The following is a 72,089-nucleotide window of genomic DNA, read 5'->3' on the forward strand; positions in this document are numbered from 1 at the left end:
GCCGGTGAAAAAGGAAAAAAGCATCACCGGAAAGTAATACAAACACGTAGTACTGAAGAAAATGAAAAAGTATTATCAGAAACGACGCCCTGCCACTGGTTTTAAACATGTCCGTCTTCTGCATGACAATGCCCCCGCTCATACCTCCGCAATAGTTACGGCGTTTTTGAAGAAAGAAAAAGTAACTGTTTTGCCTCACCCCCCGTATTCCCCAGACCTTGCCCCATGTGAATTCTTTTTGTTTCCGAAATTGAAATCATTCCTTGCTGGGCGGAAATACCAGTCCCGACAGGCACTTGGATCTGCCATTCATCAGTACCTTATTACTGTGCCCAAATCAGCGTACCGTGACGCCTTCAAGAAGTGGATACATCGGCTGAAACTTTGCATTTCTAGCCACGGGGAGTACTTCGAGGGCATGAAATAAGCAATTCATTTCGAACATCCCTCGTAGTACCTAAAACGAGCACCAGCACAAGTTACACGCGATACTTATTCATTCACAGTTATTTACAATAACTGAACAGACGCTTTGTAAAAGGAGTAAACTCTAAGAGAAGATAATGCGTACATTGTTGGGGGCAGTACGTTATGGGTTGGAAACTGATACAGCTAAACATACTATGGATTACATTGTATCTATAATGCTACAAGAAGAGGTTATTATGGAAGAAACAAGACGCAGATGCCAAATATCAGTCTGCGCAGAAATACATACATACGGCCCTGGCAAAGCATTTCAAAAATAAAAATCATGTATTGACAGCAAGTGAATTGCCTTGTTTGCACACGATTTTTCTCCCGTTTTTACATGGGCGGATCCAGTAAATAAAGTAGTTTTTATGCAAGAATATCTATTAATGGTGCACGCTGGCTCAAAAAGAGATATTTCGGGAATGATCGTAGGTATGTTACGGGAAAGTAATAATACTGGTATCACAAACAAGTGTTTGTGAGACAGACTATATTTCCCATACATTATCACACAGGTTCGGTGCTGAGTAATGAACAGGTGCACATAAATATATCTATCTTTATATTTTATAGTTTCTTGTATGTCCATCACAACCACTTAAAAATGTAATATTTATAAGTCGTGGATATAATAATTTCGGAAACATGGTTTACAAATTGTGATTTAAACTTTTCCTTTGCTGCATGCTAACTTAGTCAAAAGTTCTTTTATCTTTTCACACACAAGTTCATTTTCATGGCTTTTTGTGCCAGTATCTTCAGCATTAAAGTTTAAGTCCATATAAATTCTGGGAAACAAAGAGATATGTTTGTGAACGACAACATCTTGATTTGCCGTTAAAATCACTATATGTCCGTATCCCCTCTCAAATATTATCTCTTGCATCATTTCAAAGTAATGCAACACCCGTTTTTCTAAAGGTTCATCATCACAAATAAGCAGAACATGCTTTGAACGTCTCATTATATGACATATTCCAGACAGTTTCAGCTCTCCGGGCATAACGTGAAGAAAGTTAAGTGTAACTCTGAGAGTAAATTCAGTTATTGCTTTCATTAGGTTTGTAATTCGGTCCTCAGTATTTGTATTGCAAAGAATAAAAATATCGAAACTATTTTCTTCCTTATCTTGGTCGCTTTCATTTTCGTCATCTTCGATTTCATTAACAACGTTTTTACATCTGTGAAAATCTAATGCGTTTCTCAACCTCAGACGGGCCATTTCAGAGTCTCCATTCTTCAATGCATCAATTCCACCATCTATGTGTACCCGCAGGTAAAGGTTTTCATCTATGAGCGTATAACCATCCGGGAGACACATAATCATATCTAAGGCCAATACAGCATCGTCATATTTCCTATCACACAGGTAGTGTTGAACAAGTTCCAAATCTATCTTAGCTTTCTCGATTTCGTCTTCAGACAGCTTCTTCAATTCGTTCAGAACAGTAATAGCTTCACCGTAGTTTTCGAATTTCTTAAACAAAAATGACAAGTCTTTTAACGTTTCTTTGGTTTTTGCTTTTCCTGATAAAAATGCATGTAAAGTAGGCGCAGAAACCCAGCAATCTTTCAGGAATGGAATTTTGGAAACAAGCATGCATGATATTTCTATAGATTTCTTAAAATACATCCTCATATCGTACTCGAGACTTTCATTCTCCTCACCAGATTCGCACAGAATGTCGTATAGACATAACCCTGCTTGTTCAAATGCATTTGATAACTGTATATGTGAACAATACCCGCCTTCGTTTCTAATAAGAGTCTTAAATGTCGCCAGAGCTTCCCTGTGCTGTTCTGTTTGTCTGTATAAAATACCCTTGTCATAAATGGCTCCGCAGTTATTTGACTTTTCAACAGATTTATCCAAATGATATATTATTTTTTCAATGGTTTCTCCCTTTTCGACTTTGTCAATATATTTTGGTTTTTGAGGACTCTTTAACATGTTTATGACAGCCGTTCTATCACTGGATGCATGATGGCCTTCCAAAGATCGTCCTTTCCTAAACGCTGATCTATAATCCATTCTTCCCGGTCTCCCCTTTGACAAATAGTCTGTATTTCCACGATAATGGTAAGCAGCTGGCTGCTCGGAGATACTGCGTTCAAATTTCTTACCGCTAGAATAACTTCTTAATTTGTTTCTTGTACGTCCAATACTATGTTGGTTCTGACTGTTGTTATTCCATCCCTGTGTATAGTCTTCTTTTCTGAGCAACCTTTCTTTACTGTTATATGAAGAAATGTCCTTGCGATTTGATCTTGTTGATTGGCGCAGTTGCCCGGATGTTTCCAATGTGTCGTCATAATGTTCGTTTTGTGGCAAATTCGAATCAAATAGCATTGATTCATAAGCTGAATCTAAAGATGTATGTTTTAGCATGTCACTTATATGTTCAGTACTCGGATCATGTAATAAATTCGTTGGACATGTGGCAGCCGCATGTGATGTTGGGGATTTCGGATCTGTTTCTAAATCTTGACGTTTCAGGCCAAGTTGTTCGGAAAGTCCTGCTGCATGAGGTGTCTGAACATCTGTTTTGTCTGCTTCAGTGTACCATGCTTGTTGCCTTTGTTCTGCAGTCATTCTTGCAGATGATGCAGCTGATTTCGAAGCCTTCGAACTGTAACTTTTGGTCAATGTTTTTCTGTGTCTTGGTTTTTGAGACTGATTACTGCCTTCTGCTTTTTCGAATTTACTTAAGAGATTTCTGGATACGTTCAGTCTTTCCTCTGATGCAATGTCAGTAGCTCCGTCAATGCTGCGGTCGGTATTCTGCGATTCACGCTCTATCTGCCGCTTTAAAGACAGTGCCAGATGGTGATGCGAGAAAGCAGTGTCTCTAATCGCAATTGCTTTTTTCAGAAGTTCAATAGACTTTTCTATCTTATTAATATACCGAAAATATTTTCCGCTCCGTTCTAACACAAAAATGTCATCCGGACAAAGTTCTACAGCAGTCGTATAATATGTTTCTGTTTGCTTCCAAAGGTGTCTATGTTCAGGTAAAATATCTTTTACACCGTTTGGAAATCTGCCCTTGTTTTTTCTAGCATTGTAAACTAGTGACCCAATTTCAACATACGACCTTGCTTTATATCGATCCAGACATCTATTTCGGCCTTTCATATCAATGATGCGACTGTAAAGGACACATAATGTGACATGCGTTTGTTTTGATAAGTCTAGAGAAGACGCGTCATGGATATTATTAAAATTCAGCATTCTTTTGAAAGTAAGCGCGTATCCAAAAGTCCAGATACAAATACTATTTGTCGAAATAGAAGTGTGTTCAGAATATTCTGTTTCGTTTGATGTACATCTGACATATTCACCTAAGGCGTTCATTTTTGCGCACTCATCGAGTACTTCTTTGAATAACAGACGCGACTTTTCATACCGCTTTACGCCAAATCTAGAGTAGCAAAATGCTATTTCTGCCTTTGCAGTTAGAAAAACGGCTCTGCTTGCAATATGTTCCTTAAGTTGCTTACATATGTCTCTGATACTGCAATACTGTTCCTGTTTCTTTAACAAAAACCATGCTTTATTACATAAGCCAACAATATTATCTTTGCTAAGTTCTAAAACCTTTGAATTATATGTAAATGCTTCAGCCTCATTTCCAAGTACAAAACTAAGAAACGATATCAAATTCCAAGCCCTGAGGGTTTCCATGTTAGTGTCGTATGGCGTTGATTCATGCTCCTGCAATAACTTTTCCTTCACTTTCTTCGCATATTCTTTAGACATCTGCTCTACTTCTTCAAGTAGGTCAAAGTTGGATGGAAACTGCTTTAATTTAGCTTCCAATTCTTTTTCGTCTTCCATTTTCTTATATCTAGTTGTTTCGATGCAGATCTTAATCTTAATCCACTTCACCGTGCATAATAAAGGTAATCGTCAAATTTGCAAGAACCTGAAATGTAAACAAAAACATGTATTAGAAAAGTAGAACCCAGTGTGATATCGACTTACTATATATCTGTATTATATGAAGTGTTAACGGCAAATAGAATACACCAGGTATTGCCTTGGACAGTGAATCACAGTAAGTGATAGCTTACAATTACTGATCAATGCCACAATGCATTGAAGTGTTTTTAATTTACAATGGTCAGTAGTTAGCCCATGCCAAATACTTTGCCTTTGCCGTTAGCAAGTTGGCGTACCCAGCTCCCCCTCTCACACAGCACACACAAGCACACACCTAAAAACAAGTGAACATGCATTCTTATGAAATTGAGACATTTCTGATAATCAAAAATAAGAAATAAGGAAACCAAAGACCATGTGGACGGTAACTCGCCCACCTGACCTTGACTGTTCGGGCTTGAATATATGTATGTCTCTCTGAATCATTATTGGTAACAACTGTGTTAAAACAGGTCAAAGTATTGGAGGAAAATGAGAAAGGATTTAAGAAGGATGCTACAGTCAAGTTTAATGAATATCAATGGAGCATTCAACAGAAAATGTCGTTTAAAAGATATATCTGTTTTGAGCTCTAATGTCCGCTTTGAGGAGCACTCATTGGAAGAAACTTAACATAGGACTTTATAATATAAGAAAGTACAGACCAAGTTTGATGATGTTCCATCAAGTGCCTCACGACAAGAAGTCTTTTAAGGTATTTCTATTTTTAGAGCTAGTCGCGCAAAAAAGAGTGCCCCCATTTGAACACAATTAAGAGGGGACTTTATAATGATGCTCCAGACTAAACTTGATGAAAATCTCTCATGAGGTTCATGGGAGGTCATTTAAAAATACAGTGGAATACCGTTACCTCGATATTCAAGGGACTGTAAAAATTGCATCGACGTATCCGAAGTTCGACGTAACGATATCAACTATCTGGGACTTCTTTGTACTTGGGGAATAATATAAAACGTAAATACGATTTTAATTTTATTTACAAATAAAATATCTTTATTAGCATTAGCATTAGCATTTTCATTCCTTCCCTAAACAAGTCTGAATGCAGCAGTAACGTTCCTTGTTGAGTAGTCATTTTGACTGTGCTTCAATAACGAAAATTTGCCAGTTAAATACGCGTATTGTTACTCAATCCTAAATGGCAGATTTTTACTCCGTCAAACAGCAAATATTTCATCCAAATTATTTGTTATATTTGAAAACAGCTTTCATGCTTGCATGGTGTTTTATGACACTAATTATTGGGAATTAAATGCAAACTTCCTGACATTTAAATTGGATTACAGATAATATAACAAACAAAACAAAGACACAACTAACTTGAATATGATTAATACATCGCCGGACAATAATAGGTTGATTTTCACAACTTACAAATAACATGGATATTTTTTGACAAGCTGTACGTGATATCGGCAAAACCAGGTGTAAAAGCAGTACAGGTAAGTTGACGGGACTGAAAAATCTCATCGAGCTAAACAAAATATCGAGCTAATAATATCGATAAATAGGGAAAAATCGGGACCGACTCAAACACATCGTGGTAAGCGGAGTATCGAGCTAACCGATATCGAGGTAACGATATTCAACTGTATTTCTTTTTTTAGCGCTGGGGCCCCAAGAGTGACCAAGTGTCTCTCTTTGAACATATTTGGGAGGGGAGCTTAAATGATACTACAGACCAAGTGTGATGAAGATCCACAAAGCGGTTCCTGAGAATTAGTTTTTGTTTCTATTTTCGCTCTAGCTTGCCCCTATTTAAACAAATCTTGGAGAGGACATCATAATAATGCTCCAAATCAAGTGTGGTTAAGATTCATCAAGTTGTTTATGAGAAGAAGTCGTTTAATGGTATTTCTGTTTTTAGCTCTGGTGACCTCTAAGACCGGCAAACTGCCACATGTTGAATAAATTTTGAAGGGGACCTTACACTGATGCTACAGACCAAATTTGATGAAGATCCATCAATTAGCTCATGAGAGAAAGTCGTTTAAAGTTTTCTCTTTTTTTAGCTTTAGCGACCTTAAAAGGCTCAAAGTACCTCAACTTGGACAAACTTGAGAGAGAACCTTATAACGACGCGAGGGACCAAGATTGATGAAGAACCGTCCAGTGGTTCTTGACAAGAAGATGTATGAACGTGTTTTTTTTTAGCTCTAGCAGCCCCTAAAAGGATCCAAATGCTCTAATTTGAACAAATTGGGAGAGGACCTTATACGATGATGATACAGATCAAGTTTTATGAAGATCCATCAACTGGTTCATGAAAAGAAGTCATTTAAATGTATGTCTAGGTTTGGCTCACATGGTCCATAAAAAGGAGTCAGGTGTCCCCATTTGAACAAAACCGGGGGAGGACTTTATATGACGACGATACAGATCGCCTTTGATGGAGATCCATGCTAGTAACTCACCAGATGAAAGTGCCAATAAAAATTCGTTCGATAAAGACATACAGAACTATGCTAAAAGACTAGTTTATTATTATTTATAATGGTCGAAGTGGAAGGAACTAACGACTTAGAAAATTAAAAGATATAATTTCTTGTTTGAAAATTTGAAAATGTTAAAGTTGCTAAGAGTAAGAGTTGAGAAGAAGTCATTTAAATTTAAAGGGGGAACTGGAGTATAAAAGATACAAAATGGAGTTGGGGCAAGTTTTTCTATAAATTCATGCATGCTTCACATCAGGAAACATTTTTTGAAATCACCTTAAATCAGTAGAAAGATTTTTTTCCAAAAACTGGTACATTTGTACACTGTGACTTTTTACATTTTATCCAAAAATCTGATCCTGTTTTATTTTGCAAAGGTGCCTTTAAGCCTGTCAGGAGAAAATTTGAATTGAATTTCACTGGGAAGTGTGGCCGACGGCCGATACACGCACAGTTTGTAAACAAAATCCTGTGGATGTGATTATAAATGTGCTTCCAGTGTATAGCAGTTGACTCACTTACCTTACTGAGTGGCAGCGTGTAAAATATGGAGTGGAGTGGTGGAGTGGAGTGGTCCACCACTGGTGGAGTGGAGTCTGGAGTCAATTTTGGAGTGGAGTCACTGGAGTGGAGTCAATTTTAGATATGAGTTAATTTTGGAGTCAGTTTTGGAGTGGAGTCAATTTTGGAATCAACTTTGGAGTGGAGTCACTGGAGTGGAATCTCTGTAACGGAGTCAATTTTGGAGCGGAGTCTCTGGAGTGGAGTCAATTTTGAAGTGGAGTCAGTTTTGGAGTGGAGTCAATTTTGGAGTGGAATCTCTCTAATGGAGTCAATTTTGGAGCAGAGTCACTGGAGTGGAGTCACTAAAAAGTGGTCTTTTAATGAAACGGTCTCTTTAATACTTTCATTGATAAAATGGGTCTTAGGACAAACTGTATTAACCATTTCAATACAAATTGTCTGGTTTTGTATGTATCACAGTCAATTTAGATTGGCAAGAAAATTTAGGAAAAGATAACTGCACAGTTTCTTTTGCGTTTGAGAATAGGACAGTGGTCGCTACAATTCAGGTTGAGGAGTTGAAATTTCTAATTAGTTTATTGGTAGGTGATTATATAGTTATCAAGATGATATTTCCACTAAGTCTCACACATACTTCTGGTCTGAAGTCACTCATTTCTAAATATTCCAGAAAAGATTGTTAAATTATAGTGGATAAACCAAAGCAAATGGTCCTTTTTTCCAAACTATGAGCAAAAAAAGTACATTTGCTTCTTTTGTTATACAATAAGGTGTTATCCCTACATAATTGGAGTGTACCATATCAATGACAAAGATGACCACTTTATTCATGAGGACAACCAATGAATGATGTTACCGTTACCCTCCATTTCCCAACAAACCAGTCATATTTGTAATGGTACACGATGACAACTTACCCTGATAAACACAAATACACACTCTAGTCTCTCCTAATATATGAGGGTAACAGATGACTGACAAATCTACGGTCCACTGATCAATCTTGATCTATCAGGGTCACAGGTGGTCACAGGTCGCTGTAACCCATCAATAAAGTTAGCAATATTGGTACTATAAAATTACAACCTAAAGGCAGTTAATAACATGTATAAGTGAGAAAGGTAAAGATAAAACCATTACAGGTCCAGTAACAGTTTTTATTTACTTACAGAACATTAATGTTGTTGATAGTTTAGTGATATAACTGTGTTTTATTTTACTCTTAAACAACGTTACCATATACCATTCTATGGCATTTAAGTCATTTCTTCACGAAAAACAATAAAATTGAAACATTTCTTTTTTTTTTGCAATACTGTTGAAAAACACTGTGCTGTAATTCTGTTGTATAATTAAACTTAAAAAGCTATGCTAGGATTATATTTTTCAGCAGAAAGGGCCGCAATCTTTCTTGATAAAATAAATGCTACTTGAAATTATAACATCCAAAGTGTTCCTGGGACTTTAATAACCTTGGTAAACCAAGGAAAACCATGATGAACACAGTTATAACCAGTGTTGTTGTTTTTTTCTTCGTCCATAAAATCAAGGAAATATTGCATTCCTCAATTCAACACAAAAATGATTAAAATTAATTGATTTAAACCAAAGACTTCAATCAAAAATAATTTCCAACATTAAACACCAGACTCCACTCATAAAATTCCTCAAGATACAGAGTAAATCTTGTTCGAGAGGCCATTTGTATTTAGAGACCATTTGTCTTAAGACCCAATTTATCAAAGTATTAAGAAAGAGATCTTTTCATTAAGAGACCACTGTTTAGTGACTCCAGTCCCAAGACTCCACTCCAGTGACTCAACTCCAAAATTAACTCCATTCCAGTGACTCCACTCCAAAACTCCAAAATACATGAAACAGACTCCACTCCAGAGACTCCACTCCAGTGATTCCAGACTCCACTCAACTACTCCACTCCATATTTTACACGGTGCCTTACTGAGTTTTTTGTAAAACATAGTATTACATTCTTATTCAATTAAAATGTAATATGCAGGTTTAACTCATAGAAATCTAATACTAATAAACTTTGATAATGTGGCTGTTGAGTCCAATAAGTCCAGGGGTGTTCAAAGATAATCTGTCATAGATCAATTGTAAAGCAAATATTGGATTTACCTGTATTGGAAAATAAATAGTGTAGTTTGTATTGAGGTCAACTGCCACATTATCAAAGTTTATTAATAGTTATATTTAAGTAACAATAACATTTAAGAAACTTATCAAAAATAAAGCAAGACATAGTAATAACTACTGTCGTCTGCTTTTACTCAACATGCATACATATAATCTATGAACTGCTACAAACACACTCTAGTTTATTTTTAAACCAGTAGAGCTAATTTTTATAGACAACCTCCCATAAACTCTCGCTGGTATACCAGCAAATATTTGCAAATTACGCCATCTTATACCCACCCCTAACACAGTAGTAGAAATGTATTAATCTTAGCAAATGTACGTTTAATCCCTCGATATCTCAGTACTTCTAGTCATCAAAGTCAGTACTAAGCATTACAATTGATAAGACAAAATGTACAAATTATAAGTATAAAAGACTTACATGCATATGAGACCGATTTCATACTGAAATGGAGATGTTACTACAACAATCGCTTCACTGCGCATGTCTGTGTGTATACATGTGTATTTTTCCATTTTCCGAAAACGGAATGCGTCATTTTGATAAGAACGACATAAACTTAACTGCAACATAATCAATAAAATATGTGCACTACTTTGTATAAGAGATAGCCAGGGAGCCAAAAGTGCGAAAAGTGCCTAGAAACAGGATTTACCTGTCCGGTCATGCTATAGTCAGTTTCTATATATATTATGAAAGTGCAAAGTCTCGCGGATCAGAAAAATCGGGCCTGCAAAACAAAAGCTCTTGCGAAATTTGAGAATATTAAGGGGAGATAACTCTGCATATTTGCAGTTTTTTAAGATTCAAAACGCTTTTCTGCTAACAAAACATGGCCTCATGTTTCTAAAATCAGTTCAGATATATATCTTTTAACATTGCTTTTACGCATAAGGCTTATGCTTGAAAAATACGCAAAATGTACTCATTTTATATACATTTTATTATAAGATTTGGCACCTAAAATACCAAAGAATAAAATAAAAATATCTAACCTAAATTTACAGTATGAAGAAGTAACCTTTAAAATGGTCTTATTTCTCAAAGTCATTTATTAATACCGCTGCGAAATAGTCTGTTAGAATAGAAAATCATCTAGATACTCTAGTTTAGGTTTGGCTAAGAAATACCCAAATCCGGGGTATTTTATGTACCCCACCCACTTTATATAATGCAAAAATGTATAATAAAAATATTCGACCAACAACCAAGAAGATATATTCTTTTTATCACGTATATAATAATATCTATATTTTTGACCATATAAAGCTGGATGAGGGGTATTTAAAAGATTTTAAACAGAAAAAGGGGGTAGGAAAACCTATGTATTTTACAACCGATAATTAGAATAAACAACCCGTTATTAAATAAGAGCAACACTAATGGAAGTCGAAAAAACCTTTACTTGCAAACTATTCATTTAGAAAGTAATTTATTTAGATACACTATAATGCAATCTAGTTCAGGTTTGGCTAAAAAATACGCAAATCCTGGGTATTTTATGTACCCCACCCACTATATATAATGCAAAAAAAATATAATAGAAATATTTGACAAAAAATCAATGAAATATATTCTTTTTATCACGTATTCAATATAATCTATGTTTTTGACCATATAAAGCTGGATGATGGGTATTTAAAAGATTTTAAGTAGAAGAAGCGGGTACCCCATCCACTTTATATAAGTGTATAATGCAAAAAAGTCATAATAAAATAATCGACCAAAATAAAGGAGATAGATACTTTTTATTACGCATACAATGAAATGCATATTCTTGACAATTTAAAGATGGACGAGGGGTATTTAAATGATTTTAACAGAAAATAGGGATATGAAAATGATGTCTTTTACAACCGATAATTAGTTAACAACCTGTTATTTACCATTTGATAAATACGAGCAAGACTAATGAAAGGGGTGAAACCTTTACCTGCAAACTATTCATCTGAAAAGAAATTCATTTTAATACTCTTTCATGCAATCTAGTTTAGGGTTGGTGACAAAAAGCGCAAATCCGTGGTATTTTATGTACCCCATCCACTTTATATAATGCAAAAAAAATGTATAATAAAAATATTCATGAGGAAGAATTGACCTCATGACCGATATTGCAGAAAATCGATATCAGGGGAGACAACAGCTATTTGGTATTGGTAACAGGTGACCGGTATTGCGATGTCGATATCTACTGCCTCCGGGTATTGTCACCTGGATGTTTATTTCAATATCAAGTGTAATAAAAGAGAAGGTTTTTCATAAGATAATTAAACAAGCTTAATTGAAATGTCACTGGAGTTACAAACTATGGAAAAGGGATTTTCATTAGAAATAAACAAGTCATTTTTATCAAAAGAATGTTAATATGTATTTTCTGAACCATAGCATTTTTAACAAGCTATTTTATAATAATTTAAATTAATTTTTATATCAATATAACATATTTATCAGCAATAAAAAACCATATTTTTCATATAAAATTATTTTCATACATATTCTTATATAAGAAGAATGTATATTTTAACATGTTTTCGAAAAACAATGTAACAAATCGGGTGACCATTGCTATCTGTAAACCATTTAGATTCAAGTTAAAGGCAAATATCGATGAAGTCTTTTATTTATCTTTTTTTTTTTTTCATTTTCAACCAAATCTGAAATGTAAATGACCCTTAATCTCTAGAAAAAGGAGGTTCGTTACCCATAGACACGTTCTCTTTTATATTTATATAGCACTAGCATGATATTTTTACGGCGTATTATATTTAAGAAAATGATCTGATTTTACATGTTTTAAATAACGCTGTATAATATGTGTAAAAGTACCTAGGTACCACCGCCCCCTTCCCCACCGCCCCCCCCCCCCCCCCCCCAAAAAAAAAAGAAGATCGAACCATGTTTTATACGATTTTATTTTTTACGGCCATAACACATTCTTGTAAAAAAAAAAAAGAAAAAAAAAAAAAAAAAAACAAAGACTAATATCAAACAGGGATATGTAAAATTATCTTGAATTGAACATATACAATAAATTATGAAAGTAAGTTAATCACGACGACATTTATGATAACTGAAAAGATCATGAAACCAGGTAAAATTTTCACGAAAACAAAAATATATCATTAAGTTACTGAAGTAAAATTCAATTCTGTTTTAAATGCAGATATTATTTACATTGCAGAAAACATTCTTGTACACAAAAATGCTCCGGACATAATTAAATATTCCAGCTTTAATTTGATTAAGGCGGACCTTGAATTTATTTACTAAAAATTATTAAGTAAAATATATACAAAAAATTCTGTATTTTACCTTTTTACGACAGTTTGCATTTGTGATCCAAGGGTCGTTAGGAAAGCTATCTCTTTTAATGTTTAATTGACATAATTGGGCATAATTTACACTGATATTTAAATGTTATTGGAATAAGGTGAGAACACAACATAAGAAGAAATGCGCGTCTCTTTCTTTTTAGAACCGAAATATTAATTGCAATATTTAATTGCAGTTTCTTATATTGTTAATTTGTGATATTAACACAAAATGAATTACTCGCGAAGTAAAATTACATTAAATGATTAAATCATTACTTTTAACGTTTTGATCACAATACCGCATGTTCCGCGCATACTATAATATCGTCTGTTATGACGCTACAACAACAACTTCGCGCTGAAGTTAATTTTTCTTCGAAATTAGTGAAAATAAACCGTCTGAGAACGAATCAAATTTTTATTTCACAAAAATGAAATAAATATCATTCAAAGATAAATTCAATGGAGTAGGGAAAGTTCTTGCACCTAAGCTTTCATATCAATGGTTTATACAAAAAATGCTTTGAAGAAACGCATGTATGAGATTTTTGCACATTTAATATGGAAAAAAAGAAGGGGAAAAATGACGAAATGATGGTATCAAACTTCATGCGAAGAACGAATCAAAAATTAAGATAAAATTTAATTTAAAAAAACCTTGTGATGAATCAAATGTTGAACTTTGGTAATATTTTTGCACCTAAGGTTTCTTATTTTTAGTAATTTTGTTATTAAGTAAAATGTGTACATGCCCTTCTTATTTCTATATAGAAAATCTGACCGCTATCGATTAGTGGCCGGAGGAATATTCTTCGGTATGCGACCATCAATCAAGGAGAGATATTCTTTTTGTCACGTATACAATATAATCTATATTTTGACAACTTAAAGGTAGATTTGGAGTATTTAAGAGATTTTAGATTCAAAACAGTAGTCAATAATTAGAATTAACAACCTGTTCATTGTGATGTGATAAAATGCAAGCAACACTACCGAAAAGTACTGAAACCTTTACATTCAAACTTTATTTTTTTACTATCTCATTTGAATTATTAGTAACTTTCATTTGCAAGTTTGTCAAATCCAAAAAAACAAACAAACCCAGAAGTAATTGATTTACCAACCGACCTTGAATAAGGCAAATGATTATACCATAATAATAGCGAAAATGCACGGAAAACGATATTGCTAGTCCGTTGTTCTCTTCAAATGATTATAGTTAAATGCTGATTTATTTGGAGAGTTCGTGACTGCAAAACATATCCAACTGATAAATGAAAAGTCAAGGGCAGTTACTCTTCACTTATTTTAAAACATATCTCAGAATTATTATTAAGGTGATTTGCACTAAATATAAGCCACGCCATGAGAAAACCAAAATAGTGCATTTGCGACCAGCATCGATCCAGACCAGACTGCGCATCCGCACAGTCTGGTCAGGACCCGTGCTATTCACTAACGGGTTCTCTAATTGCAGTAGGCTTTGAAAGCGAACAGCATGGGTCCTGACCAGACTGCGCGGATGCGCAGGCATGTCTGGATCGATGTTGGTCGCAAATGCACTATGTTTGTTTTCTGGATCTATACTGGTCACAAATACACTACGTTTGTTTTCTCATGGTGCGGCTCATATAACTTATCCGAAGTTATATAAAATATGATATAAAGAAGGGGTGTTTGTAAAAAACATATGCCCCCATGATGGTTTGTTGCAGGCAAATGGGAATGTAAGTTCTAATTTTATAACATTGACCTTATTAACATCAGGTGTCTTCTACAGACTACAAACATTACATTTTAAGGGGATCGACAGACAAAACATTCCTTATTTACTGAGTGGTAATCATATTAGACTTGAACTAGGTAATTGTGACCTTTTTCCTTGATCAGTTATCGCAAAACAATATTGCTCATTTACTGACCGCAGAAAATAATTCTTTTAAATTCAATGATAGCTGATTTTTAACGTCATTGAGCGGAAACCAGACTTTATTCTGTAAAGGCACGAATGGAAAATGCTTACGATATTGTATCTGCGCCAAATCTAATATAAAATACACTGTATCCTGCTGGTGTAATGCAATGCCTCAAAAGTGTCGCAGAATAAAACACAGTCTGTTTGACACAGAATTAGATGAATTTGATTAATACTAGTGTATAAATTGCGAAAAAGACATACTGAACTGTTGCAGTCTAGAATCACATATTTAAAGTTAAAACAATATAACGTATTACCATTTACACTGCCTGTACAAGTTATAGTACGAGATAAAATCATTTTTGTGATGTAGCCGTAAAGTTTGAATTGATACAAGTATTTCTATATACAGATCGGAAAAAATAGTGACGCATGATATTATGAAGTATTGTGTTAATGTCTACTTAAATTGCACGTACAAATGTAACTATTTTGTCGTTAGTACTGCAGGAATATGTAACTAAAATTGTGCTCCAGATGGACAGCATATAAATATAATTCTAATTACTATTATAGCCTTTAGTGCCAAACCAGTAAATGTTATCTAAAATGATATGACTCTGTATAAATACTTGGTTCATGGCACTTTGTTGTTAAATTCGTGAAAAAATACAACAAATATTTAATTCTAACGTCATGTATAAAAACACTAATTGAAGGGCTTGCCTGTCAATAGTCAAAACTATTTGTTGTTTGTCATCCAGACATAGAGCAATATACTAGGTAATTTATAAGTAATGACAAACAAGCCATTCAATAAGTTTATAATTTAGATTATCTAAGATTTATACTAGCATTTTCTGAGAAAAAAGGGTCACGTATATCGTTCACCTGTTACATTTGGCCTAGGGATCATCAAGATAAATACTTTGACCAAGTTTTATGAAGATAGGGTAATTAATACGACCTCAATTATGTTAACAGACTTTTCGTTTGATTTTAGCGGATGACCTAGTTGTTAATCACATATGACCCAGTTTCTAACTTGGCATAGGAATCATCAAGACAAACATTCTGACCAAATTTCATGAAGATAGCATCATTAATGTGGCCTCTACGGTGCTATCAAGCTTTTCCTTTTATTTGACCTGGTAACCTAGTTTTTGACCCCACATAATCCAGTTTCAAACTTGGTCTAAATATTATCAAGTTTGCAAGTTTGTGTCAGCTCAAAGTATAAATGAAACCTCTTTATGTCTAAAAGGTCAATCAAATCAGTTTTCGAACTGAACCGAGATCGTATCGTGACTTAAGTCGTAAGTGTGCTTAAAGTCAAACGTAAAATGTCATTTCTAGCATGTTCAATTAACAAATTTTGGGACTTTCGGGGTTCAGATAGGGGTCGTTATTCTGGAACCTATCATTTGATCTGATAAAGTCATCATGGAATGCAAGATTTATTGCTGTTAAAGATATTTCGCAAGTTTGTTTCAAATCAAACTATTAGTGAAGTGCCTGTGTGGCTACAAAAGCCAACATGGCAAATTTTGGCCCTTTAAGGGACCACCACTCTAGAACACATTATGGGATCTCGCCAGTTTTTGACAGGAACCGAGATATTATGCAAATAGAATATATGTGCAAGTTTGATTAAAATCAATTGCAAAATGTGGTCTCTACCCTGATCACAAGCCAAAACAGAAACTTTTTGCTCTTTAAGGGGCCCTAACTCTGGAACCCTTTATGGGATTTGGCCAGTTTTTAAAGCGAGATTTTATACCAGTACAAGTTGCTATGTTGTTTCTCATCAGTGTTAGGATTTCTCCCTTGCTCCTACCCAACCTGTCACAACGGAAGCACTGGTAGCCTCTTAACATTGAAGGATTCATCCTCGCTAAGGTGAATCTCTTCGATGCAGTAGACCTGAATGTCCTTATCAAACAATATGTTCTCTAATTCATTTTCTTACTGAGGAGTCCTTCTGCATTCCAATGCATAACCTTGAAAGGTTGCATTGACTTCTTTTTCTTGTTTTGTTCTTGGTGGCCAGTAGATTTCCTCCCTTGTCTCCTAGCTCTTATACAAGTTGCGCGCAAGTTTGATTAAAATCAATAGAAAATGAGGTTTCTATCGTGTTCACAAACGTATGGACGGACGAAGGCGATCACAAAAGCTTCCCTTGTGTCACTACGTGACAGATGAGCTAAAACTCTGACAGAATCTATTTGAAATATATTTGTTTGGGGGATATAATTACAACTTTTTTGTACGATTTGTAAAATTTCTTGAATAGTGATATAAGGAATTAGCATTGCAATAATTTGTTTTAAAATCTTCAGAATTATAAAGATTATTCAAAATGTCTCATTTTATAAACATTAAAGTTACACATTATGTCAAATTTCTACATTATATTCAACACATCAGAACTACATTCCATCAATCTGTTTATCATGAGAAAGGTAAAAACAGATGTGTACAACCCCGAAGCAAGCATTTATACTTTGTTAATTTGTAAAATCTGTATTGATCGATCAATCACATTTTATACATAGTCTTAGATGGGTGGGGTAATGTTCATACCCCTACAATTTCACAATTTTGACAAAAATGCACAAAAGAGTATTCAAATTATTTACTTTCAAATGAACAGTTAGCAAGTAAAGATTTTGTCGCCTTTTATTATTGATGTTTGTATTTATTAAATGGTAAATAACGTGTTGTTTGTTCTAATTATCGGTTGTAAAATAAATAGGTTTTCCTACCCCCCTTTTCTGTTCAAAATCTTTTAAATACCCCTCATCTATCTTTAAATTGTCATAAATATAAATTATATTGTATATGTGATAACTGTAAACTGTATACTGATTTTTCGTCGAATATTTTTATTATGCATTTTTTTTTGCATTATATAAAGTGGGTGGGGTACATAAAATACCCCGGTTTTGCGTATTTCTTAGCCACGTCTGGAGTAGATTGCACGAAAGACTATTTAATTAAATTACTTTCCAACTGAACAGTTTGCAAGTAAAGGTTTCATCGCCTTTAATTAGTATTGCTCTTATTTAATAACGGGTTGTTAATTCTAATTACTGGTTTTCCTACCCCCTTTTTCTATTTAAAATCTTTTAAATACCCCTCATCCAGCTTAAGATAGTCAAAAATATAGATTATATTGTATACGTGATAAAAAGAATATATCTTCTTAGTTGTTGGTCGAATATTTTTTATTATACATTTTTTGCATTATATAAAGTGGGTGGGGTACATAAAATACCCCGTATTAGCGTATTTCTTAGCCAAAACCAAACTAGATTGCACGAAAGAGTATTTGAATAAATTACTTTCTAAATGAATAGTTTACAAGTAAAGGTTTCATCGCCTTTCATTAGTGTTGCACTTATTTAATAACGGGTTGTTTATTCTAATTATCGGTTGTAAAATACATAGGTTTTCCTACCCCTTTTTCTGTTTAAAATCTTTTAAATACCCCTCATCCAGCTTTATATGGTCAAAAATATAGATGATATTGTATACATGATAAAAAGAATATATCTTCTTGGTTGTTGGTCGTATATTTTATTTTACATTTTTGCATTATATAAAGTGGGTGGGGTACATAAAATACCCCGGATTTGGGTATTTCTTAGCCAAACCTGAACTAGAGTATCTAGATGATTTTCTGTTCTAACAGACTATTTCGCAGCGGTATTAATAAATGACTTTGAGAAATAAGACCATTTTAAAGGTTACTTCTTCTTACTGTAAATTTTAGGTTAAATATTTTTATTTTATTCTCTTGTATTTTAGGTGCCACATCTTATAATAAAATGTACATAAAATGAGTACATTTTGCGTATTTTTCAAGCTTAAGCCTTATGCGTAAAAGCAATGTTAAAAGATATATATTTGAACTGATTTTAGAAACATGGTGCCATGTTTTGTTAGTAAAACACGATTTGAATCTTAAAAAACTGCAAATATGCAGAGTTATCTCCCCTTGATATTCTCAAATTTTGCAAGAGCTTTTGTTTTGCAGGCCCGATTTTTCTGATCCGCGAGACTTTGTACTTTCATAATATGTATAGAAACTGACTATAGCATGACCGGACAGGTAAATCCATTTTTTCATGCCTTGGCTCCCCGGCTAAGACTCAAAGTAATTCGTAACGCGAGTCATTTAAAAACATATTACCAGGGCAAATACCTTTGAGGCGTAAAAAAATGTTTGTTTCCTGTATCCCGACCTACCCTAATTTTTTGGCCTGAACCTATATGTTTTTATGGCCCTGGAGATTTTTTTTTCAACATTTTAACAAAAAATTTGCAAAACTTCACTTTTTATGCTTTAAACTTGGTCGGTGGTGTTAGAAATCAACTTACTGATGCTCTAAAGGCATAGCCCCATTATTTGTATTCATTTTTTGACATAAAAATAATTTCCGAAAAGTCTCACTTATCAAAAAAAAAAAATCAAAAAAAAAAAAAGAAAATTTCCGACCTACCTACCCTAATTTTTGGAGCATGTTACCGGAAACAAAGACTTTTTTAGGCCTGATACAAAAATGGAAACAAGGATGATATCATCGATCCAGATACAATATTACGGTAATCACAAGTCTTTAATTACGTGTATTGAGCCGTAATATAAATCGTTATTCGTGTAACCTCATGTACTCGATATTCAAATACATTTTCTATATCGATCTAAATTAATCATTGCCGATGTCTGAGCTCCGGTTACATATTGACTGCATACTAGCTGTACCTGATTAATATCATTATGGAACTGCACGTTAATTAAAAGCACGAAAAATAATTTCTCTCAAAAACCTATTAAAAGTGAGTACTCTGAAAGTGACTAGTGGTACAAACTTATTGACACAAGATTTTTGCAAGATATTCAGATAAATAACCAAAAATATTGTGCATAATGTAATAAACCGTTGCAACGCTTTTAAAATAATGCAGAAAATTTACATTCTTCTTGCATTTTTACCAATATCTAACTCTTATTTTCACCCATTTTATCATTCACCCAAACTGTGGGCGAGTTGCTTTAAGCAAATCGGTCAAAATTTGTAAAAGTATGGTATGCCATAACCAAAGGCGAATCCGACGTCAACATTCTTCGTTAAAGGTTCTGTTTTAGATATAATTAATTAAGTCACATTATTAAACGTACTAATATACACTAATGATAACCTGGTACACTTCCTGTCTAGCAGGTTATTTCATTTTCTGTCTATATCAGAAGAACTACCAGCATACAATTATATAATTACACTTGGTGTACATTGTTGCCTATATAAAGCTATGGTGCAAGCTATTTAATTGCAATATAAACATCCAGTCAGTAGCGCAATGTCTAGACTATAGAAAAGTTAGACGAGCTCCTAGATTAGCTATGGCTGACCATTTTGTAAAATATAGCCAATCTATATTCTCTGTCCAGTATCACAATATGGCAATAGGTTCTGTGAAAATATTCCTAATTCAGACTGGCATTTTTCACTGTTACCAAAAAAAAAAAAAAGAGAAAAAAAAACTGAAATTTTGTGACAAATTCTTTATTATCAGTCTGGGAGAGTGTAAGACCGGTAAAGCTTGGTGTTTTTAAAACATTGATCAACGTGGGAACGGCAGTTTCGGTGTTTCTGTCGTCATAAACACACAGCTGAATTCATTTAGCAAATACTTTGAACAGATAAATTAGTATACTAGTTGTTTATTAAGTTTTAGAAGTAAAAACAGAGAAATTAATTTTCATACAACTGTATGAATTTTCGTGTAAACAATATGGCTTCTATCTTATCTATAAGACCTAACAGACAGAACGAACAGTAAACTTACGTTCCTTTTCTTTTATGGTACTTAATTCGTCCGATAATCTTATTCGTCCCATGATCCGATTGACGGACCTTCACCAAACGTGTACTATAACAGCTTTAATTTGATCTGTCTTGCTTTCCTTCAAACTGTTGCGCTTCATTGTATACATGAGCAACCAGAGCTAAACAATTTCCTTTAAAAAGTCTTCTTAAATACTTAATACATTTTACCGAACATCCTTAATATGTTCAAATGGTTCCAATCCACTGCACAGTCGCACGGATTATCTGCGCTAAGAAGACAACGTCGTTATATGATTTCTTCTTGTACTAAATTTGATTATAAAAAAGAAAGTAGAAGGATCATTGATATAACCTGAAAGAAAATCTCTTAGCTTTCTGTGCTGCTGATTGAGTAAAATTATGGTTCCAGAATATTGTCTAGTTTTGGCCATTGTACAGCAGAACGGTATTGTTATACCGCAGTACATAAGTGTTGTTTTCCTGGTATAAAGCTACTTTCCAGAGATGAGTGACTAGTGTGAAAGTCTTCATGTTGATATAAAAGTATATCTCGCGACGAAGATCTCAGAAGAAGTTAACTCCTGTTTTAAATATTTTGTAAAGCGAAAAATAGAATCTACATTTTGTAGATCGATTCAGGAGCGTCTTAGACGCTCTACTACTTCACAACTATTCTAGAAATACCATATTTTAGGAAACTTTATGTACAGCGGTTTTTTTTTTTGGTACGAAAAATATGAACGAGTGGCTTTTAAAACTGACAAGATAAAATCTGTATAAGGAAGGATAAATAACAACCAAGCAAATAAGTAGCATTGAAATATGAAACACATCTCATAGCCCCTGCAATAGGCTAGAACAGAGCTTTAATTGGGGGAACAAAGGATAAGAAATAAAAACAATGCTGAGTAAAAATACGGACCGACTCTTTACATCCATTGTGCAACAAGCTAATGTAAAAGAAGATTCTTTGGAAGCATGGCATGCAACCAAGCAAACTAACAGCAAACTCGGTTCGGTTCTAGGCTGAGCCTGTTAATGGAATGTGCAATATTTCTCACGCCAATATCTATGTTCCTGACACCAACAACTACGTAAATGTCAACGTCTTTGACGCCACCAAAGACAATTCAGTTCAATATTTATTTATTGTCGATAATCAAATTGCATTAAAATTTTGGCTATACTAGCTTATACACATACGAACTAACCAACACATCGATATCACTTTAGAGAGCTAAAACATGTTAAAAGAAATGTTATTACACTGCGAAAAACAAATGGTAACTTTTGGCCTTTAGGTTATGAAAATTGAAGATACTGGTAAGTTAAATTATAAATGAATAAAAGCAAGTACATGCACAAATAAAATACTGTAGTCAATGCCAGGAGTATAAAAAGGGCTTGAAATTAAAGTTCAATTTGCAATCTAAGAAAATAAATGAAGTAATCACAAAACGGAAAGCAATACAGCGAAGCTTTTCATATGAAAATCCATAAAACTATAACTTAACTTATACCCAGCTGGCTTCACTTGCAGTATAAACAAAAACATCTCTTTCCGTTCCAAGCACCAGTTATATCTACACTCTATATACATTCTATAGAATACTCTGCACAATCAATACTAATAACTATATGGCAGAGGCGATTGTTGAAAGTCAGATAGTTTCTCACGAGCGCAAGGTTAAAAGAATAAGGATATTATCGTGTTATGGTAAAAAAAAGAAGAAAAAAATCTTAAATAAGGGAAACAGCAGTCAGTCGGTCGGCAAATATGCATAGGCTGGGGCTGGACTGTAGATTGCAAAGTAACGTATTCCACGGAGGATTTGTTCTTGGAAAGAAAGAATTTGAGCAGTATTGTGTGTGTGTGTGTGTGTGTGTGTGTGTGTGTGTGTGTGTGTGTAGAATTAGGTAGTTTAGGTTCCTGGTAGGTGATGGTGATCTATATGGACAAAGTTATATTTAATTTTGTAAAATTAAGCGACAGAGATTTGGTGTTGACGTTATTCTAAGGTTTGTCAGTTTAGGGTAATTATCACGTCGGAAGCACTGCTTGTGTAGACATAGCGTGCTGCTGCCCTATTAATCAGTTAGGGATTTTTGCCACGTGTGCCGAACAGCTGAACAATATTCTAATTTGGAGCGGGCGTGTGTGTTATAAAAAGTAAAAGGCACGGGTAGATTTCCCGGAAGCACAGAGTACCTCAAAGACAGCCACAGAGACATACCTCGCAAATTAGGCCCGCTACAAAGAGAAATTGTAACAGAAAAATAAAGCAGATTGGTTGCTTCCAAAATCCAGCAACAGGTACATTTAATTTATATGCAAAGTACAAAAATGGATGAGGGGTAGAAAAAGGGTTCGGGGTGTTGGGGAAAGTGGTAAAGGGGAAGCCTCTGTTTTAATTGCCTTATCATTTTCTTGACATTTCTCCTGTTGAAACGGAGAGAGTTATTTGTTTGGATGTAATATTCTTGATATGGGCTGACCAAATCAATCAGGTCTTTACAGATTGCCATCCCAAGGCGTTTAGCGGCATCGGTGCATTCTTATTCATAGTCATAGGATGTAGGGGAAATATATCGGTTCCTTTTCCTAGTTATCGCAACACCTCACACTTATCAAAGTTGAATTCCATGCAGATCAATTTGTAAAGTTGGGGTCTGATGAAGGTTTAAATGTCTGAAATACGACAGTATGCATAACGTCTGGCTTTGCTATTGTTGGGGTCATTTATGTAGGAAAGACAGACAATGGTCGAAAATGGAGACTTGTTTACTGAAACTCTGGTTATTTACGTCATCTCTAAGGTGGCAATGCATGAGTTCCAAAATGTTGGTACTTGTAAAAAGAATGAGTTATTGCCATAAATGTTTGGTCCTTTGTATCTGAATACTGTTAACTATTTAAAATGTAATGGATGTGTTTATATAGCTATATATTACTAAACTGTGGTGGAAATATATGGGTCATGTTTACGAACAATTTTATGATCTTCTAGTTTTTATAATTGGCTAACAGTGTCTCGTGAGTTGATTTTAATCGTAACAAACAAAACGCATGTCTCTTTCCCGGATATTTACTAAATTTTGGTGTAGAGCCTAATATGTCTAGCAAGCTTCACTGTCAGTCTAAATACTTCCATGCACTAATCCATCATGTCGTTTTTATTTTTAACATTGTATGTAGCAGTCTGACATTTTATGATTTCATCATGTAACATAGGTTATTTTAACGGATTGTCCCCGACCTCCCAGTAAATGATTGTTGGGAGTAACCCCGTAGAAGTAGATGTAGAAGATGTCAGTTTCACCATAAAAATGTCAAGTGAGAAGGCAGAACTTTTCATACTATTGTATAATAGTGATAATATTTCTGATAACTGAAAGACATCGAGTTTGAAAATGTCATCGTTTAAAAAGAGTGAAGGCTGATCGTTCCTAAGTAATACAGGACAGTCTAGTACGTTCTTTACGGGATTTATTCAAAGACAGTTAACAGGGTTAGTTCCCTTAGCGAAAAGTCGCCATTTGCAAATCAGTTGGCGAGACGGGGATTTGTGTAGAATTTTCGGTAGGTTTATCTGTCTGAGATTGTATATATTCCTAAGCGGCCGTGGAAAATTTTCAAGCGGAAAAAAACGAGAAATATATAAATCGTTGCGGGCAGATTTTAAAGTCGAACAGGGGCATGACTAGATACCGGAAAGGGCCCTTCATCTACATCTACATCTTTCACCCAACCGTCGATTTCCGACTATCACTGGGCGGCGCTGTCAGAGAAACAGTTGTTAAAGAACTGATATGTTACAATGTTAAAAGAATAAAAGCTAAAAAAGACAGTATGCTACAGTTAAAATGGGACAGAGGCAACAGAATTACATACTGACCACCGCCAGCCTCTCTCTAAAGATACTGAGACTGGGGCTAGATTTAACATGAGTTGGTAGGGAGTTCCAGAGTCGGATGGTCCTAGGGAAGTAGGAGTTAGAAAAGTACTGAGTGTGAGACATGGGGATTAAGTACTTTTTGTGGTAGCAAGACGTTTTGACCCCTTGACATTTTGACCCCTAATAAAATAAGATGACACCTTGACCCCTTGACACTTTGTCCCCTATTTTCAATATTTTCATAGTGACACTTTGACCCCTATTTCTTTTTTTTTTCCTTTTTTGATTTGCTTGGTTTAAGTGAAAAATTTACATGTTATATGTCAATGTGCAGTATTTATAGATAGCTTTTACAGTTTTTGTTGAATATTGACAGATATTCTGGCTCAAATATTTAACATTATTTTAGTGTTTTAAAAGGAACAGACATCAGAAAATAATACAATTTTAATCACATTATTTGAAGATTTTGACATCACAAGACACATCAAAGAATATGTAAAAAGGCGATAATGATATAATGGTAAGTATAAATGCTGTATTAAAATATAGAATGACTTTGAATCAAAGAAATCATTGATTTCAATTTTATGTAAGTGGGCTAATTTGCAAGTAATTATAAGATAAAGATGGACTCATAGAACATGTCAGTCAGGTAAGTGTAAAATGTTAGCTCTATATCTCATTACCATGGTTATATTAATATCTAACTGAGTCAAACTGATATTGTATTTTGTAAATTCATTTGTGTATCTGGACTGCATTGTCTAATTAATGTTCTGTTTACTCATAATAAATTGAATCTGACTTATTCATTTGAGATGTTTGTCAGAATAACACATATTTGGCTATGTTTGATAAGATGTTGGAATAAATGCAATTATTTTCCACTAAGCTATAAATATTATTAGAGTTGTTGGACAACCCAAGGACATATTTTATCACACAAAGCAGTGTTTATATAATTGTACATTATAACATGTTTTGTTGCATTAAAAAATGTCAATGATAAATATATGCAAAATGATTTTATAAGATTTACTAAGTATAATAGTATTGTAGTTATTGCAGTCAGAATAGATAGAATATCAAGGATGTGTTTGTTGATTTATTAATGTAAATGAATATATATATTTTGTGGAGTGTAAAATTTCACTAATAAGATTTGAGCAATTAAAGTCTAACACTTATTATAATAACATTTTGTTTCACGTTTATCAATTTTTCAATGTATTTTCATAAAAATGATATTTCAATATTAAACTAATTTCAAATATATATATATTTTTTTTTTTTTTTTTTTTTTTATTTCTCTCATTTCATGGTATACATGACAATATGAGGTACCAAATTATACAAATACATAGTGAGGCTTGTGTTATTCACTGTTTAAAAATAGTAAATCGTTACAAAGCGGGAGTAGGACCCGGATCTGAATATTTGTACATATGAAATGTCAATGTTGAAACATCTGTATAATCTCTTTTACAAATAGACAAAACTTTCTATAAAGAACATGATTACTGGTATCTGTATTCATAATTCTAAAGAATGTAATAATATTTGGACAACGAATGAATTGCTGTTTGATATATTTTTTCCTTAACATATTAAATATAGAACATTAAAGTAAGTAATGAAATTCGTCACCAATATTTGAAAATTATTAAAATTATTCAAAAATAACATCAATTACAATTATTCTTAAACAGATTATCAAATTTATCTATCATTTAATTTATTGTTAATCCCCCACCGTGGCGGAGGGATTATAGGAATGGTCTCCGTCCGTCCTTCCGTCCGTCCGTCCTTCCGTCCGTCTTTCCGTCCGTAACAAAATCGTGTCCGGTCCATATCTCCTAAACCCCTTGAAGGATTTTCATGAAACTTAGGTCAAATGATCACCTCATCAAGATGATGTGCAGAACCCATGAGTCAGCCGTGTCGGCTCAAGGTCAAGGTCACAACTCAAGGTCAAAGGTTTGAGCCTGCCATTTTGTGTCCGCTCTATATCTCCTAAACCCCTTGAAGGAATTTTATAAAACTTGGGTCAAATGATCACCTCATCAAGACGATGTGCAGAACCCATGAGTCAGCCATGCTGGCTCAAGGTCAAGGTCACAACTCAAGGTCAAAGGTTTGAGCCTTCCATTTTGTGTCCGCTCTATATCTCTTAAATCCCTTGAAGGAATTTTATAAAACTTAGGTCAAATGATCACCTCATCAAGATGATGTGCAGAACACATGAGTCAGTCATGCCGGCTCAAGGTCAAGGTCACAACTTAGGGTCAAAGGTTTGAACCTTCCATTTTGTGTCTGCTCTATATCTCCTAAACCCCTTGAAGGATTTTCATCAAACTTGGGTCAAACGATCACCTCATCAAGGCGATGTGCAGAACTTATAAGTCAGCCTTGTTGGCTCAAGGTCAAGGTCACAACTGAAGGTCAAAGGTTTGAGCCTTCCATTTCGTGTCCACTCTATATCTCCTAAACCCCTTGAAGGAATTTTATAAAACTTGGGTCAAATGATTACCTCATCAGAACGATGTGCAGAAATTATGAGTCAACCATGCCAGCTCAAGGTCAAGGTCACAACTAAGGGTCGAAGGTTTGAGCCTTCCATTTGGTGTCCACTCTGTATCTCCTTAACCCCTTGAAGGATTTTCATCAAACTTGGGTCAAATGATCACCTCATCAAGAACTCATGAGTCAGCCATGTCAACTCAAGGTCAAGGTCACAACTGAAGGTCAAAGGTTTCAGCTCGGTATCTCCTAAACCCCTTGAAGGAATTTCATGAAACTTTGGTCAAATGATCACCTCATCAAGACGTTGTGCAGAATTCATGAGTCAGCCATGTCAGTTCATGGTCAAGGTCACAACTGAAGGTCAAAGGTTTCAGCTCTGTATCTCCTAAACCCCTTGAAGGATTTTCATCAAACTTGGGTCATATGATCGCCTCATCAAGAACTCATGAGTCAGCCATGTCAACTCAAGGTCAAGGTCACAACTGAAGGTCAAAGGTTTCAGCTCTGTATCTCCTAAACCCCTTGAAGGATTTTTATGAAACTTTGGTCAAATGATCACCTCATCAAGACGTTGTGCAGAATTCATGAGTCAGCCATGTCAGTTCAAGGTCAAGGTCACGGCTAAAATCAAAGCTTTTACCCTTTCACGATCCATAGCAGTGGCGGGGGATTTAGCTGTCTTTCAGACTGCCTTGTTTAAAGGCATACTTGAACTCCATCAATAGGATGGTGATTTGATTAAAAACTTACTGAGGTGTGATAATTGGATTACACTGCACTGTAAACTGAAGTGTGCCCCTAATTACTCTAATCTAGGTACAATACAATAAACATGTTACCTAATGGGGTCTCACCTTCACAACATGTAACTAGTAGGTACTGTATATTAATTGAAATGTATGGTGTTAAAGGTTATCAGGCTAATTTTTTATGAAAATTCCTTAAAATCAAAATGTTTTTTATGCCCCCGAAGGGAGGCATATAGTTTTTGAACCGTCTGTCCGTCTGTCAGTCTGTCGGTCTGTCAGTCTGTCCGCAATTTTCGTGTCCGGTCCATATCTTTGTCATCGATGGATGGATTTTCAAATAACTTGGCATGAATGTGTACCACAGTAAGACGACGTGTCGCACGCAAGACCCAGGTCCGTAGCTCAAAGGCCAAGGTCACACTTAGACATTAAAGGATAGTGCATTGATGGGCGTGTCCGGTCCATATCTTTGTCATCGATGGATGGATTTTCAAATAACTTGGCATGAATGTGTACCACAGTAAGACAATGTGTTGCGTGCAAGACCCAGGTCCGTAGCTCAAAGGTCAAGGTCACACTTAGAAGTTAAAGGATAGTGCATTGATGGGCGTGTCCGGTCCATATCTTTGTCATCCATGGATGGATTGTCAAATAACTTGGCATGAATGTGTACCACAGTAAGACGACGTGTCGCACGCAAGACCCAGGTCCGTAGCTCAAAGGTCAAGGTCACACTTAGACGTTAAAGGTCATTTTTCATGATAGTGCATTGATGGGCGTGTACAGTCCATATCTTTGTCATTCATGCATGGATTTTAAAATAACTACGCATGAATGTGTGACACAGTAAGACGACATGTCGCGTGCAAGACCCAGCTCCATAGGTCAAAGGTCCTAAACTCGGCCATAACTATTAATTCAAAGTGCCATCGGGGGCATGTGTCATCCTATGGAGACAGCTCTTGTTTTTATCTAAGTTGAATATATTTAAAAGTTCGAAGATAGTGAATTAACTTTACAGAAAATGTGAGCAAAACATTAAAGTGATTTAATTGATCATAATTCAATAAACATATACACATTTATATACTGATACAACTTTGATACAGTCCATCATTCGTCATGTGAAGGAGCACGGTCTCGCCAAAACTTACCAGGACAGGACAACCGTTCATCAGCTGATAAGCAAGCTACTTGCCCTTCCTTTTCTACCGGGTCGGGACATCGAGAGAGCGTTCCAACGTCTGAGGGACCGTGCCATGACCAGCTCGCAGCCAGTGCGGGATCTCTTCCAATACGTCTGGGACCAGTGTGTCTACAGGCAGCCTGTATGCACAAACAATGACTGTGAGGGTTGGCACCTGCGCCTCAACCAGAAAGCTGGATGCAGCACGCTCCCATTCTACGTGCTAGTTCCACTTCTTCATCAGGAAGGAAAGTTGGTATCAATCACTGTTGCTCTTGTCTCTCAACTGGCAGTGATCAGAAACCGTGGTCAAGTGTATGTGTCAATGGACAATCGTACTGGCGAGCTTTGGGACAAGTACGATGACCATGACATTGTGTGTGAAGACTTTCTTGCCCGGGTTGGTGAGATCTATGGCCGTATGTAAATCTAAAACTCAATTAAATTGAAAAAACAGTGCCAGTGCTTAATAATAGACTGACCAGTGCTCATCATGTAAATAGTGTACAAAGTGTATTATGTTTTATGTGATGTATTTTTCTTATTTGTGTCTTTGTTGTCTTTTGTATAATGTTTAATATTTATGTTGTCTGTTTCATGTAAATAGTGTACAAAGTGTATTTTATTCAATGTATTTTATGATTTATGTGATGTATTTTTCTTATTTGTGTCGTTGTTGTCTTTTGTTTGACTTTTCTGTTTTACAGTATTCTGTCTTTTGTATAATGTTTAATATTTATGTTGTCTGTTTCATGTAAATTGTGTAAAAAGTGTACTTATTCAATGTATTTTATGTTTTATGTGATGTATTTTTCTTATTTGTGTCTTTTGTTTGATTTTTATGTTTTACAGTCTTCTGTCTTTTGTATAATGTTTTATATTTATGTTTTCTGTTTCATGTAAATAGTTTAGCGTTACTTGTATTTATTTATAAAAATGTACAATTATGAATAAAGTAGTATACCAGTAAATGAGAAGTTTCGAACTGAGAGTTATTTTATTATTTCAATTAGTAAATGAAGTTATTTACTGTATATCTAATTACTAACATGATTAGTAATTTCATCTAAATAATTTCTTAGATAACTGCAAACGTTTGTGAAACATCATTGTTAATAATACCAACACTCATAAACCAACACTCATAAACCATACTCTGTCACCTGCTCATAGCCTAGAACTTGTACAAGTCCATCAATACCGCTTTTATCAATGACTTACATGCACATTAAGAAATTAAACTGCAGAAAAATATACCCCTAGCCACAAAAAATCTAAGGGGTCAAAGTGTCAAATAAAAAAAAGTAGGGGTCAAGGTGTCACTGAAAATAGGGGTCAAAGTGTCACTAAGGGGTCAAGGTGTCATCTTTGGTAAAAAAAATTAAGGGGTCAAACTGTCAAGGGGTCAAACCGTCTGACATTCATTTAGGTTTCTAGTTGGAATAAGATGAGATTGGTCGACTGCAACTGTCTGGGTCCTTATTTTATAAAACATTACTAATGAATTGTGTAACCTTCTATATTGGAGTGTATTCCATTCTAAGGTTTTCAGCATTTGTGTAACACTACTGGTGTAACTGTAGTCATACATGACGTACCTAGCAGCTGACCTTTGGACATTTTCGACTTTGCTAGTGAGGGTTTTTTGCCAAGGATGCCAGACGCTTGAACAGTACTCAAGTTGAGGGCGGACATAGGTGTTATAGGCAGCAATTTTGACCTTTTTATTATCAGTTTTGACATTTCGTTGTATGAAGCGAAGAGTGGAAGTTGCTTTGGAAGTGATACTGTCAATGTGTTTGGACCAGTTTAGATCTTTGGAAATGGTTATGCCTAAGTATTTAGCTGCCTCACAAGTTTTTAACTCTATGTTGTGAAGTTTGTAGGGGTAGACTACAGGATTTTTCTTTCTAAGAATTCTAAGGACTTCACACTTGTCCGGGTTGAACTCCATGGACCATGTCTTCTCCCAGGTTTCTAAGCTAATCAGGTCTTGTTGCAGAGATATACTATCTGAAATGGAGTTGATGGTAAGGTATATTATGGTGTCATCTGCAAACATTCTTGCGTTACATTTGACGGAATCTGGTAAGTCATTGATATATACCAGGAAGAGACATGGCCCAAGAACAGACCCCTGGGAACTCCAGACAGTACAGGAAGTTCACTGGAAAAATGACCATCAACAGCGACTTTCTGGGAGCGGTTGGACAGGAAAGATTTGACCCATTTGGTAATTTGTGGGTTGACACCAAGGCTTTGTAGTTTATAAATTAGTCTAATGTGATCGACCTTGTCAAACGCCTTGGAGAAGTCCATGACAATAACATCTGTTTGTTGACCCTGTTCAGTGTTATTGTAAAGTTCCTGAGTGAAATTAATGAGCTGAGTCTCACAACCGTGATATTTGATCGGAAAGGGCCTAACATGATCGGAAAGGGCCAGCCATATGTTTATTATTGGAATTGATTTAACTATTTCTTCATATTTCATTATGACATAATAAAAGAAAATAAATTACGAAAAAAAGTTATCAATTTGTTATTTTTAAATGAAAATACGAGTATTAATACTCGAATTTTAAATGAATAAATTTTATAGATAAAATACGGGTCATGACATAAACCGCGCTGATCGGATTGGGCTTAACATGATCGGAAAGGGCCTGCTATATGTTTATTATTGGAACTAATTTTATTATTTTTTCACATTTCATTTAACAAATAAAAAAGAAATTATTTAAGATAAAAAAAATATCAATATTCGATTTTTAAATGAATTATGGACAAAATACGGGTCATGACATAAACCGCGCTGATCGGAAAGGGGTTAACATGATCGGAAAGGGCCTGCTATATGTTTATTATTGGAAATTGTTTATTTATTTCTTCATATTTCATTTATCAAATCAAAAAAAGAAGAACATACGAAAAAAAATATATGAATTTTTGATTTTTAGATGAATTATAGGCAAAATACGCGCCAGTACATAAAGCGCGCTGATCGGAAAGAGCTTAACATGATCGGAAAGGGCCTGTTATATGTTTATTATTGGAAATTATTTCTTTCTTTCTTCATATTTCATTTATCAAATCAAAAAGAAAAGAACTTAAGAAAAAAATAACATTTATTTTTATTTTTAAATGAATTATTGACAATATACGCGTCAGTACATAAACTAAATGTATTTTAGTTATATGTTTTAACTCCGTGTAAATTGCACATTGATGAGATGATAATAAATACAGATCTCCCTTAAATATTTATAAAACATGTATTTATTGGAAGTTTAATAATAACAAATATTCTTGCAATATACTTTTAAAGTTTATTGCTCATCGTTCTGTTAAAAGTACCTTATAATTGTTATTAACGAACGGACAGGTTATTCATATGTCACCTATCAATCAACAAGTTGAGTAAACACTGATTGCTACGTGTCAATCAAAATATTTAAAGAAGGTAAGATGTTTTTACGGCTTTTCGTTGACAAAATAATTTGCCATTGAGTAAATGATGCTTTATTCAGTAATATAATATATAAACCATAGACTGATTTTAGAAACGCAACATTCGAATAATAATGCTATATTTGGTGACAGTTACGTTACACGCCTAGAAAAGCATACCAGTGGCAATATGCATTTCAAATATAAATGTGCCTTCTATGGTGTATCTGGAATGTCAACACGTAAAAAATTCAGGCCAATGTATGATAGATTATTAAAGGACAAACCAAGGTAAGAAGTAAATTTCTATTTTTGCTAAATATTTATAATATTTTCTTTCGGTGAAAGAACAAGACAAAGTTATAAACTTTTGCTAATCTAAGTAATGGAAATAGTTACAATTTGTAAACCAAGTACTATCATAATCATATGTTAAGTGTAAACAAACATGTGCATGTTGGTGCACATGCCATGCACGTGCATAATATGCAACACTGTTACGCCTTATTTGTTACTACTGTGAGTTGCCAAAAACACATTATAATAATAAGCTTCAGTACCTATTCAAATGTTGGTATGTGAAATGACGTGTAGTGAATACATACATTATTAACAAAATAGTAATACAATATAAAATAAAAGCATCAATACGACGTTTAGAAATAACATTACAGATTGGATATACCAATTTTTTTTTTATATCTACGAATACGTATTATTTTTATAAACATATACGAAAATGATTTTTAAAAACATACGTTTTATATTTCAGGTATGTCTTCTTAAACATCGGAGGAAACAACATTGTCAACTACTGTTTGCCGGCTGATATATTTACGGCTTTATAAGCATTTCTTGTGCAAAAATAAAAATACTACCGAATGTACTTGTTTTTTTTCTTCAATTCTTCAATTTGCAGGAATAACGACAAGTATTAAATTAGATAAAAGCTTATCATATTAACTGCACTTACCTCACAGAATATACAGTTCGTCTTACACTGTTCCGTGCAAACGGTACACACATGCATGCTAAGAATCAGGTGACTTTTTACCCAAAACATTTAGCGGCATTGTTTGAAGAAGCAATTAAAGTCAATAAAGGCTATTATCTGTCCAAAAGGCAAAGTGTATAAAAATATTGTTATAATATAAAGACATTATTTGTCACATGGCACTTGTGTGTGCTTACAAATATACTGATTAATTGATATAATCAATAGGTGTGATAATCCAATCAAACTCTATCAGGACTAATCAAAGGCACGTGTTTATTACGCCGCATATATTCAAAGGCCGGTCCTTTCCGATCAGCGCGGTTTATGCACTGACATGTGTTTTGTGTATAGTTCATTTAAAAATTGATAATGATCTTTTTTCTTAATTTATTTTCTTTTGTTAAACGAAATACGAAATATGAAGAAACAATTAAATAATTTCAAATAATAAACCTGTGACAGACCCTTTCCGATCATGTTAGGCCCTTCTCGATCAGCGTAGTTTATGTCATAACCCATATTTTGTCTATAATTCATTTAAAAATCATAAATAGCTATTTCATAATTCATAATTTATTTTCTTTTCTATTTCATAAATGAAATATGAATAAATAAATAAATAAGTTCCAATAATAAACAAACAGCAGGCCCTTTCCGATCATGTTAAGCCCTTTCCGATCAGCGCGGTTTATGTCATGACCCGTATTTTATCTATAATTCATTTAAAATTCGAGTATTAATAATTGTTTTATTTTAAATTATTTTCTTTTTCATCTGTTAAATGAAATATGAAGTAATAATTAAATAATTTCCAATAATAAACATGTGACAGGCCCTTTCCGATCGTGTTAAGCCATTTCCGATCAGCGCGGTTTATGTCATGACTCGTATTTTGTCTATAATTCTTTTAAAAATAACAAATTGATAACTTTTTTCGTAATTTATTTTCTTTTATTATGTCATAATGAAATATGAGGAAATAATTAAATAATTTCCAAGAATAAACATGTGACAGGCCCTTTTCGGAACATGTTATGCCCTTTCCGATCAGCGCGGTTTATGTCATGACTCGTATTTTGTCTATAATTCATTTAAAAATAACAAATTGATTACTTTTTTTGTAATTTATTTTCTTTTATTATGTCATAATGAAATATGAAGAAATAATTAACTAAATTCCAGTAATAAACATATGGCAGGCCCTTTCCGATCATGTTAAGTCCTTTTTGCGGAAAGGGCCCTTTCCGGTATCTAGTCATAGCGATCGAACAGACCATTTAGCAGTACAGTGCTTTAGGGTATAGCGGATTTTACGGTATAGAGGATAGCTTAGTAAATTTTATTTAGACTTGAATTATTGTTTAAATTTTCATATCATTCTTTTACTGGCATGCAAACAGACAATCTGACATACATTTTAATTTTTTTCTTTTAGTGTATTTTTTCATATGTCATCAAATGAAAATTGAAGCTATCCCCTACTGACTAAATCAGTGTGTATGCAAAAAGGAAGTGTCTAGGGGTACGGATCCGTACCTCTAGAATCTGATTCTAGAGGTACGGATCCGTACCACTAGACAAGCCTGTTAGGGGTTTTCTAGGGGTACGGACCTCCTTTTTCTAGATATGTAGGGTTATATATATCTTAAATTTTGTTGAAAATGAAATAAAAATAAGACTTAACCAGTGTTCACTTAAAACTTGAATCTAAATGGTTTACAGATACCAGAATTCGCCCGATTGTTTACCTTCCCTTTCAAAACTTAAATAACCGAGGAACTCCAAATGAATACACTGTTCCATGCCGATAAGTTTGTTGTAACATAAACTGTTGATAACAGATAAATGAGTGCTTGTAACCCTTTAATGAATTCTATTTGAAATTCAGCAGAAAAAAATAAATTAAGCATAATATGCACCTATTTATTTTGTTATTTAACAAGATATAACGATGATCGGCACGGACCTGATTGTTTAATAATCAGTTAACCGACATTAAGTAAAAGAAACTGTTTGTGAAAACGTCCCTTATATCTCGTAACGGCTACCAAATGTGTGGAAAACATAAATACCCTAAGGGTTAATTATCATTAAAAATATTTTTTTTCCCCAAAATATTTAACTTTTTTTTTTGTTTAATCTTTATATCTTTCTTTCTGCCAGTTCGAATCATCATGATTTATTCGGTGTTCCTCGGTTAATTACGTTTCGAAAGAAAATGTAACAAATCAGGTGAACGTTGTTATCAGTAAACCATTTAGAATCCAAGTTTAAGGTGAATTCTGATGAATTCTTATTTGTTATTTCATTTTCAACAAAATTTGAAATGTAAATGACCCTTAATCTCTAGAAAATTGGAGGTCCGTACCCCTAGAAAACCGCTAACAGGCTTGTCTAGAGGTACGGATCCGTACCTCTAGAATCAGGTTCTAGAGGTACGGATCCGTACCCCTAGACACTTCCATGCAAAAAACATTAGTGAATGAAAAGTATTTGATAGAAATTTAAAAAGCTGAATGTTTTTGAAAAGGTAATACATTATTATTCTTATTTATTGTGAAAAAATATTGGGAAGTTTGTTCAGATGTGGATTTTAAACTAGAAATGGAAAAAATGACCAAAGCTATCCTGTACACCCTATATCGACGCATATGTAAACAATGGCATGGAGAGAAAAAACGCATGAATTTCTGTTAAAAGCTGAATGTTTTGAAAAATATAGCTGTTTTCTGTCTGAAATACAGAAAAAAAACTACTAAGTTTCATTCTATGAATTGGAAAACTGGAAAAATTAGTTAGCTATCCGCTATACCCTAAAGCACTGTAAATAACGGGCTGATTCGGCCCAAATTTACTTGGCTTATATTTCGGGCCAAATTGTTCCTGACAATAATATCATGAGTAAAAATAACATTTATGAGTACTGATTTTAATTTTGGATGCAAAGAATAATTAGAACGCTTTTTAAATGCATAACTGATGCATTTTAGCTAGTCAAAACTTCTTACCTGCTTGTACGGTGTATATTTTATAACATAAACGTTCCTACTTCAAGTTAAATCCCAATAATCAACATTATTTCCTGAACATTGCTGAATCATCCAAAATATATGGTCCTTTATTATTGACACGTTAATTTATCAAAGTTTGTGGTCCGAATCAGCCAAAATATTTGGTCCGAATCAGCCTGTTTCCTTTTCATATTTAGGCAGTGCTAAGTCATCAGGTCAGAGACTTCCCCTGGATTAAGAGACAGTCTCTCGATCTAAGCACTGTCTCTTGTTTGAAAGACAAAATGTCTTTTGCTCGAAAGACTATTTAGCTTAAGTGTTGAAAAAACATGAAATTGTTATAAAAACAATCATTTCATTACAGTCGCATTCAAGTAAACTTTACAAGAAACACATTGTCATAGAAGTTTGCTTAAGCATTATAATCGTCGATATAATGCTTAAACAAAATTCATAAATAATTTGGATTTTGAAAATTGGATAAAACAAAGATAATTTTCTATATTTTGAAATAAATTTGCGCATTCTAAAATGAGAGTTTTAATTTTTCTTTCATTGATTTTCATTGCTTAAGCTAATTTGAGTATTCATTTTGTCTTTCGAATGAGAGACAGTGTTTAAATCGAGAGAATGTCTCTCAGTCTCAATCAAGGGGAAATCTCCGACCTGGTCACGTCAAATAAAATCTTGATCTTGATTTCGAAGCCTTCTGGCCGCAATAACTCATCGTTGTCGTGTCAGTCCCCCGGTAAATATGTTTTACAATGTTAGTGTCTCTCAGGTAGTGTTTTGAAATTTATAACTTTCACCTTTAAGCATTTATGTGGAGTCACAATGTTAATGTCTCTCTAGCCTTACTCATTTGGCTTATTTGGATGACTTATTTTATGATCTGATATTTCTTAGTTGTCATCCCTCTAAGCCTTACCTGTATCTGCATTTTACTGTTAGGAAAACGAATACATTAAAAAATCCAAAAAAGTCATAATATACTGGTCAGACTTACTTGCTTTAATAAAATAAACATTAATATTCATGTAGAAACTTCAAATGGGTTGAATTTAATTCATAATTTTAAATAAGAGACTTAAAGCTTCAAAAATATGATGTGACAGAACTGGTGCGAGGAGATATCTACCCTGACACCGGTTTCAATAAACATCAGACTGCCAATGACACTAAATTGCAGAAACAAAACACAAAAATATACATTCATAAAATGTCAGCAAGACAAGTTTATGCTTTGATGTCAACATAGATGTAATCAGTACAAAAACTTCGTTCTCATACCAGAAAACGTTCCCAATGGATTTTATTGGGGATTTCCTAACAGAAATATGCAGATTAAGTTTGGACGGGACAGAGACAGCGACAGTCAAAAGTTATCACGCTGTCCCGAAATGTCATATTATTTGGACTAATGTCTCTCGGGTAGTGTTTGAAATTTATAACTTTTGCATTTAAGCATTTATGTGGAGTCCGGTAGTGTTATCGGCCAGAACTGACTTAACAAATCTCTTTGACCTATTAATAAATTGGGTAAGTTTGTCTATTATAATGGGTCTTATGTCTTTCCACGCGCCATTTTCTCCTGAACTAAGATACATTTTCAGATCCAGGCGACGTATACCACTTCTGAGATGCAAATTTATTCTCATTATCTCTCTGTGATTCTCAATAATTGGGCATTCCAGCAAGTAATGTTCTACCTATTCTGGGTCACCACAATCAAGGTTGGACTTGACAGTAACCCTCACAGTCACATTCATAGTGAGGGTTACTGTCAAGTCCAACCTTGTGTCTGTGCTCTTTTAAATTGCAATGGCCATTTTTGGGGCCGAATGTGGGCCCCATTCCCCTCATAAAATAATTTGTTTTTTCCCCTTTCTCAGAAGAAAATTCCCTTGATAATAGGTTGTTTGACACAACTAGATATGGACTAGATATGTACTCTGTTTCAAGTTATATTAAAGTGCCTCTAAGGAAGGTTACTGCTGCAATATAGGTACATTAGTTAGAAATGATTGAAAATAATATTAATAAGTATGAAAAGTAGTAACATATATATGGCTAAAAACTTCCCCTTTTGTCTTAAAACTACGAAAAATTCCCCTTCTTGAGGGTATGGGTACCTGTCCCCAAAAGTTGTCTAGTGCCCTGCCTTTAAAGGTGATAAATCACCTTAAAGGCCCTTCATTTAAAGGTGTTACTGGTGATTTGTCACATTTACACTCATTGTGATCACCTTTCAACTGTTGAAAACGCTAGAATCTTGTGAGAGTTGAATTAGATGAGTTCACAATAGGGAGAAATTTATCAGAATGTTAAACTGATTAAAATTTTACTTACTTAAAATTATATTGCCCAGCATTGCTAAAATAATATTGCCCAGCATTGTTAAAATAATATTGCCCAGCATTGCTAAAATAATATGACCCAGCATTGCTAAAATAATATTGCCCAGCATTGCTAAAATAATATGGCCCAGCATTGCTATTAAGTATTGCCCACTTAAGTAGCAAATGTTTCCCAACCTATAAAAAACCTGGGCATATCATACTGTACCAACATTTTCAGTTATTATTGAAAGCAGAAATAACAAGTTAAAAATAACACAAATGTTTATGAAATTTCAGGAACAACAGTATAAATGTCTGACGGCCTACAGTATGTCTATATCAAGGATATTAAACCTGCCCAGAAGAATCTCAATGTGATCTTTATCATTTTGGAAATTGGTAAGTATCATCCATCTTTCATATGAGCCTTGCCATGAGAAAACCAACATAGTGGCTTTGCGACCAGCATGGATCCAGACCAGCCTGCGCATCCGCGCAGTCTGGTCAGGATCCGTGCTGTTCGCTTTCAAAGCCTATTGCAATTAGAGAAACTGTTAGCGAACAGCATGGATGCGCAGGCTGGTCTGGATCCATGCTGGTCGCAAACCCACTATGTTGGTTTTCTCATGGCACGGCTCATATAATCTTGTCTTTAAGTTGCCTAAATTTAGTAGATAGCAAATATCACCTTTGATATATTGCCAAGTTATCTACTAGATAATCTTATTTGTATCCAGCAGGTCCTTGTTTTGAATCTTAAGGATTAATGACTGTATACCTTCTCAAATGACACCTGTACAGGGCCCGAGGTTATAAAACTTGAGTTTCCCTCTGTTACATAACTGAAATACTGTTGAAAAGTGGTGTTAAAGCCAAAACAAACAAAAAAACTGAGTTTGGGGACCAGTCTTGAGTGTCCAGCATTTGATTGGTTGTTTTTAAGCACAAATTGGAAATTGACCAATGGCAATGGCAATGTTGCATTCGGAGACTGGTCTCTAAATTTTGTGTTATAACCTTGGATTGAGATTGGTTGATTCTGTGCTCTAACTTGAAACTAGCTAATGGCAGTGCAGATCTATGGATCATAAAGTTGTGAGTTTGATCTCCAAGCGAGGGTATGTTCTCCATGACAATTACTGGTAGATAGAACTACGTCGTGTCTGAAATCACTTAATCTCCACCTCTGGTTCATGTGGTGAAGTTGGGAGTTACTTGCATAGAATAGGTTAGTACTGGTAGATCCAGTCAATTGTCCGCTGTTACATAACTGAAATACTGGCGAAAAATAGCACAAAACCCAAAACAAACAAATATTTTAAACCTTGAACCTTGGTTTTTCCCGGCAGTAATTCCAACAGATTTCAGATTGTATTCTCTGTTCATCTAAAATGAATTAATATAAACTAAGGTAACATCTTATTAAGTGAAAAATTTATCTCATTAGTAATGTATGACTTTCAACTTGTGTTATTTATCATTTGATGACAGACCTCTGGCTAAACATTATTGTATGATTGTGTATTTTTCCAGGTTCTCCTACTCGCACGAAGGATAACCATACTGTTCGTTCTTGTAAAGTTGCGGACAAGACTGGCAGTATCAACATTTCAATATGGGATGAGATCGGAGAGATGATTTTGACAGGGGATATATGTCGACTAGTGAAGGGGTATGATCTTTTCAGTATTTTAATCAGAACTGTCAGTTTGTCTTGTTTCCTTCCATCTCTTAAGCCAGTTAAGGAAGGCTCTTCTAATATTGAATTTACTGAAGAAAATGCATGTTAGGGCGAACCATTGTTTTTCATCCTATAAGCATTTTCTTACAGATAGATGTTTCAGTTAAGTACAAAGTTAAAAGTAGCTTTCAGGATTTAGTGTTTGTTAGTTCCAAGATACACCTGGAATTATTTTAAGGATGGACAGGTACCTATAACAACCAGGCTTAATGAAAGTTGCCAGACTGGCAAATTTCAGGCAGTTCTGGCATCTTTGCAAAGTCCCTGACCAAATGTCCAACATTTTATACATGGTACAATACATTCTGATACTGGAAAAGAATGGTTTCCCTTAATAAAGATAATGTAACAATTGTGGGCTTGTCAGTTACTGTTACATTTTTTATAGACCATGTAAATATGGGTAAGACTGAATGCATTTACGTGTAGCCTGACCTACTGACATTTCACAAGCCTGCTGAAGCTATTCAACATCCTGAGCAAGGCTTGAATATACAGCAGCGATTGGTAAGTGATTTGATGTCAGTGACCTTGATGACCTAATTTTGGTGTTTATATGTGATTTTAAACCTAACCAGTGGTGACTAATACTAACCTTTTGTGTTTCTTTATATTTGTAGATACACAAATATATTCAAGAACTGTTTGACACTGTATGCAGGGAAAAATGGAGGCATCAATAAGATTGGAGAGTATGTAAAGTATAGCTTTCATATTTACAGTGAAATATCAAGCATCGATGATGCAAGCACCTAGACTTTTTGAGCAATTCTTTGCCGGGCTGTTTTCATTTGGATTGCTCGGACCCATGGATAATTTGACCGTTTTGCTTATCCCCATATGACCACGAGCAATTTGTTAGCTCTAATATAGGGAATTTTTAAAAAATATATGACACATATATACATGTATATTATAACCTTTTTTTCAGTGAATTGTTGAAGTATTAGTGAAGAACAAGTCTCAGATTTTCACAGTGAATAATATCAAATATATTTTTCAGTAACAAAACTTTAGTAGAAATTTGATTTTAAAAAAAAGAAAATAATATTTGTTGGTCTTTTAAGATAAAAATCTTCATTTATGAAGATCAGATTTTACAGTTTTGCTTGTGGCTATGCCACTTGTGAAAATATTGCGTCTGGTGTTCACGTGAAAGACATTTCAGTCTTGCACAGAAATAAACAAATGAGTACAATTTCTGTTCAAATTGACAAGGTTATAAGTGCTTCACTTTTTCCAGATCAGTATAAATATTCATTACAGTCTCGATTAATTTTTAATGAAAGGGTGTTTTGTTCTTTGTTAGAACACAGAGATGATAGTGAAGCAAGTGTAAAAGTTTTTTTTTTACAAAGAAAATGTCAGAGTATTGTTAAAATATGTATATTTGCATATTTGTTTTTAGGTTCTGCATGCAGTTTTCAGAGATGCCAAACATGAGTGAACCTAATCCTGAGTTTGCTCAACAACAAGCCCAGGCTAAAGTAAGTTAGTCAGATCTGTTCTAAAGACCACCTTCAAATAGAGACCATCTCCAAATAGAGACCATGGCCAAATAAAGTCCACCTCCAAATAAAGACCACCTAAAAATAAAGACCACCTCCAAATAGGGACCATCTCCATATAAAGACCACTGGCACCAGACCAGAAAGAAAATGCCTCTGTATATGTTATACCCTACCCCTAGGTATCATATAAGAACCATGGTCATGAACGGGAAAATACACTAACCGATTTCAATCGTGCATTTCTCAATTAAAACGTGCAGTTCGATAAATGTGTACTATGGATATTGAACAAGTGATAATTTATCTTCCTTTGTGTACCGGTCACACTTCTTCAGTATTTCTTATCTTAGAGAAACAATACGTAGTTTATAGTTTCATCAACGTTACAGAAAAAACTTTGATGAACTTCCCTGTCGAAGTTCCGGTCTAGATTACAAAACGTTTCTGATTGGCTGATGTGAAAATGCAGTCGTCATTTAACTACACGTGTTTTCTAATATGTGTATATGCAGCATAAACGTGCAATGTGAATAAAATAAACAAAACAGATGTATACCAATGTATTACTTCAAATTCAAAATCATTTCTAAGGTAAATTTCATTCATCATTTCGAGTTTTATTGTAAAAGTGTGAATATTTTGCATTCTGTTTTTGTTTGTTTACATTCCACCTAACATGTGCACATCGCTGTGACCTCTAGACCGGATGTTCATTAGGGAAGTTCACGCAAGTTTTTTCTGTAACGTGGACGAAAGCATAAAATATGTGAAGTATCTCTGCAGTATGAAATAGTGAGACAGTGTGACTGGTGCCTGATGGAAGATAAATTACCGCTTGTCCAATATGCTTGGTACCCATTCATCGAACTGCGCGTTTTATGTGAGAAATGTGTGCTTGAAATGGGTTAGTGCATTTTTCCGTTCATGGCCATGGTTCTTATATGATACCTAGGGGTAAGGTATAACATGTACAGAGGCATTTTCTTTCTGGTCTGGTGCCAGAGATAAAGACAACAGCCAAATAGACCACCTCGAAATATAGGTCACAGTTTTATAACCTACCTTGAAAGGCCACCATTATCTTTTCCTATTCACCTACGTGAGGCCTCCATGGACAAGAGGTTAAGGTTGCTGACATTGAATCACTTGCCCGTCACTGATGTGGGTTCTAGTCTCACTCAGGGCATTGAATTCTTCATGTGAGAAGCCATCCAGCTGGCTTACAGAAGATCAGTGGTTCTACGCAGGTGCCCACTCATGATGAAATAATGCAGTGAGGGGCATCTGGGGTCTTCCTCCACCATCAAAGCTGGAAATTCACCATACGACCTATAATTGTGTCGGTATGCTGTACAAAAAAAATTCACCTACATATATTACAGTATTCTCTATTTTGAAAGCCCTCCTGTTGTTAAAGACCACCTCTTTATTTCTCAAGGGTGGTCTGTATAGACAGGGTTAACTTAAAATTTCATTTAAAAAGTTACTGTAGGTAGGTCATTTCCTTTAAATGTCGCAAGTAAGTACATGTTAATTTAACATGGCAGGTGGACAAAGCATGTACAAGCCCAATCTATAAAACAAAGTGAAGGGCATTTCATTTAAGGTCCAATCTTAATTTAAGGTTCTTTGAAGGTAGTTTATTGTCCGAATGCAAGGGTCAGAGATCAACAACCCTTTTACAAACATTCAGAAATATATATATATATATATATATGTCGGGTAATAAATAGTATACTAGATACACAATAATGTGTCAAAATAGAAGATAATCACTAAGTTCTAAACCATATAGTATATATAAAAAAGATTTATGACAGGGCCATAGAAATTGATGTATGATAGTATGCCATTATAAATGAAAGTTGATGTATGTTACAGGAACAGCAAGCCAATCAGAGAAAGTCTCCAACAGAACTGGACAGCAATCAGTCCCCAAACACCATGGCTAATTTGAACAACCCGGGCGGACGCGGTTCACCTCCAGTCAGAACTAATTCAGCTCCACAAGGTCAGAGGCAAATGGGTATGTTATTATGTCTCCCCCAGGAGACATATTGTTTTTGCCCTGTCCGTCCTTCCGTCCGTCCGTCCTTTCGTCTGTCCGTCCGTCAGTACGTCACACTTCATTTCCGAGCAATAACTGGAGAACCATTTGACCTAGAACCTTCAAACTTCATAGGGTTGTAGGGCTGCTGGAGTAGACGACCGCTATTGTTTTTGGGGTTACTCAGTCAAAGGTCAAGGTCACAGGGACCTGAACATTGAAAACCATTTCCGATCAATAACTAGAGAACCACTTGACCCAGAATGTTGAAACTTCATAGGATGATTGGCCATGAAGAGTAGATGACTCCTATTGATTTTGGGGTCACTCCGTCAAAGGTCAAGGTCACAGGGACCTGAACATTGAAAACCATTTCCGATCAATAACTAGAGAACCACTTGACCCAGAATGTTGAAACTTCATAGGATGATTGGCCATGAAGAGTAGATGACCCCTATTGATTTTGGGGTCACTCCGTCAAAGGTTAAGGTCACAGGGGCCTGAACATTGAAAACCATTTCCGATCAATAACTAGAGAACCACTTGACCCAGAATGTTGAAACTTCATAGGATGATTGGTCATGAAGAGTAGATGACCCCTATTGATTTTGGGATCACTCCATCAAAGGTCAAGGTCACAGGGGCCTGAACATGGAAAACCATTTCCGATCAATAACTAGAGAACCACTTGACCCAGAATGTTGAAACTTCATAGGATGATTGTACATGCAAAGTAGATGACCCCTATTGATTTTGGGGTCACTCCGTTAAAGATCAAGGTCACAGGGGCCTGAACATTGAAAACCATTTCCGGTCAGTAACTTGAGAACCACTTGACCCAGAATGTTGAAACTTAATAGGATGATTGGTCATGCAGAGTAGATGAGCCTTAACGATTTTGGGGTCACTCTGTGAAAGGTCAAGGTCACAGGGGCCTGAACATTGAAAACCATTTCCGGTCAGTAACTTGAGAACCACTTGACCCAGAATGATGAAACTTCATAGGATGATTGGTCATGCAGAGTAGATGACCCCTAATGATTTTAGGGTCACTGTTAAAGGTCAAGGCCACAGGAGCCTGAACATGGAAAACCATTTCCAATCAATAACTTGACAACCTCTTGACCCAGAATGTTGAAACTTAATAGGATGATTGGTCATGCAGAGTAAATGACCCCTATTGTTTTTGGGGTCACTCCGTTAAAGGTCAAGGTCACAGAGGCCTGAACATTGATAACCAGTTCCGATCAGTAACTAGAGAACCACTTGACCCAGAATGTTGAAACTTCATAGGATGATTGAACATGCAGAGTAGATGACCCCTATTGATTTTGGGGTCAGTCTATTAAAGGTCAAGGTCACAGTGGCCTGTTCATGTAAAATCATTTTTTGGAAATAACTTGAGAACCACTTGACCTACTATGTTGAAACTTAATAGGATGATTGGACATGCAGAGTAGATGACCCCAATTATTTTGAGGTCACTTGATCAAAGGTCAAGGTCACAGGAGCCTGAACAGTGACTTGAGAACCACTAGGCCAAGAGTGTTGAAATTTAGCGGGATGACTGGACATGCCAAGTAGATGATCCCTATTGCAGCCAACCATCAGTGTCTCTTTGACTTTCGCTCCTGACCCCTAATGACTTCTTGCCTATAGGACTTTGCATTGGGGGAGACATGCGCTTTTTTACAAAAGCATTTTCTAGTTTACATTGACTTCCAGTAATTTCTTTGATTCTTAATCCATTGATGAATTCAGTTGATATCAAAGCTTTCAGCTGTTATGAATTCCATTGATACCAAAACTTTCAGCTGTTATGAATTTCATTGATATCAAAGCTGTCTGCTGTTACGAATTCCATTGATATCAAAGCCTTCGACTGTTATGAATTCCATTGATATCAAAGCTTTCAGCTGTTATGAATTCCATTGATATCAAAGCAGTCATCTGATATGAATTCCATTGATATCTGGGCTTTCAACTGTTACGAATTCCATTGATGTCAAAGCTGCCAGCTGTTATGAATTCCTTATATCAAAGCTTACAGCTGTTATAAATTCCATTGATATCAAAGCTGTCAGCTGTTATGAATTCCATTGATATCAGAGCTGCCAGCTGTTACAAATTCCATTGATATCAAAGCTGCCAGCTGTTACAGTCATTCGATATTTCGAAAATTGGCGAAGGGATAGATATTGATCCCAGATGCCTTTAGGGACACCTCGGTTTTTCCAGCTCCATAAAATGTTGGAATGTTGCCATGTGACATAAACTGTGAAGGTGGAACATGAAACCGAAAAAAACAAACAAAAAGGTAAAGCATTGAAATGAGTGTGAAAATATACAAAGTGGGAAAAAATAGAATGCTCATATGTTGCACTAGTCTTAATACTTTTCCCAAGTTTTACCAGGTAGTTTTAAGCAAGGTTTCTAGAAACAAGAAATGAACACATTTTATCCATGTATAGTAGCTGTTTTGTATTTATACAGGCAATGGGCAAAACTTCAATAACAGACAGCAGCGACCTCAAGGTCAAACTGGACAAGGTCAAAGACCAAATTTTGGTCCAAATCTTAACAGGGGTCAGCAACAGTTTCAAGGAACAGCGGGACCTCCAGGAAGAAATCCAAATCAAGGTCCAGGTCAGAACAGAATTCAGCAACCAGGTCAAGTTCAAGGTCAAAATCAGCAAAACAGAAATGCAAGAAGATAGCAGTATGGATGTAATTGACCGTTGTAACAACGCAAAAGTATTTGATGCTTCTCATGTTTACTAAAAGATGTGAAACACCTTAGAAAGTGAAAACTACACACACACAAAATAAAATATACAAGGATTTTTTATTCTTCGTAGACTGTTTCAAGGACTTTGATTGAAGGATTAGAAGCTCTCTATTTTATTCCATGTAACAAGTCACGCAACCAGTCCGGAAATGCCAGTTTATGAAATTATATTGTTTTGGCAGTACATATGTAATCAGAAGAGGAAGTGGTAAAACTTGATGACAATGCTACGATACATACACTGTCGTTAAAAAAGGGAGACTTATTGCATTTATTAGGCAGTAAATTTTCTTCACATTTGTATTTTTGACATAATCCACTCCCAATTCTGTGATCGATATTCATTTCAGCTAAAATGGTGATCATCAGCACTATGGAAGGGAATCTCCGCCAGGACATGCATGCTGCTAAATGACATTGCTATGTTATTTACTTACATATGCGTTCTGCAACATTGCAACTGCATTTTAGTTTCTTACATTTGCCTTACAAGAAATTCATCTTTAATGCTTCTTAATGCTAAGAAAACAGTCCTTTCATGAGTATCGGTTATTCTTGCATGTAATTGACAAGTGCGTTCAACCTTTTTGTTTGCTTACTGCAATATTGAAATGTATACCCATGCTATTACTAACTGTATTCTATGTTTTCTTACGCGTATTTGACTTTGTTGCTACTGAATGTAACGAGCTATTAACAACGTTGTGACTTGTGAATATTCCGAAATTTTCATAACTTGATTGTTACTGCTTTTTGGATTTAACATTAGTGATGTTTGCAACCACTTGGTTCTTGTTTATATTACAGTTTCCCGGCAAAAATAATATACTTAAACACATGGCTTTAATAAATATTTAAACTTGCAGTACAACAAAAATCTAAGCACGGTAGTGCATTACAACATTACAGGGAACCAACAAAAAGCAAAAAATTTAGCGCAAGTTAGTATACACGGGAGACCACTCTCGACAGCAAATTCACGTGTTCGGTAGTTTCCGTGGGTTAAACGGTGAGAGAGTCTAAACTTACCCGTGTACTTGTGTTGGTTTCGGTGTTATCGGCAATAGAATATTTCTATTCCTGACAAGTTCTTAACAGTATTGTCACAATCAAATTGTATGCTTTTTGAACAGAGAGCCAGCTGAAATCCTTTACCTAAATACTGTCTTCAACAGAAATTGAATTGTGTGTGTGTGTGCAGATCGTATTCCACTTTTCTTTGTTGTAGCAAAGAAGTATAAAATATTTTTATAGCTCTTTGGTTGTAGCGATGACCGCCTCAGTGCTCAAGGGCGTAGGAGCTGGGGCGGCAGGACGGCACCGCCGCCCCAATAATTCCAGGAGCGGTGAAATGCCGAACTCGTGTTTTTTTGAAAATGAGAATAATACAGCGGTATTCCCTTGTCAATTTATCATGAAATGCATCGACGACTGATATGTACACAGAATCTTGTATCGCTGACACTTTGCAAGATCACCATGGTGACAGTGTATTGTACCAAAGTTGCTGTATTTTCACACCCCGCAGACTCGGGCGATACATTAATTAATGAAAGTCAATCGTATTTAATTGCATACTGCCGAACAGATTATAGACACTTGCAATTGATGTTGTGTCTCAAATTCTGCCGACTGAGTAAAACACAAACGCAAATCGGCATCTTTAGATGTCTTTTCATAAAATTTATAAAATTAAATATTTTGGACACTTAAACAATTTGTTTGAAATATCAAAGAAACCAGTCATAATGAATCTACGCATCAAATGTAGAAAAATCCTCATTGATTTTACAGATCTAGTTACATTAACAAGTATTACAGCTTCAATATAAAAATGGAAAAACCCAATTAGCCACACCATTTTGCGTTTCCAAAGCGATCATTCGGTAAAAAGAACCCTGAACTCCATTTATTCAACCCTCAATTGTTTCAGCATATTTCCATGGATTCACTATGATATGAGTCTTCTGCTCGATCCCCTACTTAGACAGTATTGGTTCTACCCTGGCAATACATTGTCCGTATCTAACATAGTACCGCCATTTCAGTGTTTGAACACAGTAAACTGAAAAAAGGGGTGAAAACTCGAAAAGAAACGAGTATGTTCAACAGCTACTGAGCAGTCCAAGAAGTCGCCAGATTGCACTATTTATTCTAGTTATATGCAACATTTTCACAGGGCCAACCGTGACCCCGTTCATTGGAGGGAGATGGGAGGGGTACCCCCTCCCAAACCCACCCACCCACCTCCGCCGCCCCAATGCTCAAATCGTCCCAACGCCCCTGGTGCTGTATCGTTGTCATCTCTGGTTACTGTTACTCTTATTGTGCTTATTCTCTGTTGCTTTATACAAAAATGTCTTCTAGTATTTTGACTTAATTTTAATTTGAGGGAAGTTGTTCAATTTACATTAATCAAATCTCCCTGAATCTGTTATGTATTTACTGAAAGCTTTGACCAGTACGGTTTTTGGAGGCAAATTCGTTGGGTACTTTTTTTACTAAAACACCGTTCATGGTTCACTGATTTTACGGAAGCTGCCGGAAATTCTGGTTCCCAGCTTTCTACGAATTTCATATTACAAATGTTAAAGTCGCATTTGATTAACTTCGTGCTGCTTAGTGCTTACTTAGCTCTGTTTTCGCCTTGCATAAATTTCAATCATTGCAATATTTAGAATCCGTGAATTTAAAGTAGGGACCTATATAGAAAAGGTCTACAACAGGGACCTATATATCAAAAACAAAAAACAACGGGCAACAACTAAATGTTAACATGCATGTGTTAGTTTTATATAATGGAGGAACGATTTAATCAATTTCAGAAAGTAAAACGTACAAAACACTTAGAACGTGTTCACATAAACATTTTAATATGCCACAGAATGGAAGCATATGCCATTTACACGCACGAATATGCGTTTTACATACATGCAGTGACGAAAGATGCAAGGTATGTGCCACTAACGGATGGAAGGTAACACAAAGACGCATGGATGTTGCATTTAGTTTAAAACGAATAACACAAGGCAACATGCATTTATCATTTAGCAGCATGCATGTCCTGGCGGAGATCCCCTAAAATGCAGTTGCAATGTTGCAGAACGCATATGTAAGTAAATAACATAGCAATTTCATTTAGCAGCATGCATGTCCTGGCGGAGATTCCCTTCCATACAGCACTGCATTATTCAAAATAATTGCATCATTTCTTTACTTTATTGTTATGATTAGTAAAAAACTTGGTTACTCACTGGATTAGAAGTACTTGGGTTACTCACTGGATTAGAATTTACGAAACAGGTGCTTGCAGAGGCTTACGGGTAAATAATATATTCAGTGTTGTTTAAAGGCAAATTTATTGCTCCTTATCCATCAAAGTCCTTGGCAGTTTTTGATAAGTAAATTTAAATTTTCAAGTATTAAATTGGGAAAAGACCTGAAATTTGACATTTATTGAATGTTTACTTGCTTTTATCATAGCGGAAGATTGGACCTGGGTAATGAAATTACATATGAACTCCGAAGGATATTTTATATATCTAGGTGATTTATTAAAATGATATTTTTAGCTCACCTGAGCACAAAGTGCTCGGGGTGAGCTATTGTGATCGTTCTCCGTCCATACGTCGTCCATCCGTCCGTCCACACTTTCCTTTAAACAACATCTCCTCCTAAACCACCAGGCCAATTTTGATGAAACTTCACAGGGATATTCCATGGATGGATCTCTTTAAAAATTGTTCAAAGAGTTGAATTCCATACTGAACTCTGGTTGCCATGGCAACCGAAAGGAAAAACTTTAAAAATCTTCTTCTCAAAAACCAGAAGCCCTAGAGCTTAGATATTTGTGTGAAGTATTGCCTAGTGGACCTCTACCAAATTTGTTCAAATCATGACCCCGGGGTCAAAATTGATCCCGCCACAGGGTTCACTTGATTTTACATAGGAAATCTTAGAAAATCTTCTCAAAAAACAGAAGCCCTAGAGCTTAGATATTTGACATGTAGCATTGCCTAATGGACCTCTACTATAATTGTTCAAGTCATGACCACGGGGTCAAAATTGACCCTGCCCCAGATGTCACTTGATTTTACCAAGGAAAATCTTCAGAAATTTTCTAAAAATAAACCTGAAGGCCTAGAGCTTAGATATTTGACATGTAGCATTGCCTAATGAACCTCTACAAAATTTGTTCAAATCATGACCCACGGGGTCAAAATTGACCCCGCCCCAGGGGTCACTTGATTTTACATAGGAAAATCGTCAAAAATTTTCTAAAAATAAACCAGAAGGCCTAGATCTTAGATATTTGACATGTAGCATTGCCTAGTAGACTTCTACAAAATTTATTCAAATCATGACCCCGCCCCATGGGGTTTCTTGATTGTACATAGTAAAATCTTCAAAATTTACTAAAAATAAACCAGAAGGCCTAGTGCTTTGATATTTGACATGTAGCATTGCCTAGTAGACCTCTACAAAATTTGTTCAAATCATGACCCCGCCCCAGGGGTCACTTGATTTTGCATAAGAAAATCTTCAAAAATTTTCTAAAAATAAACCAGAAGGCCTAGAGCTTAGATATTTGACATGTAGCATTGCCTAGTGGACCTCTACAAAATTTGTTCAAATCATGACCCCCGGGGTCAAAATTGACCCCACCCCAGGGGTCACTTGATTTTACATAGGAAAATCTTCAAAAATTGTCTAAAAATAAACCAGAAGGCCTAGGTCTTAGATATTTGACATGTGGCATTGCCTAGTAGACTTCTACAAAATTTGTTCAAATGATGACCCCCAGGATCAAATTGGCCCCGCCTCATGGGGTTACTTGATTGTACATAGAAAAATCTTCAAAATTTTCTAAAAAAAATCCCCAGAAGACCTAGAGCTTAGATATTTGACCTGTAGCATTGCCTAGTGGACCTCTACAAAAGTTGTTCAAATCTTGACCCCCCAGGGTCAAATTGACACAGCCCCAAGGGTTACTTGATTGTACATAGGGAAATCTTCATAAATTTGCTAAAAATAAATCAGAAAGCCTAGATCTTAGATATTTGATCTGTAACATTGCCTAGTAGACTTCTACAAACTTTGTTCAGATCATGACCCTCGGGGTAAAATTGGCCCTGCCCCAGGGGTTACTTGATTGTACATCGGAAAATCTTCCAAAAAATTTCTAAAAATCATCAGTTTGACATTTGAAACATGTAGCTCATATTACTCTGGTGAGCGATCCAGGGTCATCATAACCCTCTTGTTATGTCTCCCACCACACGGTGTGGGAGACAAATTGATTTACTCCAGTCTGTCTGTGTGTCTGTGTGTGTGTCTGTCACAAAGCTTGTCCGCACTCTAAGTCGAACACTTCTCATCCGATTTTCACCAAACTTGAACAAAATGTGTTTGACCATAAGACCTCGGCCAAGTTCGATAACTAGCCAAATCTGTCCAGGCGTCTTGGAGTTATGGCCTTTGAATTACCAAAAATCGGTCTTTTTACTCTTGTCCGCACTCTAATTCGAATATTTCTCATCCAATCTTCACCAAACTTAAACAAAATGTGTTTGACCATGAGACCTCACCCAAGTTCGATAACTAGCCAAATCGGTCCAGGCAGTTTGGAGTTACGGCCCTTGAATTATCGAAAAATTGGCCTTTTTACTCATGTCTGCACTCTTAATCAAACATTTCTCATCCGATCTTCACCAAACTTGAACAAAATGTGTTTGACCATGAGACCTCGGTCAAGTTCAATAACTAGCCAAATCGGTTCAGGCATTTTGGAGTTACGGCCCTTGAATTATCGAAAAATTGGCCTTTTTACTCTTGTCCGCACTCTAAGTCGAACATTTCTCATCCGATCTTCACCAAACTTGAACAAAACGTGTTTGACCATGAGACCTCAGCCAAGTTCGATAACTAGCCAAATCTGTCCAGGCATTTTAGAGTTACGGCCCTTGAATTACCGAAAAAATCCGTCTGTTTACTCTTGTCCGCTCTCTAAGTCGTACATTTCTCAGCCGATCTTCACCAAACTTGAACAAAATGTGTTTGGCCATAAGACCTTACCCAAGTTCGATAACTAGCCAAATCCGCCCAGGCACTTTTGATTTATGGCCCTTGAATTACTGATTGGATCCACTCATCTAGACCATCTAATTGGATCCACTCGTCTAAAACATCTAGAGAAACTAACATTTTTCATAGGGGCAGTTGTGGGAGACATGCGCTTTTCTCAAAAGCATCTCTGGTTTGTTAGTACTTCACTTTTGATCATTATCATTAAAACAGATCAAATTTTCAATAAAGTAGTCAGTTAATACTTTGTACTTGACCTAGTCATCATAATTCAAGGCTGCAAGCTGAACTGCAAGTTTATAAAAGCACACTATAAATTGAACATACTACCTGTATTTAATCCTTTCCAGAAAAGGAACTTGTTTTCATTATACATTAGTAAAGTATGTGTAGTAAGAAATGTCAGATATGAGATGATACATTTTCTATCTAGTTTTGACTGAAAAAGAAATTGTTAGTGCTGTAGAAACTTTTCTCTTTCTATTTCTTGATTCAAAAAAAGTTTATATGTATTACTAGGTCTAATGATTTAATTTAAATACTGCATATGTATTTTTCATTTCTTTACTTAAAGTATGGATTAAAACTTCCTTTAGAAATAATGAAATAATATACTATTCATAATTTTAAGAACCGTTATATTTATACCTTTATGAATGTGTGACCCATTATTTTGTAATGTAATAGGTGGTATTGTATATATTAAGATTGTGTTCATATTGATTAAATGTTGGAAAAATCATAACTGTGTTAATTTATTTTCAAGATTTTCTCTAGTTAACATAACCTTCATATTAAGGTTAAATCTTTCATGCACAGGGGTGGTTTTAATCACTACAATGGCAGCTATAATGTCTTCAGATATGCACTATTTCACTATCAAGCATCAAGGTAGTTGAGCATGTGGCCTGGTCTGACTGCTGTTGTTAAGAAGATAGTGACCGTTTTAGGAAATAGAAATTAGAATGTCAGTTTTAAACGACTGCTGGGTTTATTTTCTTTATTTTACCTGTCAGACTTTAATGAGGATCATTTATCACATTTTACAACAGAAGCTTATGCAGCAGTCCTTGCTTTCTAGAGTGAGCATAAAATTCCCAATCTACTGTGAAATCATTAATATTCGTGGGGGACTAAATTTCGTGGTTGAGTCAATCCATGAAATTTAATCCCAACGAACAAGTAAAATTCCCATTCATTTTATGTTCAAAATTTGAAATCCACGAATTCATATCCCCACGAAATTGCCGTTTTGACCAAAACCACAAAATTTCATGCCCATGAAATTAAATGATTTTACAGTATCCAGTTTTTACATGGGTGCTTTATATGGACAACACTATTGACCATGAATCATTTGTCAGTCACATTTATTTTGTATCACCTGTGAGAAAGCTAAACAACTTTGTAGGTATAGGGGATCTGTTACTATGACCTACCACTTACATTCTGAGGTCATGGAGTCTTAAAAAGCTCTGAAATCTACCTGTCCCTTGTTATAAGCTCACTCTTAAATACTATGTAATTTGATAATTTTCATGTCTCATAAATTTCTTATTTTTTCTGGGAATTGAACAAATTCATGTTGTCACGAATTAGCACTTTGAAGTTAGTTGTACTTCCGAATACAGACTTAAGCAGTTTATTATTTACAAGTGTTTTGAAAATGTTTGTAGCTCTTTTTTAAATTATGAAAATAAGGTGTCACTTGTAAATAATATGAATTAAGGCACCGCCTAGCATGGGGATTTATCTTTTATATATCTACTAACAAAGAAATATTTAACGCTCAAAAGATAGTGAAACCTCACTGTAAAGTTTACATTTAGTGTCATCATACCTCTTACAGCAAATATCATACTTTGCAAAATTTACGGGAGGCCGTGACGGTGATGTCATTCACCGCATTCTCGCACTGACTAGGATTTTTTTTGTTTGTTTGCACTCCTCGCAGAAACTTGACGGCCTTTACACTTTCTTGCTGTTTTAAAAGTGTTTTTCAGTCGCATGTACAGATTTCATTACTATAAAAGAAGTAAAAGAAGCATGTTGGCGCGGTTTATGAATTTCTGTGACTGATTCGGGGTGCTCGGATGTTCATGAGAAACGTCTGCGGTTTACATTAACCGGAACCGAAACATCGAAAATATTTGCATCGTAATGCAGAAAAAGGGTCGATAACTTTTCGGACGTTACGTTGGGATATTCATCCCTATTACCCAGTATAGCATCTCCTAAAGCTTTAGGTCAGTGCCAATTTGGGGATCAAAGATTTTTATATCCTTTATGTCCTGTTTATAAGAGATAAAAGTAGTCTTTAGGTAGGACATCTGGAATCCTATTGTACAGGGACATGTGGTCGATCGATTTCCACGACCACATGTTTTGGTATGAAGTCTTTTTTTATTATTTGATATAGTGACCTAGTTTTTGAGCTCATGTGACCCAGTTTTGAACTTGACCTAGATATTATCAAGATAAAAATTCTGACCAATTTTCATGAAGATCCATTGAAAAATATGGTCTCTAGAGAGGTCACAAGGTTTTTCTATTGTTTGACCTATTGACCTAGTTTTCGAAGGTACGTGACCCTGTTTTGAATTTTACCTAGATATCATCAAGGTGAACATTCTCACTAATTTTCATGAAGATCTCATGAAAAATATGGCCTCTAGAGAGGTCACAAGGTTTTTCTATTTTTATACCTACTGGCCTAGTTTTTGACCGCACGTGAACCAGTTTCGAAACTGACCTAGATATCATCAAGGTGAACATTCAGATCAATTTTCATGAAGATCCATTGAAAAATATGGCCTCTGGAGAGGTCAAAAGATTTTAATAATTTTAGACCTACTGACCTAGTTTTTGACCGCAGTTGACCCAGTTTCAAACTTGACCTAGATATCATCAAGATGAACATTCAGATCAACTTTCATACAGATCCCATGAAAAGTGTGGCCTCTAGAGAGGTCACAAGGTTTTTTTATTATTTGACCTACTGACCTAGTTTTTTACGGCACTCGACCCAGTTTCAAATTTTACCTAGATATCATCAAGTTGAACATTCTGACCAGTTTTTATGGAGATCCATTCACAAGTATGGCCTCTAGGGAGGTCACAAGGTTTTTCTATTTTTAGACCTACTGACCTAGTTTTTGACCGCACATGACACTGTTTCGAACCTGACCTAGATATTATCAAGATGAACATTCAGACCAATTTTCATACAGATCCCATAAAAAATATGGCCTTTAGAGAGGTCACAAGGTTTTTCTATTATTTGACCTACTGACCTAGTTTTTGATGGCACGTGACCCACTTTCGAACCTGACCTAGATATCACCAAGATGAACATTCAGACCAACTTTCATACAGATCCCATGAAAAATGTGGCCTCTAGAGAGGTCACAAGGTTTTTCTATTATTTGACCTACTGACCTAGTTTTTGACAGCATGTGACCCACTTTCGAACTTGACCTAGATATCATTAAGATGAACACTCTGACCAATTTTCATGAAGATTTCATGAAATATATGGCCTCTAGAGAGGTCACAAGGTTTTTCTATTTTTAGACCTACTGACCTAGATTTTGACCGCACGCGACCCAGTTTCGAACTTGACCTACATATCATCAAGATGAACATTCTGACCAATTTTCATACAGATCCCATGAAAAATATGGCCTTTAGAGAGGTCACTAGGTTTTTCTATTATTTGACCTACTGACCTAGTTTTTGAAGGCACATGACCCAGTTTCAAACCTGACCTAGATATCATCAAGGTGAATGTTCTGACCAATTTTCATGGAGATCTTTTGAAATATGTGGCCTCTAGAGAGGTCACAAGGTTTTTCTATTTTTAGACCTACTGACCTAGTTTTTGAAGGCACGTGACCCAGTTTCGAACTTGACCTAGATATCATCAAGGTGAACATTCTGACCAATTTTCATGAAGATCTTGTGATATATATGGCCTCTAGAGAGGTCACAAGGTTTTTCTATTTTTAGACCTACTGACCTAGTTTTTGATGGCACCTGACCCAGTTTCGAACTTGACCTAGATATCATCAAGATGAACATTCTGACCAACTTTCATAAAGATCCAATGAAAAATGTGACCTCTAGAGTGGTCACAAGAAAAAGTTTACGGACGCACGCACACACACACGCACGGACGACAGACAACGGACACCGCACGATCACAAAAGCTCACCTTGTCACTTTGTGACAGGTGAGCTAAAAATGATCAAGACAGTGGCTAAGTGAATTCAAATCCTAGGTCAAAGGATTTTGGTGATTTGTCTGTTAGTAATTGTGGGTCTTCTAGAAAGTGAAAGCTATACTGTGAAATTATTTAATTTCTTGGGCAATAATATTTCTTGGTTGTGGCCAAAATTTCCATTTCGCAGGGATATAAAATTGTGATCTTTTTAAGGTGGTATCATGTTTTGAATTTCCAGTGAATGATAAAAAACAAAGAATATTCAGTTCTTTCCAAAAATCAATATGTTATGATTCAACCAAATAGTTTCCTTTGTCCACCAGAAAGGAACAATTCTTATATCTTAATATTGAGGTTTGGTACCTTTATTATCCCCCGACGAAAGTCTGAGGGATATAGTTTTGGCGTCGTCCGTCCGTCCGTCCGTCCGGAGCCATATCTAGGAAATGGTTGGGAATATTTATTTAAAACTTCATATACATGTTCACCACAATGAGTTCTTGCGGCCCGTCAAGTTTCAGTCAGATTGCCCAAGTAACACCAGAGTTATGGCCCTTAGAAGTTTCTAGTGTTAACTATATAGGGTACTATAAATATGGCAATTTCTGCATCATAACTTTTGATATATTTGACCTAGAACTATGAAACTTAAACAGAATTTAGATCACCATAATGTGGTTGTGTACACACAATTTCATTTGGATTTATTTGTAAATTAAGAGTTATTGCCCTTTAATTGTATAAAAATCCACATATTTGTACATAACAAACTTACCATTTGGTACAATTTCATTAATTTTTTCTTTTCCATGAACATTTATTGTAAACATGTGAAGTTGTGTACCCACACCTGGTCACCCCCTTACCTTGATCACACACCTCCCCCCTTATCCCCTGACCCCCCCCCCCACCCCCCACACCCAAAAAAAAAAAAAATCATTCCTTATTTTAGATTTTTTTCAAACAAACTTCATATACATGTTCACCACTATGAGGTTATGGGGCCCATCAAGTTTCAGACAGATTGCCCAAGTAATACCAGAGTTATGGCCCTTAGAAGTTTTTAGTGTTAACTATATAGGGTACTATAGATCTATAGATATGCCAATTTCTGCATCATAACTTTTGACATATTTGACCTAGAACTATGAAACTTTAACAGAATTTAGAGCACTATAATGTGGTTGTGCACAGACAATTTTGTAAGGATTTCTTTTTGTAACTTCAGAGTTATTGCCCTTTAATTGTCTAAAAATCCACATATTTGTACATTACAAACTTACCATTTGGCAGAATTCTATTAAATTTCTTTCATTCTTTTCTGTGAACATTTATTATAAACATGTGAAGTTGCGCACCCACACCTGGTCACCCACTTGCCTTGGTCACACCCCCTCCCCCTCCCCCAATTTTTTTTTTTTTCATTTCTTATTTTAGATTTTTTTCAAACCTTCTAAGTTGTACCATTCCCCCACCTCACTTCCCCATCCAGTCATGCCCACCACTGATCATGCATCCTCTGCCCCCCACCCCCCACTCCAACTTCACCCTTTTACCTTTTTTTTTTAATTTTTAATTTTCAATCAATATTTATAATCAACATGTGAAATTTTGTTTCCTCTCCCATTCCCCTGCACCCCCACCTCCCTAAAAAAATAAATATATACATATATCTATATATAGATATATATATTTCCATTCCTTTTTTTTTTTTTTTTTTAAATGTTCAAACCTTCAACATGTTAAGTTGTGACTGCACAAACCTTGCCCTCAGCCGTTTCAAGATATCTTACCTGTGTTCTCTTAAGGACATCTGATCTTTTAAGTTCAAATGTACATGTAAAACAGCAACACCTGGTGCCAAACCACTCAAAGACAATATTTCATTCCAGTTAAACTTCAAGCTCACATTTCAATTAACTGCATTTAATTTTAAAAGCTAAGCTTATTACAGTAAGCATATCCCATTCAAAATAAATTCTTAAGTCAGGATCAAAGTATCATACATTTATTATGTACTCTTTAATTAAACATTTGTTTTCTGTTAAATTGATTTTGACTAATGAAATTATTTGATTCTTATTAACATCCTTAACTTTTTGCTGGATATATCTTTTTGCCATTCCTCACCACAAACCCTTTCGGCGGGGGATACCAATTCATCGAATTTGCTTGTTACAGACAAACTTAAACAATAGAAATTCTTATATGACTTCAGTGCTCAACAAAGCAATTTCAAACACAAATATTGATGTGGGATGTAAAGTAAGTTACACACTACAAAAGCAATGCATATGCAGAATGGAGAGATAAAAATAATTTTGACAGCTCGTGAAAACTAATGACAAATTTTGACAGGTGTAGTGATGACTCGTGACCTAATTAAAAAAAATCTGTTATTTCTACCTTCCAGTTTGATTTTCTTAAAATGGATCTTCTATATTGTAGCTTACAACCCATAAATTAAAACAATAAAAGAATATATTGTTACCAAATCACGCAAGAATTCCTATTGTTTCAGTCCTTTGTCATTAATTAGAGCAACTCGCAGTGTTGCAAGCATACAAAACACATCTCTTATTTTCACATAGATATTGAGGATTTGTCTAAAGAGCACATGTATTGGAAACACAATTTTAATACCGATTTTGTATTGCAATAATGCTAAAATATCACGGCCGTGACGTGTCCTTAACTTCATAAAGATTAAACAAATGAAAGTCATATTTGTTCATTATGATTTACAACTATAAAATTTATCCCCCACACCCTCCCCAAGGAATATCCTCAATTTCACATTGTCCCAGCTCCTGAAAAAAGTTTCTGTATTCCCCAATAGGCTGTTGGTAGAAGGGCAAGTGTAACAGTTTAACTGGTACTGCCATTTAGTACCAGGTACGTTCATCCTCTGAAAAACACATCAGAGAAACATAAGCAGTTTTGATCAATTAAAGATTTTGAAAAACTTCTTGTTTGTTTACATGAAAATTGCCAATAAAGGTGCACTTACAGTACACAGACTAGCTATAGAACAGGCTGTTGATGTGGTAGGGTCCGACTTGAGTATGAGGTTGTGGGTTCAAGTCCTGGTAAAGGCTTAAATATTTGCAGTCTGTTACAGCATATATTTGAAAGGTATCCACCTATTCTGTGATTCTTTATTGAAGCAAACAGTCTGCAGGGCTATTGTTTAGCAATCTACATCTCTGTTGAATTTAAAATGATATACACTAGCTTAAATTTCAGTACATTGTTCAGTGAAGGTTATAATACACTGCTATGGCAACCATGGACTTCAATATGGCTACAGAAACCTTTGGATTTTAACTAGTCTTGCAAACTGGCTTGCTTGAACTAATAACAAACAATGAAACAAATCTTATCAGTTTTTGTATTTTATTCTACAACATGGAACATCGTTTTCACAAAATACATGTGTACATTTAAGTATCAAAACAAACCACTGATATCTATCAAAAACAGAATAAACAGTAACAATACAGACTAGGAACAAAAAGTAAATATCTACAGCAAAGATACGCACATTTGGCAATACGAATATGAACGAAATCTGCTTGTAAAAATCTAAATGCAAATTTACAGACTGACTTATTCAATAAATTCATGGAAGATTTCTGATATGATAGCACAAAATATAGTTGAGCCGCACCATGAGAAAACCAACATAGTGCACTGCGACCAGCATGGATCCAGACCAGCCTGCGCATCCGCGCAGTCTGGTTACGATCCATGCTATTCACTAACAGTTTCTTTAATTGCAATAGGGTCTGAAAACGAACAGCATGGATCCTGACCAGACTGTGCGGATGCACAGGCTGGTCTGGATCCATGCTGGTCGCAAATGCACTATGTTGGTTTTCTCATGGTGCGGCTCAGTTATGGTATTTCTCATACAATATCTATATGCAACATTCATTTCTATATAATTAACCTTTAGCCTGCTGGCGGCAAGTGATTCTGCCTTTGCGACCAGTGCAGACTAAGATCAGCCTGCACATCTGTGCAGTCTGATCATGGTCTGCACTGTTCGCTATCCAGTCAGTAAATTTTCAGTGAACACCCCTTCGAATGATAAATGGTATTGCCCAAATTGAATGATGGACCAGTCCATTTTAGATATTTAGCAGGCTAAGGATTAAGCTGTTTCAAGCTTCTTGTAACACAGACGAAATAATTTTTTTTTAGTGGAGGTTAAGTGTGTATTTTTTTGCAAGAGTAATAAACTGAAAATCACCTGAGAAATCGGAAAAAAATAAAGCCGAAAAGGAGTTCAAGTCAGAGAAAAAAGGTTGTTTTTTAATCAATTTTGTATCAGCAAAACAATATATTTTTAAGTTGGCCACATACAAAAAAATTAACAATTACACTATGTATTCTTTATACATGTAATGTTTCAATACTATCTAAATAATCATATACTGGTGCTAGTTAGACTGTTTATGATGTGTTTTAAATATATCCCCCGAGAAAAAATAAATATAAAATTACCTTTATTAATAGGGTTACAGACAACTTAGTACAGTTCATTTAGAACGTCTATCTAACATTTTTTTGTACTTAACAAGACGGTTATTTATCTCATTGGTTGATACATCACATGGCAGTCCAATGAAAGTGATTCTCCAGAGAGTGATATTCATATAAAGAAGCCCACAAGCCATGCTAAATATAGATCTGTCAAACATCAACCAATCATATTAGGTTTCAAAAACCTAATCAAATCAGCAGCCTTGTTAAATTTTGATTGATTTCACTTTAAAAAAATTATAATTTTACAAAACTTTTACTGGTAATATGATGTTAACAATGACATTATGTTACAGTAACTAAATCTTTTTTTTTTTTTTTTTTTTATAAAACATCATTTCCATTTAGCACTGGTAATTTGTTGGTCTCAAAAACTACTAAGTCTTATTCTATACATAGCAGATTATGATTCCGTAATTCAAATACATGCTTGCAGAATGTTTGAAATTTGCATGATCATTATTGTGAATGCTGTTCACAACTCTCTTAATAAGTACTTCATGGTTATATACAACTCATAAATAAAGGATACCTGATTTTCTTGAATACAGAATATATCTCAAGAAGGTAGTGAAGCACAAACGAAAAGTATGAAAATTGTCTCCATTCTCGGTGAGATATATTCCACATTCATGAAAAACTAAAATTCTTTTTAACCTTTAGTCTGCTGTCAGCGAGTGATTCTGCCTTGCAACCAGTGCAGGCCAAGGAAGTGCAGGCTGATCAAGGTCTGCACTGTTCACTATTCAGGCAGTGAAATTTCATTGAACACTCCTTCAAATAATAAGTGGTACTGCCCAAACTGAATGATGGACCAGTCCATTTTAGAAATTTTGCAGGCTAAAGGTCAATTTATATTGATTCATGAAAAACAGGCAAAGAAAATAAACAAAAACGAGAAGATGCTTTTGTAGAAAAGTGCATGTCTCCCCCAGTGCGAAGTCAATAGGGGACAGGAGAGAAAGTCAAAGAGACACTAATGGTTGGCTGCAATAGGGATCATATACTTGGCATGTCCAATCATCCCACTAAGTGTCAACAATCTGGGCCTAGTGGTTTTCAAGTTATGAATTGGAAACGGTTTTCCATGTTCAGACCCCTGTGACCTTGATCTTTGATCAAGTGTCCCCAAAATCAGTAGGGGTCATCTACTTTGCATGTCCAATCATCCTATTAAGTTTAAACATTCTGGGTCAAGTGGTTCTCAAGTTATTGATTGGAAAGATTTTTCTATGTTCATACCCCTGTGACTTAACCTTAGCTCAAGTGACGCCAAAATTGATAAGGGTCATATTCTCTTTTAGTCCTATCATCCTATGAAGTTTGAAGGTTCTGGGTCAAAAGGTTTTCAAGTTATTGATCAGAAACCGTTTTCCATGTTCTCGTCCCTGTGACCTTGACTTTTGATCAAGTGACCCAAAAAGCAATAGGGGTCATCTACTCTACATGTTTAATCAACCTATGAAGTATCAACATTCTGGATAAAGTGGTTCTGTCCCTGTGACCTTGACCTTTGATGGAGTGACCCCCAAAACAATAGGGGTCATCTACCCATCACCCTATGAAGTTTGAAGGTTCTAGGTCAAATGGTCCTCAAGTTATTGACCGGAAATGAATTTCCATGTTCTGTCCACTGTGACCTTGACCTTTAATAGAGTGACCCCAAAATCAATGGGGGTCATCTACTCTGCATGTCCAGTCATCCTATGAAGTTTCAACATTCTGGGTAAAGTGGTTCTCAAGTTACTGATCGGAAATGGTTTTCCATGTTAAGGCCCCTGTGACCTTGACCTTTAACAGAGTGACCCTAAGATCAATAGGGGCCACTTCCCCAGTGGATAATAATATCATTCAGTGGAAGTGATATGGATCATATTTCACTGATACAATAAAGTATTTCATCAGTTCACATGCTGTATTCAGCTGGAGTTGATTTTGCCAGGTTGGATCACAACCAAGTTAAATCCAATCTGGCCAAATTCGTGAGAGCTGAATACAACATCTCAGATGTAGCTACTGCTATAATGACCCTTTTATCATATACCTCCACCATTTTTGTTTGTTGTTTTGTTCTTGACCAATGGACATTGCATAAAATCTTCAATGTTTAGACACAGTGTTTTGGCTTTTTTGTGTGCACTATATACAGAACTGTTTAAGGTGAAAGTATAGTCTCGCAGGATATAAGAGTACAATATGAAATTTCTTTTCTGCCTGTTGGTATTTACTTGTGAAATACTACCGTATTTCTTACAGAATTTATACACATATACAATAAAAACATTTATACACAATCAATATGAAGCATTCTGTATTTTCAATAAAATGGTTACTTCAACATCCATGTTTAGACCAGAAGAAAAACGTATCTGTTTATATCAATATCACCTCGAAAAACATATCTGTTTATATCAATATCACCTCCTTCACATCACAGATGTCACTTAAGTTTAGCAGCTTAAGATTTTTATTTCAAACTGACACTAAACAGTGATCAATTTCCATCCAAATAATGCTGATAATGATACTGTGAAATCATTATTTATAGCGGACTAATTCTCATGCTTTGTTATGTTTTTTTGTTTTTGTTTTGTTTTGTTTTGTTTCAAGTTTAATTTAACGCTGCTTTTTTTTTATCAACAGTATTTCAGTTATGTAATGGCAGGCAGTTAACCTGAACCAGTGTTCCTGGATTCTGTACCAGGATGCACCAATCATTGAAATTCAATCCCAAAGGACATATAAAATTCCCATTTATTATATCTCCAATGCTGAAATTCATTAACTTATATCCCCACTAAAAGCCAGTTTTGGCCCAAACTACGAAATTTCATACCCAAGAAATTAAATATTATGGTATCTTCCATTTATTTATGTTCTATCATGAACGTTATTCGCTCAGGGGAATGAGGTCATAAAATATCTGTACTTTTTTTTTTTTACAAATTATTTTGCAAATAGGATGCCAGACTTTATAATACAACAGGTAAGCAAACAATTCTTCATTACTGGCCTTATCATAATCAAAGATGATCATGCAAAATCATGGAAAACAACCAAGATTGAATTTGACAAATGTGGATAATAACAATGCTGCTAAAACTGATCTTTGTACAACAGACAAAGAAGGAATTACTGAGGTCAAAACATTTACTGAAAACTTTAAACTGTATACATAAGGTCTCTAACGAAACACTAACCACATACTGAGCAATATTAACTAACTCTTCACTGCTCTTTGGTTTACAATAGAGTGGCATAGCTCATTAAGACTACATTCAGTAAAGTGAGATTGTTCATAAATGATATAGCAAAGACAAATGCACCTCATAATCTTGCACTGCACAAAACTGACGTAAAAAATTTAGACTTTTTCCAATGCCAGAAAGGCATGTATACATTAACGAAACTGAAAAACTTAAACCTTGAACTGTATTCATGTAAAATCACTTTAAATAATAGCACATAGCATATTGGGTATCACTTTCAGCTGATCTCAGGCCCGACATCCTGAACGATAAGTTCAGAGTTCAGATACTTTGAAAATGATTGGTGGAGTAAATAATCAATAGCTTAATTGTCTGTCAAACAATTAAAGCATTTTATTTCATTATTTATCAACAATATACAGAATTTAGTTATTAAAATAAACTGTTTTATAGTCAGTTATGTGCTTTCATCCTATATAACACATATAATCACCCTAAATGATAACAGACAATTGTGTAACAACCACAAGCATATGTGCAAAGCTTAAAGCATTATTTATTACCTCTATTTTAGAGACATATTTCACAATTATTTTGCACGATTTAACTTGTATATGATGGAAGTATGCAACAAATTTATTCTCCAAATGTAAGTAACATCACACAGCCTCTTAAAGCAATACTACCTGGAACTCAGAAATTAGTCTGTTGTTCACAGCTGTGAAAAAATTATTCAACTGAACTTGTCAAAAAATGAGGAGAATATTCAGACATGTATTTTCCTTTTTATAGAAGTACATAAATGTATTTGCTCATCAGAGATCTTGTAAACAGAGGTTAAAATGCAGATGATTGATGTTTACAGTGAAACTTGCCCAAGAGATCACTTACATTAGTAGACCACTTGCATTAAGATACCCCTATTTCAATTCTGTTAAAAACAAATGAGCCGTGCCATGAGAAAAGCAACATAGTGGCTTTGCGACCAGCATGGATCCAGACCAGCCTACTAATCTGCGCAGTCTGGTCAGGATTCATGCTGTTCGCTTTCAAAGCCTATTGCAATTAGAGAAACTGTAAGGGGACAGCATGGATCCTGACCAGACTGCGCGGATGCGCAGGCTGGTCTGGATCCATGCTGGTCACAAAGCCACTATGTTGGTTTTCTCATGGCACAGCTCAAATTATGTTGAATTCAGAGATTACTGTTGAGAGACAGCTTTTTTGCCCTTCCCTTTAGTGGTCTCTCAATGCAAGTTTTTAGAAAAAAAATAATTATGAAAATAAGAAAGAATTTCATCATGACCGACAACCTTCTTTATAATCTTCAAACATAATGGTAGACGTAAAAGGATTGAGAAGTCACTTTATTGCACTTATTGAAGACAATTTGTTTTTGTTTTGTATTCTATATTTAGCACCTTAGCATTAAGGTCTATTGTTTGGTTCATCTTCAGATCGGAAACATGTAAAAACAATACCATCCATTACTACGCAGACACAATCGATGGTTGACAAAAATAATCAATAGCAGACATTATACAAAGTCACTGCTATATAACACTGCCAGTGGCTGACAGAAAATCTAACGATTAACAAAGTAACATCACTGGTCAATAGCTGCTACACGAAAGAAAACAATCATTGGTTGACAGAAAATACTGACACATTTTTTTCCTGGCAAAACGATTTATTAGGTAATAAACGCTGGCTGACTGGCACGAAACTGTGATTTGGGATTTTTGAATATTGTTCATAACTAGGGGCCTCCATGGCCGAGTGACTTCAAATCACTTGTGGGTTTGAGCCTCACTTGAGGCGTTGAATTCATCACGAGAGGAAGCCATCCACCTGGTTTACACAAGTTCGGTGGTTCTACCCAGATGCCTGTGATGAAATAATGCATGGAGAGGCATAAACAGTTACCAGAGAGCCAGATATTCACATCTCCAACTACAACCAGTGAAAGAATCTTTTTTGCATGCCATATTCAGCAAATAATGGTTACAATAAAATCAATCAAATTACTTTCCTAAAAACCTTTTCCTTTACAGTAACATACTGAAAGCATTGGAAATTTACGTCCATAAACAGGAAATGCAACATGTTACAAAGACAAATTCAAAGTAACAGTTCCGACCTTGAAGAAATGAACCGAACAATATTTCCTTGAGATTTATACATGACTAGCACAAGTACTAAAAACAGTAACAGAAAACAATAACACCATTTAACTACTGAAACCAAAACAGACTACATATTACTACATATTACATAATTTTATTATCTAAACATGACAATAATATCATTGTTTTATTACAAGAGGGACGTCATGGCTACATGTCACTCAGTGTCTGGTAAGCAGTATGTATACTGCGAAAAAAATGTTTAAACAATTAAGCAAATATGTGGGAAAATCACTCATTAAACAATGTGGAAGCCAGGTTCCTGGATAACGTTAGCTATTTAGTTAGTCAAGCTATTTTGGTAAAGGGTCATGTTTGTTAAGTTTTAACGAAACTAGTCCATTACTTTTAGAGATGACTTTCAGAGATGTCATTTAAAGAAATTACTGCCATACAAGGAATTTATACGTGCCTGAGACTTCAAACAAAAGCAAAAAACCTTACTATTTCTTACAATTGTTAATTTTTCCATGTGACTAGTAGTGAAGAGGAGTTAACAATTTCATAAGACTGATTTTCTTTTTAAAACAAAATATTGCCTGAAACTACCTGGATCACTATTATTTTCAGTTCTTGTTCACAGTAAGTGACATTTTCAACATATATCTATCCATGTGATTGCTAAACAGCTGAAAGCACTAAGTTTGCACTTCCAGCATTATTTACCCAATATCATACATATTATTTGTGACATAAACTTTTGGAGTCATGATTATTCATTTGTAAGGAAAAAGGAAATACAAGAAGTATGGTTGATTGGTAAACAATTTCATCATTATCTGTATATGCTCAAACCAAAATGAATTCAGGACTTCAGTACCAATGTGTTTTAGCATTGGTAGAACAACTGAAACTTGGGTATATATTGGCTTAGATGTATGGGGTCTGCTTTTCCCCAACACGGTATCATTTATTAAACATTTGTATATAAACATTTTACTATCATGTAAAACATAAGCACCAACCTTTAGAATACAAAGCTATTTGGAATGACTCAATATATTCAGTCAGACATTAAAACCTAGATGCTACCCTAGTGGCAAATTTTAGCATTTAAAATATCCACAAAAACTTTCAGAAAATACATTCAACATTTAAAGAATAGACACAAACAATTTATTATGTACTGTACTATACTTTCCTAAAAAGTTGCCATTTCTGAAATGTTTTGAATTTATAAATTCAAATACATGAGAGTATTCAGTATAAAACAACGCACACCTTTCTCAATAATACAAAGATTTATACACTTTTCCAGTAGACACATTAAATGGATGTAACAAAATGTCAATCTTACAAGTACAAAGTAAATCCACTTACAGACACAAGCGAAATACACCATTTGTATGTAATAAACGATCTATGCAAAACGATATCTTTTTAACAATTTTGATACAAAATTTCTGAACAACGTAATCGCTATTGCACACAATAATATTTTTAAGTTTTTCAACAATTAATTAATCATCGGAACTAAGACCACAACAATTTTTGTATGTTACGCAATAATGAATAACGAACTGCGACTATTTACAGTTAAAAGACATTATACCATAATTACAAAAGCACAAACTATCAACAACGACAAATATCCAATTTTACTACAGCTGAAATTTTAATTTAAAGAGTGATGTAAATTGCACTTTCATAAGAAATTTTTGAAAAATAATTGTTTCCATAAACTAAATCCTTGAAATGATGATTAAAAGTTGATAATTTTTTGATGGTTATATATTAATCTAAACTAAACAATATAATTTCATGACTAGAATAAATTCCCTGTGAAAAGTTTGATTTGTGCAAATTGTTTTATTTGAACAAACTCAAACACAAATTACTGGTATTTATATAGAGTCATGTAATACTCACCATTTAATTCCACACTCTTTTTAACACCATTATATGTATTTAAGCTACTTAATATTTATCATATATCATTTTTTTGCGTATCCATGATATTTTAATAGCATATGGTAAAAAGAAACGAAAAACGCACAAAGTTGGTACTTAAATTAACATAGTATACTGCGTTCTGTCAAAACATATCTTTCAACGTTTATTACACACTTTAATATCACAGACCACTCATAAATCATGTACAAAAGACAGGTGTTTTACGTCATTTCTCACAGTTACAATCGTATCATGCTAAAGCTCACTTAAGGTAAACTATTTTATATATACCCTCTATCTCCTTGAACACTTTTTATTGACACATTTATTAATACAATATTTCTATATCAACACTACTTGTCTATTCCAAATTACTAAAAATATTTTTTACTAAGATGTTACATCTTTCATTATTCGTGTCTTGTCAACCAAAGACCACACATGTTTTTGATGTTCAAACAATAATTGATCACTGGAAATAATATACAATATCAAAAGTAATAAAAAATTACAAAGTACACACTTATTCAACAAATCATGACATGTCATATAACACTATCACTAAGTCATAACCATTTACACTGTTCAAAATAAATCAACATCACCTTTTCCACATCAAGTTACTTCAAACATCTTACTCATCCACTTGAACACCTACATTCTTATTAGGTAAACCCAGTTATGAAATGGCTTCATCATTATCCTTGATTAACTACATCAACCCTCTTGCTGAATAAAAAATGAATTTCTAGTCTGCATTTTGGGCTTGTAAACAGTTATTGATTTGCATGTATCATTTGTTGTTGTTGTACTCTTCCAGTCTGATTGCTTTCAAAACTATGGATCTCATTATATACAAGTCATGTAAAGCTCCACTTTGCCACATTCCAACACTCTTCTCCTTTAAACTTACCCATTTTTAACTTTTTGTATGCTTTACTATTATCTAATGATTTTTTTGGCCTGTTATCACAATGGATTTGTTTTAAACAATAGACAAAATGAACTGCCAAGTAAATATGAAGAGAAAATACCGCACAAATGTTCTGGCTACTTAAACAATAACTTAATTCAGTGTATTATCTGCTGTTCTGTCATTAAAACTATAATCTTTCAAATCTTTTTATATTAATACATCTTTTTTAAATATCATCAACCATCTCATAAAATCATGCTACAAAATGTACAGGTGATTTTCTTCATTTTGCTCATCAGTTGCATTCAATACTTCCTTATTTATTGCGTAGATGCTTCACTTTTAATGTTAACTATTTTTATCATACCCATGCTTCCTTCCTCTGAATCACCCTCCTTTTCCTCACTTGTAACAGAATCTTTCACTTTTACTCCCACTGAAGTAGTTTCTGATTCACTTTCAACATTGCCTACTGTGTCTGTATCTTCCAAAATACTTAAAGAATTTTTACCTAGACCATGTTCACCTTTCTCTATTCTTGTGTCTTTTTCAAACCCAAAGGGATCTCTTTCATGCTCTTTTTCTGCCTCCATGTAACTCGAAGTCATCTCCAATATCTGATCTGCAGCAATAATATCAATATCATCAAAAGAATGAACATTTGGACTATCATCAGTATCATCACTTATTTCAATCAAATCAGTAGCATGTCCATCATAAGCACTATCACTTAAGTCATGACCACTTCTCACTGATTCAAAATTTACAAAATCAACATCACTTTTATTCTTATCATCGGAAGTTACTTCAGAAAGGGCATTGCTTACTTCATCCTCTGGTGAATTTTCACCTACATTCTTATTTACTGGTAAACCAAGATATGCAAACTGTGCTTCATCAGTTTTTGACTTTCCTTGATTAACTACAGTCATACCTTCTCTTGCTGCAATATCAAAAACTGAATTTCTAGGTGCTGGCATCTTTGGAGAGCTTGGTAAACTTTCAGATTCATTGTTGGCAGTTGTATCATTTGCTTCTTCTGCTGCTTCTCTTTCAGCTCTGATTGCTTTCAAAAACTTAGATCTCCATCTATATACAAGATCCATAGAAACCCCAGCTTTAGCAGCTACTGCTGATGTTCCAATCACTTCTGTCTCCTTTACAAATGCAATTCGATCTTCATCAGTATATTTGAATCTTTTTGTAGTGCTACCAGGTGAAGTTACGGTCTCTGATATTTTCCTTTTTCTATCTTCAACGCTTATTCTTGTTGGAGATTCAACATTTGCCTCTTTAGACATAACAGGTGTTGATTTTTGGCTTGCAGCTGGAGATTTAGACTTTAAAGTTTGTCCTATGAGTCTGTCTTTATACATTTCAAACCATCTTTTTACATTAGTTAATGGAATATCTAATTCAATAGCAGCTGGTTTATGTCCAATTTCAAGTGCTCTCTGGGCTGCTTCAAGCTTCTGCTCCTCTGTGTACTTTCTAGGTAATTTTAATGGCTGTTGTACATATCTGTTTTTCGAAGGACTGTCACTACCACTTGCGTTCAATGTATCTGGTAAACCTGGCTCCCTTTTTATATCTTTTATTGGGACAGGATTTGATGATTCCCTGTCTAAACTAGACCTGGCACTGGAACCAGACTTTTCCATTGAATCTCTAGAGCTGTCTACACTATTTTCTCTCTCTTCTTTCATCCAGTAGTACACTGTAGAATTTGAAAGTCCTGTTTTCTCACACATCTGCTTTACACCAATCTTTTTGGCTTCTTCAACAACTTGTTTCTTATACTCTTTGGAATGTTTTTTGTACAAATCTGAAGATTTTGCTGCCTTCTCTATACTTGGTAGCCTCACTTTCAATTTTTCTTGAGACCTGTCTTGACTTCTCTCCTCACTAGAAACACTCGCCGATCTGGAAGCTGACTGACTTATTATATCAGTACCATCTAAGTACAATTTCATCCACTTCAACATCAAGGGTAAAGGTAACTTGTGTTTAGAAGCGGTAGCTGACACTCCACTCACACTTGCTTCTGAAACAATAGCTTTCCTTTCATCTGTACTGTATTTAGCAGCTATCCTATCTAATTTTTGCTGCATGAGACTTTTTGGTTCTGCTGAAGAACTACTAGTAGCATCCTCTTGCTTAACC

The 72,089-nt window shown here is 35.0% G+C and overlaps 4 protein-coding genes across 5 annotated transcripts in view; 2 read left to right on the plus strand and 2 right to left on the minus strand.

Moving 5' to 3' along the window:
• Positions 1 to 1,019: 1,019 nt before the first annotated feature.
• LOC123549415 (uncharacterized) lies at positions 1,020 to 10,114 on the minus strand. The gene is made up of 2 exons (XM_045337490.2): positions 9,962 to 10,114; positions 1,020 to 4,400 (listed from the first exon to the last, which is right to left on the minus strand). The coding sequence occupies exon 2, from the start codon at positions 4,310 to 4,312 to the stop codon at positions 1,139 to 1,141; it is 3,174 nt and encodes a 1,057-aa protein (XP_045193425.2). The 5' UTR covers positions 4,313 to 4,400; positions 9,962 to 10,114; the 3' UTR covers positions 1,020 to 1,138.
• A 14,027-nt stretch (positions 10,115 to 24,141) lies between these two features.
• On the plus strand, positions 24,142 to 53,697 carry LOC123549414 (SOSS complex subunit B1-A-like). Of its 2 annotated transcripts, none has more exons than XM_045337488.2 (7): positions 24,142 to 24,208; positions 39,079 to 39,180; positions 40,315 to 40,453; positions 41,143 to 41,214; positions 41,931 to 42,009; positions 43,915 to 44,059; positions 46,574 to 53,697. In XM_045337488.2, exons 2-7 carry the CDS (start codon positions 39,093 to 39,095, stop codon positions 46,795 to 46,797), a joined length of 747 nt encoding a protein of 248 aa, XP_045193423.1. In that variant the 5' UTR covers positions 24,142 to 24,208; positions 39,079 to 39,092; the 3' UTR covers positions 46,798 to 53,697. The 2 variants fall into 2 exon arrangements, with proteins under 2 accessions (XP_045193423.1, XP_045193424.1); XM_045337489.2 differs by having other exon boundaries at positions 43,915 to 44,044.
• LOC128557641 (uncharacterized) lies at positions 24,810 to 29,757 on the plus strand. The gene is made up of 2 exons (XM_053545402.1): positions 24,810 to 25,047; positions 28,909 to 29,757. Exons 1-2 carry the CDS (start codon positions 25,045 to 25,047, stop codon positions 29,410 to 29,412), a joined length of 507 nt encoding a protein of 168 aa, XP_053401377.1. The 5' UTR covers positions 24,810 to 25,044; the 3' UTR covers positions 29,413 to 29,757.
• A 16,266-nt stretch (positions 53,698 to 69,963) lies between the features above and the next one.
• Positions 69,964 to 72,089, minus strand: part of LOC123549413 (uncharacterized) — a 21,542-nt gene continuing 19,416 nt past the window's right edge. The window contains exon 4 of the mRNA XM_053546707.1: positions 69,964 to 72,089. This exon is cut by the window's right edge and continues 5,800 nt beyond it. Coding sequence (XP_053402682.1) covers positions 70,247 to 72,089 — 1,843 coding nt within the window. The 3' untranslated portion in view covers positions 69,964 to 70,246.

The sequence above is a fragment of the Mercenaria mercenaria genome, chromosome 6 (assembly GCF_021730395.1).
Source record: "Mercenaria mercenaria strain notata chromosome 6, MADL_Memer_1, whole genome shotgun sequence".
NCBI classification, from domain to species: Eukaryota; Metazoa; Mollusca; class Bivalvia; order Venerida; family Veneridae; genus Mercenaria; species Mercenaria mercenaria.

What these genes read in the sequence shown, in the direction of transcription:
- LOC123549415 (XM_045337490.2), bottom strand. Translation starts at nt 4,312, where the DNA reads ATGGAAGACGAAAAAGAATTGGAAGCTAAATTAAAGCAGTTTCCATCC.
- LOC123549414 (XM_045337488.2), top strand. Translation starts at nt 39,093, where the DNA reads ATGTCTGACGGCCTACAGTATGTCTATATCAAGGATATTAAACCTGCC. An exon ending in GGCATCAATAAGATTGGAGA is followed by an intron (nt 41,215 to 41,930) that starts GTATGTAAAGTA and finishes ATTTGTTTTTAG; the next exon opens with GTTCTGCATGCAGTTTTCAG. An exon ending in ACAAGGTCAGAGGCAAATGG is followed by an intron (nt 44,060 to 46,573) that starts GTATGTTATTAT and finishes GTATTTATACAG; the next exon opens with GCAATGGGCAAAACTTCAAT.